This window comes from Dipodomys merriami, unplaced genomic scaffold, assembly GCF_024711535.1.
Source record: "Dipodomys merriami isolate MVZ:Mamm:240054 unplaced genomic scaffold, mDipMer1.0.p SCAF_1493, whole genome shotgun sequence".
NCBI lineage: Eukaryota > Metazoa > Chordata > Mammalia > Rodentia > Heteromyidae > Dipodomys > Dipodomys merriami.
Window position 1 is genome coordinate 18098 of NW_027202819.1, and position 72089 is coordinate 90186.

The following is a 72089-nucleotide window of genomic DNA, read 5'->3' on the forward strand; positions in this document are numbered from 1 at the left end:
TAAAAATGAGAGCTACCCGGATGGAAGAAAGTGGTAAGACAGCAGGAAGGGAAAAACCTGAGAAGAGAGGAAGCAGAAAAGTGGTCATTAGGGCAGAGTAGTGTAGGCCTGTGGAGCCTGGAGAGGCCTGAAGAGAAGAAGGAAATGGTGGAAGGGAAAAAGAGTAAGACCAGAAAGGAATGACAGGTCTGTAGTGAAGGAGGGAGTAATGGAAAAGTTAAATGCCTTGCCCATTGAGGTTTGGAGCTTTGGAGCTCATAATTTTTTGGCTGGTGGTTTGCAGACCAAGGAAGAGAGGGCGGGGCTGCCCATTGGAGGTCTGAGGTTTGGTGGTCAAGGCTGCTCTTGGACCTGGTTATCCAGTCCAGGATAAAGTAATCACAGTCTCCTTTCTAGTGTAAATTGATTTATTGTATTAAATGTGACTCAATGGTTTGTCTCCTTGCCTTAGAGGTAAGTACTCGAGTTCACAGAAAGACCTTGAAGTCTCAAAGGCCGTGAATTTTTTAAGATGTGATGTGACCTTAATAGGTTTGTAAAAACACAATGGGACAGTGAAATAAAAATGCCAATACCACAATATAATGTCAAAATAATGCTTTGATACCACAATTAGTTGTTGATACCATTCTCGTGATGAGGTCACAATAAGTTTGTGATGTTACAATAGATTCATGATGTCAGAGTGGCATGGGATATCTCAAATGTCATTAATTGATAATGAATATATGAGTTCAAAAAGGGACTGTGATGTCTCCAAAGGCATTTGTTGTCGCAAATGTGATGGCTTTTTAACAGCTTTGTGATGTCAAAATGTGACACAATGGTCATTACATCTGGCAGTATGATGTCATAAGGGATTTCTGATATCACATGTCATACCAGAAATATGAGATTGAAAACAGATTATGAGCTCATAAAGGCCCTACTATATGAGGATGGCAGCATGTCACAAAACTTACAAGTTCAGGACTGGTTGTGACGGCACAGCAAGTGAATGATATCACAATGGCAATGTGAAGTCACAAAGGATTGTGACATCACAATGGTTATATGGTCAAAATGGGTTTCTGAAACAGAGTGAATTCACAGAATAGGCCTTCACACTGTTAAGTCATAACAATGTCACTGTGATTTATAATGCTATGAAGCGATTGTTGTTTGGTGATGTCTCAATTATCTGATGGTGTCATAATGACAATTTGATGTCACTGATGATTTATGATGTTACAATGGTTATGAGGTCACATTATGTTTCTGATATCAACATACATGTCAAATTTAAAATAGAATGATAAAGCCGGGTGCCAGTGGCTTATGAATGTAAACCTAGCTACTCAGGAGACTGAGATCTGAGGATGGCAGTTCAAAGCCAGCTCAGACAGGAAAGACTATGAGACTCTTATCTCCAATGAAAACCAGTAGAAAACCAGATGTGGCTCTGTGGCTCAAGCATAGAGTGCTCACCATGAGCTGAAGAACAGGGACAGCACCAAAGCCCAGAGTTCAAGCCCCACGATCGAAAAAAAAAGATTAAAAACATGCATTCATAATGTTTTATAACATCACAATGGCAGTGTAATCTCATAATGCTATCTTGTCATTGTAGATTTGTGATGTCAAAAGTAGTTGATGCTGCCATAATGACAATACATAATGTCACACTGGTGATGTCACAAAGTGTTCGTGATGTTACAATGGCATGTTTGTATCAATTGTCAGTTCATAATGAAGGTATAGTTACACAAAGGGACTGTGGTGTCACAAAGGCCATGTGCTATTTCAAAGGTGCTAAGAGGTCCTAATAGGTTTGGGATGTCACAATGTGATAGTGATGTCAAATGGCAATGAAAGCTCACAAGGGGTTTGTGATGTCACATTGGTGATGAAATCAAATAATTTTGTGAAGTCACATCTCATAATCACATGTCCAATTTCAGATGATACTATTTCACAATGAGGATATGAGTTCTCAGAAGAAGACTGAAGTATAAAAGGCTATGAATTTTCTAAAATGCTGTCAAGACACAGTGGGTTTTTGAAAACACAGTGGAACAGTGACATCACAATGGCAATGTGATGTTGCAATATGATGACTTTATAATGTTTTGATATCACAATTGGTAATGCCACACTGGTGATGAGTTTACAAGAGGTGTGTGATGTCACAATGTGTTGGTGATATCAAAATGACACATGTGATCTCAATTGTCATTAACCCACTATGAGTATATGAGCTCACAAACGGACTGTGATGTCTCCAAAGGCATGCGTTGTCACAAAAGTGATGAAGTCCTAACAGGTGTGTGTTGTCAGAATGTGACAAAATGCTCATAATATCTATCACTGTGAAGTCACCATGATCAAGATGTCACACTGGATTCGGGTATCACATTTCATATGCGGATTGGGTATCAGAGGATTGGAATTTCACATTGGGTTAGCGATATCACTATGGAAATGTGGGGTCATGAAGGGATTGTGCTACCACAATGGCTATTAGATCACAATGTGTTTCTACTATAATAGGTTTGTGCTGTCACAATTGGTTGGAAATGTCACAATGGCATGCCGGATCTCTGTGTTGTCTCCAAAGTCATGTGTTGGCACAAATGTGATGAAGCCCTAACAAATTTGTGAGTTCACAATGTGACACCATGTTCTTGATGTCTATCAATGTGATGTCACATTGATAGTCACATTATGAGTTTGAAAACAGATTATATGCTAACTGAACGCCTAAAGTATCCTAATGGCAGCATATCGCAAAAGTTATGACAAAAACTCATGGTCATTGGAGCTTTTCTTTCTTTGAAATTGTTTCTCATTGTGAACTAGTAGAAATTGAAATTTGATATGTCATTGTGATATTACAAACTCATAATGATATCACAAACTCATTGTGACATTATCACCACTGTGACATCACAAAACCATTGTGACATCACATTGCTGTTGTGCCTTCACAATCACATTGTGACATCACAAAGCTATTGTGAATTCTTGAGATGTATAAGTCGTTATGTCGAAAACGAATTTTACAGCCTTCATTGGGGGAGGGGGAGGGGGGAGGATTGGGGGGGCAGGGGGAGGATGGAAAGGGATGGGAAGGGGAAACAAAGGAGGAGGCTACAATGCTTGATAAGAAATGTACTCATTATCTTGCCCATGTAATTGTAACCCCTCTGTACAGTATTTTCACAGTAAAAAAAAAAAAAACATGAAAAAATGAAAAAAAGTCACATGACCTCTGTGTCATCACAGACCCTTTGTGTACTCATATCTTCATAGTGAAGTAATGAAAATTGTTATCACACATAGCATTGTATCATCACAAATATTTTGTGCAATAATTATGACTGTGAAATCACATTATCATCATGACACCACCATTCATTGTGACTTCACCAAACCCCAGTGACACCATACCATATTTTTCTTATTTTTCTTCTGAGTTTTTTTAATTGTAAATACAGTGTACAGAGGATTACAGTTACATGACCAAGGTAATGTGTACATATACTATCATCATTGCTGCCTTGACATCACATTGTCATTTTCATGTCATAGACCCATTTTGAATGCCTATTCTTTGATTTCATTCTATCTGAAATGTGCCATCTGCGTTATCAGTAAACCATTGTGAACTCATAACCTTTGTGACATCTAAATCTCTGTCACTGCACATTCCCTTTGTTATATCACTAACCTACTGTTACATCAACTACGTCTCCTGTTCTCATAATTTTGTGACAAGCCATTGTGATATATTAGGACCTTTGTGAGTTGAAAATGTGTTCAACCTTGTATTTCAGATATGACATGACATATCTAAAATCCAGTGTAACATCATGATATCACACCACTGGATATCATAACCATTATGTCACTTTGTGACATCTCAGATCTCTTAGTTCTTAACCTTTTTGAATACATATGATTTGCTGACATCAGAATCCCTTCCCAAACTCATATACTCAGTGTGTGTTAATGAAATTTGAGGTCCCACATGCCATTGTGCCATCACCAACCCCTTGGGACATCTCAAATCTATTGCGACTTCCTCATCAGTATTGCATCTCCAATTGTGACATCAAAACATTCTTTTTTTTTTAATTGTATTTTATTTTATTTGAGAACATACTGTACAGGGGGGCTACAATTACATGGGCAGGATAATGCATACATTTCTTACCAAGCATTGGAGCCTCCTCCTTTGTTTACCCTTCACTTCCCTTCCCCGCCTCCCCCCTCCCCCACACAATTTTACCCCCTCCCCCCACCCAATTATACCCCCCTCCCCCCCCACACCGACATTGTAAAGCTGGTTTTGACATGACATTTTGTACTTCTCATTGTTGCAACAGGTCCACCTGAATCCTTAAACGACTTGTTTGTCCCCATATCCTCCACATGCTATACTGACATCAAATATAGTGAAAGCGGGGGTTACACTGTGGGGGAGGGACATACAAAGCAACAAAGAAATAATCTTATAAATGCGTTAGAAACACATGCATGAAAGAAACGAAAACATTAAAATACATATTTAAGGGTTCATTTTCCTAACATCACATTATCTGAACTTTTCCGCTTGACTCATACCTATACTAGATATTGCAAATAAGGGAAACCATGGGACCTATGCTTCTTTGGGCCTGGCTTACTTCACTTAATATAATTTTTTCCAAACCTTTCCATTTCCTAACAAATGGGGGAAATGTCATTCTTTCTGATGGAGGCATAGAATTCCATTGTGTATATATACCACATTTTCTTGATCCATTCATCTACTGAGGGGCATCTGGGTTGGTTCCATATCTTAGCTATGGTAAATAATGCTGCAATAAACATAGTTGTGCTGGTAGCTTTAGTGTGGTCTTGTTTGTAAACATTTGGGTAAATGCCCAAAAGTGGGATTGCTGGATCATAGGGGAGATCTATGTGAAGTCTTCTGAGGAACCTCCATACTGCTTTCCAAAGTGGTTGAACAAGTTTACATTCCCACCAACAATGAAGTAAGGTTCCTTTCTGTCCACATCCCCTCCAGCATCTGTTCTTGTTGGAGTTCTTGATTTTTGCTGTTCTAACTGGAGTGAGGTGATATCTCAATGTTGTTTTGATTTGCATTTCTTTTATGGCTAGGGATGTTGAACATTTCTTCGTGTGTCTATTGGCCATCCTTGTTTCTTCTTCAGAGAAGCTTCTCTTTAAGTCTTTTGCCCACTTATTTATTGGGCAGTTGTTTCTTTGAGGATTTGTTGTTGGGTGGTTTAATTTTTTGAGTTCCAAGTATATTTTAGATATGAGACCCTTGTCCGTTGTATGGCTAGTAAAGATCTTCTCCCAATCGGTGGGCTTTCTATTGATCTTGCCAGCTATGTCATTTGCCCTGCAGAAGCTCTGCAATCTTATGCAATCCCATTTGTCCAACCTTTCTTTGATTTGTTGTGCTTCCGAGTCTCTATTCAGAAAATTTCGACCTGAGCCAAGGAGACCTAGGGTTTCTCCTATTCCATCCTGTAATGTTTTCAGAGTGTCTGCTTTGAGTTCAAGGTCTTTGATCCATTTGGAGTTGATTCTGGTACAGAGTGATATATAAGGATCTAGCTTTAGTTTTCTACATGTAGTTAACCAATTTTGCCAGCACCATTTACTGAAGAGGATGTCTTTCTTCCATTCTATTGTTTTAGCTTCCTTATCGAAGATTAGATGGCTATAGGTCTGTAGGTTCATTTCTGGGTTTTCAATTCTATTCCATTGGTCCTGAGGTCTGTTCTTATGCCAATACCAAGCTGTTTTGATTACTATGGCTTTATAGTAGAGTTTGAAATTTGGTATTGATATTCCTCCAGCAGTGTTCTTTCCGTTGAGGAGCGTTTTTGCTATTCGGGGTCTTTTATTGTTCCATATGAATTTTTGGATTGCCTCCTCTATTTCCTTGAAGAATGAGGGTGGAATTTTGATAGGTATCGCGTTGAATTTGTAGATAGCCTTGGGAAGTATTGCCATTTTCACGATGTTAATCTTGCCAATCCAGGAGCATGGGAGGTTTTGCCATTTTTTAAGTTCTGTGTTGATTTCCTTTTTCAAGATTTTAAATTTTCATCATAGAGGTCCTTCACTTCTTTGGTTAAGTTAATTCCTAGGTAATTTATTTTTTGTGGGGCTATTACAAATGGAGTTGCTTTCCTAATTTCAGCCACACTTTTCTCATTGTTGGCATATAGAAAAGCCATTGATTTTTGGGGGTTAATTTTATAACCTGCTACTTTGCCAAAGTTTTGAATCAGCTTGAGTAATTTGGGAGTGGAGTCTATGGGATTCTTTAAATACAAGATCATGTCATCTGCAAAGAGGGAGAGTTTTATTTCTTCTTTCCCTATTTGGATCCCCTTTATGTCTGCATCTTGTCTTATTGCTGTAGCTAGGCATTCTAACACTAGATTGAAGAGGATTGGAGAGAGTGGGCATCCTTGTCTTGTTCCTGAGTTAAGAGGAAATGGCTTTAGTTTTTCACCATTGAGTATAATGCTGGCTGTAGGTTTGTCATATACAGCCTTTATTGTATTGAGGAATGTTCCATGGATTCCTAATTTTTCCAGAACCTTCATCATAAAGGGGTGTTGGATCTTGTCAAATGCTTTTTCTGCATCTATTGAGATAACCATGTGGTTCTTATTCTTGCTCCTGTTGATGTGATGAATAATATTAATTGATTTGCGTATATTGAACCAGCTTTGCATCCCTGAAATGAACCCTGTTTGATCATGGTGTATGATTTTTTGGATGAATTGTTGAAGTCGATTAGCCAAAATTTTGTTGAGAAGTTTTGCATCAATGTTCATCAAAGAAATGGGTCTATAGTTCTCTTTCTTTGATGAGTCCCTGCCTGGTTTTGGGATGAGGGTTATGATGGCTTCATAGAATGTGTTCCTTTGTGAGCTTTCTCTTTCAATTTCATTGAAGAGTTGGAGGAGTATTGGTGTGAGCTCTGCTTTGAAGGCCTTGTACAATTCCGCTGTAAAACCATCTGGTCCTGGACTTTTCTTAGCTGGGAGGTCTCTTATTGCTGTTTCTATTTCAATGCTTGATATGGGCCTGTTAAGCTGGTTTAACTCATCTTGGTTTAGTTTTGGCATGTCAATATTTGCTAGGAAAAGGTCCATTTCTGTCAAGTTCTCAAACTTATTAGCATAAAGTTTTGAGAAGTATCCCCTAATACTGTTCTGAATCTTGGTTGTTTCCGTGGTGATGTTTCCATTCTCTTCTCTGAGTTTATTAATTTGGGTGTGTTCTCTCCTTTTTCTGATAAGGTTTGCTAAGGGTCTGTCAATTTTGTTAAGTTTTTCGAAGAACCAACTCTTTGTTTTGTTGATTCTTTCTATAGTATTTTTGGATTCTAATTCATTTAATTCTGATTTAATTTTGATTATTTCTTTCCGTCTACTGGATTGGGGTTTATCTTGCTGCTCTTTTTCAAGGAGGTTTAGATGTGTCATTAAATTGTTAGTTTCCGATCTCTCCAATTTGTTGATGTAGGAGCTCAGAGCTATAAACTTGCCTCTGAGTACTGCCTTTGCTGTGTCCCAGAGGAGCTGGTAATTTGTGTGTTCATTTTTGTTGAATAGCATGAACATTTGAATTTCCTTTCTAATCTCTTCCATGACCCACTCATGATTCAGCAGTGTGTTGTTCAACCTCCATGTGATACCGGACTTTCTTTGGTGGCTTTTGGTGTTGAGATCTAATTTTATTCCCTTGTGGTCAGAGAGAATACAAGGTATAACTTCAATGTTTCTGAATTTAGACAAGTTTGCTTTGTGGCCTAAAATGTGGTCTATTTTAGAAAACGTTCCATGTGGTGCTGAGAAGAACGTGTATTCTGTTGCTGCTGGGTGAAATGTTCGGTAAATGTCTGTTAAATCTAGTTGATCTATGCAGCTGTTTAGATCTGCGGTTTCTCTGTTGAGTTTTTGCCGAGTTGATCTATCTAGTGGGGAGAGTGGTGTGTTAAAATCCCCAACAATTAATGTCTTTGGATCTATATGGGATTTGAGGGAAAGTAGTGTTTCTTGGATAAATTTGGGTGCTCCATTGTTTGGCGAATAGATATTTAGAATTGTAATATCCTCCTGAAGGAGAGATCCTTTAATTAGTATGTAGCGACATTCTTTATCTCTTCTCACGAATTTTAGCTTGAAGTCTATTTTATCTGATATTAGGATTGCAACTCCCGCCTGTTTATGAGGGCCGTTTGCTTTGTAGATTTTGTTCCAGTCTTTAACTTTGAAAATATGTTTGTTTTTACGGGCAAGATGTGACTCCTGCAGGCAGCAGATGGAGGGGTCTTGTTTTTTAATCCAACTAGACAGTCTATGTCGCTTAATTGGAGAGTTCAGTCCGTTAACCTTAAGAGATAGGACTGAGAGGTATATGGGGGTTCCTGCCATGTTATCCACCTTCTTGGGGGCTGTGAAAACTGGGTTCTTCCTAAGGTTCTTGGATTCTTAGTTTGGGTGCAGTTTCTTGGCCTTTGTTGCATTCTTGTTGGTTTTCTATGTGTAGGACATCTTTAAGAATCTTTTGCAGGGCTGGTTTGGTGGAGATGTATTGTTTCAATATTTCTTTGCTATGGAAGGTTTTTATTTGGCCTTCAGTTATGAAGGAGAGTTTAGCTGGGTACAGTATTCTTGGTTGATAGTTGTTTGTTTTTAGGGCATGGCATACGTCATTCCAGGCTCTTCTTGCTTTGATTGTCTCTGCTGAGAAATCTGAGGTAATTCCAATTGGTTTCCCTTTATAGGTGATTAACCTTTTCTCCTTGACAGCTTTAAGGATCTTTTCCTTGGTCTGGGTTGATCCTGTGTGGATTATAATGTGAAGGTGGGATGTCCTATTCTTGTCTGGTCTATTTGGGGTTCTAAAAGCTTCTTGTATCTGAATAGGCCTATCTTTTTGTATGTTTGGGAAGTTCTCTGCTAGGATCCTGTTAAACAAATTTCCTAGACCATTAACTTCTGTTTCTAGGTGCTCCTCTACACCCATTATCCTTAGATTGGGCCTTCTGATGGTGTCTTCCAGGTGTTGGATAGACCTATCATATTTCTTGGACTTGTCTTGGATGGTTGTATGTTCTTTCTCTATAATATCTAGGCTGTCTTCAATCCCTGAGATTCGATATTCTGCATGGTCTAACCTGCTGTCAAGACTCTCTACTTTGTTTTTTATCTCTTTTCCTTCTAATTGGTCAGCTTTGATGGCTTCAAGTTCTTTGTTGAAGCTCTGTTTTAGGTCTTGTATGATTTTCTTTACTTCCTTAATTTGGTGTTCAGTGTTTGTTCTCAAATCACTTAGTTGATTGGTTATGGTTTCTTTGGACTCCCATTCCTTCTGTTGGGTTCCATTCAGCATTCCCTTTGTGGTCTCCCTGACTTCCTTCAGCTCTTTGTTAATGGATTCCATGAATGTCTTTAGTGATCTTTGTGTATTCTCTACCTGGTCTCTTAATTCGTGAATTACTCTTTGATTAGTTTCCTCCCTTCTGTGGGATTCTTGCAGTTCTCTTTGAGTGTTCTCTGCCTGCTCACGCCATTCCTCCCTTTCTCTTTGAGTATTCTCAAGTTGTTCACGCAAATCCTGTATCAGTTTTTGAGAAGCTTTCTCACGCTTATGATATTCCTGTATAAACTTCTGGGATGCCTCCTCTCTCTCCCTATCACGCTCATACAGAGTCCTTTGTACATTGTCAAACTTCTCATTTATCATGTTTGCTATTAGTGTTTGTAGAGCTATTTGGGAACTCTCCTCTGGATTATTCTTTATCTGTTCTAATCCCTGATTATCAAGGTTGGGAATTGAGATACCCGAATTTGCCATTTTTCTTGTGTTTTTCCGGCTTACTCTGCCCATTTGAGATGAAGATTGCACCAGTTTTGTGCTAGAACACTATCTTAAGGCAACCATCAACCAAAGTTTGCATTTGTACAGTCAATAGTCTACAGATACAATCTAGTTCAACAGATACATCTATTCAACATCAAACGACTATATGTTAAAGGACTTCGAACCGCAGAAAAGAATTTGGAAAACCAGAAATTATTAGGATTAGGGAGAGATGTGGGTAAAAAATAGGAATAGATTGTTGTGGGGAGGCACAGGGAGAGTTAACTATGTCCTAATTCCAGTGCAGGAAATGAGTTGGGTAGGATGCAAGTAGAGAGAGAGAGAAAAAGAAGAGACGGAAAGGGGAATAAAGAGAGACCAGAAAAACAATAGAAACGTAAAAATTAATCTTATTGTAGAGGTTAAAAGACCGTCTATTTAGAGAGGAATGTGAATATGTTCAGAGAAGGGGAGGGACATAGAGGAGATGTGAAAAGCTTTAAGGATGGGAACGGGAGAAGAAAAGATCAGAAGTTTAGTAGAGATAGATAAAAAACAAAAAGATAATTAAGAAAGAAAATAAAAGAGAAAGAAGACAAGAAAAGAAAGGAAAACTCTTATTCACGTATTCCTAAAATAAAAATTATAAGATGAGAAAAAAAAAAGGTTACTGGAAAACAATTATTTTTTCAGAAGAGGCAAAAATTAAAGATTAATACAAGTTTTAGAAGGGAAACAAATTTATATATATATATATATATATATATATATATATATATATATATATATATATATATATATAAGGTAACAAAAAACAAAAAACAAGCAAAGAAAAGAAGAAGAAGAAGAAGAAATAAAGAAAAAAAAAAGAAAAAAAAAAAAAGAAAAAAAGTCTTTTGATTTTTTTTTTGGGGGGGGGAGGAGTGGGAAGAATCCTGTATCTCCCTTTTGTCTGCAACCAGTCTCTTGTTGGAGTCTCTGGTCAGCTTGAGGTCCTGTGGCTTGATTGGTTTCTTAAGTCGGTTGGTTGGAAGAGGCAGAAAAATGCTCTGCTTTACCCAAGATTTTGAGATCCCCCTCCCAGGTTAGTTTTCTGGGAATGTGGTCTGCTTTGAGAGTCACAAAAGAGGGGGATGTGGTGATGAGGCTAGGTTCTGGGTAGAGTTGAGGCCTTTCAATAAACAGTAGCTTTTCCCTGGGGCTATTTTGTGATAAAGCTCACAGCGCCCAGCCTGGAGCCATTCTCAGGGTTTCTGTTTTTCAATTGATTGTCGAGGCTGCTAGAGGGAGGGGCAGCCTCTGGCTCTGGTTACCCAGTGAAGCAAGGCACTCCGATGGCTGGCGCCTGAGCTGGGTGACTTTTCCCTGGGTGGAGCTGAGTCTGGCAGGTCACTTCGCCGTTAAGTTCTTGTGACCTGCTAAATGACTCATTTTATTCCAAGGCCTGAGCTGGAGCTAGCAGCTCCTCCGAACTTTGTCGGTATCCAAGATGGAGATCACCGGTGCTGGGGGGGGGAGGGGTGGCCTTCCCTCCTCTGCTCCTTGAGGAGTGAGGATGTCGGGCTTGTACTCACGCCGAGTCTTGGATCCTGGGTCCTCTCTGGTCTGCAAACAGCAGGATGAAGATGTTCACTCCTTGTCGGTTCTTGTTGGTGTTGAGTAGAATCCGCTCGTCCGCTGCGTCTGTCTCCTTCGTCCCAGACTCTCTGTGTCTCAGGTATGTCTCCGCGGCGGTGGTCGCCGCCGCCGCGGCCCCGCCGCCGGAGCGGCAGCTGCTGCGTTTCCTTGGCTTCCCCTCTCTTGTCTAACTCTCTGTCCTGTGATGACACACTTGGTGTGATTCTCTGGCTTAGGACTGTTCACTGGAGCTCTAAAACTGCTTTCTATGCGAGAGCTTGTTCAGATTCCAGCTTCTCCTCCGCCATCTTCCCGGAACTCTCCCAAAACATTCTTATAACATGATGATGAGATATCACATTGTCATTGGGAAATCACTGTCCCATCGGGTTTTCATATAGTATGACCTCATACTATGGAGCTTTTTCCATCACCTCATATTGAATTATGAGTCATTGAAATTTGATATATCATTCTGATATTACAAACTGTGACATCACAAAATCGGTTTGACCTCATCACCACTGTGACATCAAAAACCCACTGGGATATCTCATTTTCATTGTGACATTATGGATCACATTGGGCCATCCCAAACTTATAATGACCTCTTTCCACCTTTGAAAACACACATGGCCTCTGTGACATCACAGAACCTTTTTGTATCCATATCCTCATGGGGAACTAATGAAAACTGACATCAGATATACCATTGAAACATAATAAATCCTTTCTGACATAATCATAATTGTGACCTCAGGTTGCCATTATGACACAATTTGCTCATTTTGACAGGTAAAACTACAATGACATCATAGCATTGCAGCATCACATTGTCATTCTGATGTCATAGACAGATTGTGTTTGCCTATTATGTTATTTGATTCTATTTCTAATGTGGCATGTTGGTTGATACCAGAAATCCATTGTGAGTTCATGACCCTTGTGATATCACGATGCCTTACTAGCATCACATTGCCAGTGTGATGTCACATTGCCAAATTGATGTAAAAAGGGACTTTTATGAGACAATGGTTATGACATCACCATGAGTTTCTGATATCAACCCACATGTCACATTTCAAATACAATGAAATTACAGATTTGGCATTCGTAATGTGACAATGATGCCACAATGACAATGGCAAATGCTATACTGTCATTAACATTTTGTGATGTCACCATAAGCTAAAGATGTCATAACAACAATATAATGTCATACTGGTTATGATGTCACACAGGGTTTATTATCTTACAATGGTTATGAGGTCACAATATGTTTCTGATATCAACTGATATGCCACATTTGAAATAGAATGAAATCACAAGATATACATTCACAATGGGTCTATGACAGCAAAATGGCAATGTGATTTCATAATCCTATGTGTCACTGTAGCTTGGTGTTGTCACAATGAGCTGATGGTGTCATAATGACAGTCTTATGTCACACTGGTGATGATGTCATAAAGTGTTTATGATGTCACAATCGCATGTCAGATCTTAATTGCCATTAGTTTATAGTGAGGATATGAGGATGAAGTCACAATGACATATACAAATGAACTGTGATGAAACAAAGGCCATGTTTTTTGTCAAAAGTAGTAGGGTACCTAACAGGTTCTGGTTGTCAAAGTGTTAAAAAAAATGGGTTAGTGATGTCAAAACTAGTTTAAAATATCACATCTTATTTCAATTTTCAATTGCTACAAGTTCACAATGATACAAGTTCACGGAAAGTGCTCGATGTCTCAAAGGCCATAATTTTCTAAGATGTGATGAGATCATAATAGCATGAGAGCATGAGGGTTCAGTAATATGACAATTGCAATATGAGGTCAAATTATAATGTCATTAGAGTGTTGTTATATCACAATTAGTTAGTGATGCCATAATAGTGATGAGTTCAAAATAGTTTTGTGATGTCGCAGTAGTTTGGTGACGTAACAATGGCATTCCAGACCTCAATTGTCATTAACTCATAATGAGTATATGAGTTTAGAATGGGATTGTGAGGATTCCAAAGTCATTTGTTGGCCCAAATGTGATGAAGTCAGAACAGATTTGTGATGTAACAATATGACACAATGGTCATTACATCTAGCAGTGTGATCTCACAATATTCATAATATCACAGTATATTTCTAATATTTAATGTCATACCTGAAATAATATGAGATCGAAAATAGATTGAGCTCTCAATGGGCCTAACACAGTGGCAACATGTCACAAAACTTATGAGGACAGGACATGTTTGAGTTATCACAGTTGTTTAGATGTCACAATGGCAATCTTATATCACAAAGGGATTGTCATGTCACAATGGTTATGAAGTTCAAATGTGTTTGATATGAACCCACATTTGAAATACAACGAAATCACATAATAGGCCTTCATAATGTATATATGTTGTCACAATGACAATGTAGAGTCATTACAGATTTGTGATGTCACAATGACCTGATATTGTCAAAATGACAATGTGATGTCACACCAATGATTATATTGTTAATGCTTTATGATATTACAATGGCGTATTTGATCTCAGTTGATATTTCACAATGAGGATATGGATACACAAAGGGACTGTGATGTCACAAAGGCCATGTGTTTATTCAAAGGTGCTAAACATGTCATAATGGGTTTTGGAGGTATCAAGGTGATTGTAATGTCACAATAACAATGTGATATCACATTGGCTTTGTGATGTCACATTGGTGATGAGGTCACAATGGACAGGACAGGTTTGTGATGTCAGAACAGGTTAATGGTATCACAATGGCACTGTGATGTCAAAAAGGAATTTTCATGTCACAATGGCTTTGAGATCACAATAGATTTCTGATATCCACCAATATTCCAATATTGCTAGCTTGTAATAGAATGAAATCACAGAATAGGAATTCACAATATGTCTCTAATGTCACTATGATATATAATGCCATAATATGATATTTAAGTTTACTGATGTCAAAATGGCATGTCTAATCTTATTGGTAATTAAATTACCATGAGGATCCGAAAAGTTGCTATGTGCTGAGTCCTTCAAAAGGCACATTGTGCTGAATCCATTACACAGGGTTCTTAGTGCTTTTTTTATTTTAATTTTTATTTTTTGTGAACATACTGTACAGAGGGGTTACAATTACATTGGCAAGATAATGAATACATTTCTTATCAAGCATTGCAGACTCCTCCTTTGTTTACCCTTCACATCCCTTCCTAGCCCCCCCCCGCTCCACCATGCAATCCCCCCCATCCCCCACCCCGGCACCAAAGTTGTAAAGTTCTTATTGGACATGACAACTTGTACTTCTCATAGTTGCAATGGTCCACCTGTATCCTTAAACGACTTGTTTTTCCCCATCTACTCCACAAATTATATCGACATGAAATATAGTGAAAACAGGGGTTATACTTTGGGGGAGGGACATACAAAGCAACAAAGAAATAATCTTATAAATGAGTTAGAAACAAATGCATGAAAGAAAAAAAACATTTAAATACATATCTAAGGGTTCATTTTCCTAACATCACATTATCTGACCTTTTCTGCTTGTCTCATACATATACTAGATATTGCAAATAAGAGAAACCATGTTTCTTTGGGCTTGGATTACTTCACTTAATATAATTTTTTCCAAGCCTTTCCATTTTTATAAGTGTGCTGTGTGCTGTCATCCCAAAAGATTCAATGTTCTGAGTCCTTGAGAGGACAATCACACACACACACACACACACTCACACACAAACACACACACACACACACACACACACACACACACACACACACACACACACAAACTCGGAGCGTTACCTTGCACCTGCTTGGTTTGTGGGGTGGATGGAGAAGAGTCTCCCCCAGTGGTTGGGCTGAGGGGATCTTCAATTCCCCCAGACAGCTGCCTGGGTTGGGGGAAAGCCCTGAGCTGAGGTGAGGATGCTTCTGCCATGGCCTGGTAGCCTTAAGGCAGAGTCAGAGCAGTACCAAGCCAGGGGAAGGGGCATGGCCGAGGTGGGGAAGTAGTGTGACTGAGGGGAGGACAGGGCATGTTTGAAGGGGCACATAGTTGCTGCAGACAGGTGCACACGGGAGCTGGCATACTTGTGCAGCAGGGGCTGGGCAGCCTGGGTGAGAAGTGGGGGCAGAGAGAAGGAGCAGAGAAGAGCAGGCACATGCACCAGGGGTGGCAGCATCCATGACTGGCCTCCGCTGATGTAGGAGCACAGGTCTGGGCCAGGAGCACAGAGGACACAAAGCCCGCACAGCAGGCACATCCCTCTCACAGTCTCAGGGAGGCTCAGAGGCCAGGTAGGCCCTGAGTCCAAGGCCCCTGCACCAGGGGGCAAGCTCAGCCCTGCCACCTGCCAGCTCCTGCCCCGGCCCCTTCTCCTGCCCTCCCTGTGGCACCTCATTTGAAACAGGTTGCAGCCACCTTGGACTCGTGGTGCCTCTTGGAGTCATCCAGCGATGGTGCACCCCTGGCCTCCTTGCAGCCGGACCTGTTCCCCAGTGGAAACCATGCGGGTTTGCACCTCACGACCTCCCCCTACCCCACACCCCCCACGGACCCAGACCCGTGACACCTGCCTCGCCTCTTGGGTCCCAAACTCGCCTCCCCAGCACCAGGCAGGCCAGCCCTGACTCTGCCACAAATGCCCCCCAGGAGTGGGGGGTGGGAGAGTGGATGTTGATCCTGGAATCCCACCCCCATCCCTAGTGGCCAGTGTCCCAGGAAAAAGGCAGATGCAGGGATGGGTGAAGAGGGTGTGCCACAGGGAACCTGGTGGCTTTAGTCAGAGGGAGCAGCACCTCCACACCTGCCTTCTTGGGATGTTTCCTTTTTTCTGGGGGTGGGGATGTGTTGGATGCAGAAGATAGCCCGCCAGAAGGCTGTGGTGGCTGTGGCTTCCCTGTACTGCGGGATATGGGAGTCCCCGAGGCCTGACCGAGGACCGCCCCCGCTTCCCTGCCCCCCTACCTGATTCAGGTGAAGATGGAGTTGGACCCAGAGCTGCCTCCGGGTCCCGGCAGTAGTCCGGCGGAGGATGGCTGTGGCAGTGGCCAAGGCAGAGGCGGCTGCAGCACCGGCCGCGGCAGAGCGGGCCTCTGGAGGTCTAACAGCGCCCCCCTCATCCACGGCCTCAGTGACACCTCGCCGGTGTTCCAGGCCAAGGCTCCTAGCCCCAGGCAGAACAGCACCACATATCCAGGCCGCCATGGCCTGCTGCTCCTGGCCTCCTCCGTCTGCATGCACAGCAGCGGCTTGCACCAGATCAATCAAACAGGCGGAGGGCATGGACCTGATCAACCAAGAGATGGTCCATGATCGCGTGGTCCAGACCGCAATGCAGATAAGCCACTCCTGGGAGGAAAGTTTCAGACTTAGTGACAACGACGTGGAGAAATCCGCTTTTGCCCAAGCGCATGGATTTTATTCCTGTGTCAACAGCACCGTCACCCACCCGGGGTACTGGGAAGCAGTGCTTTTCACCATCCTTGCAAAGTTTTGTGAGTAGCAATGGATTGCCTCCACGCCCCATCCCAAGCCCGACGACCCAATTTACCACCCGGAGAAACCAGAGTCCCATCAATTGTATCCAACCAAGTGTTCTTGGACCATTGAAAAGAAAATGTGAAATGGAAACTGAGTATCAGCCAAAGAGATTTTTCCAGGGCATCACCAACATGCTTTCTTCTGACGTAGCACAGCTGTCAGATCCTGGTGTGTGTGTGTCTTCGGATACCCTGGATGGAAACAGCAGCAGTGCGGGATCTTCTTGTAACTCACCAGCTAAAGTCAGCACTACCACCGACTCTCCTGTGTCACCTGCCCAAGTGGTATCTCCCTTTATTCCAGTAGATGAACTTTCGTCTAAGTGATGTACTCATCTGGAAACTTTTTGGGGACGGGGCAGGGGAGAGACAGAAATTAAGTCGGAGCAAGCACTGCACTTTGTCAATTAAACTGATGATATTTCCCTTTTGACCCTTTCCCTTCCCCTCCCCTCCCTTTTTAATTAATTGAAATGTTCTAGAGAACTGCTCTGTCAGGTCTCCTGCAAATACCCTTGAATTCAGTGTAGTAATATTTTCAGACTTTTCCCCAATAAGTGTGTTGAAGCATACATTTTTCGCTGCTAATATGTCTAAATACATATGATATCCCTTGATTTTAAAAAACAAGAAGATAGCCCCCCATTCTGTGTGAGCCCTTGTCTTTTGTGCTCGGTCACACTTTCCCCTGAGGAGGGTCCCAGAAGAGCCCACTAGGGAGGTGAGGGCACTAGGGTTCAGATAGAAGGTGAATGTCTGGGAAGAACACGCCCCCACAACACAGGTACACCCTGCTGGTCCTTCCCATTCCAGCTGTCAACAGCACTCACAGGGTGATCACATTTCCCAGCTCTGCCACCATCTGCTGGTGCTCCAGGACCATCTGGTTTCCTCATCCTCCCCAAGAATCCACCAAGTCACCCAGAAGCATCTAGGCTGGAGTAGGAAGTTCATCCATGTATGTAGCCTTTAGGACCTCATCCATTTCCCCAACACTGCCCACACCCCTGGTCAGACAATTCTCTGGGTACACTATGATCTCCTGCTTGTTTTCAGTCCAGGCTCTGAAGAGCCACCTGTCTCAGGACTCCTTCACCCAGAGCCCTGGCCTAGGGTTTTGGTGAATGGGGAGTCATGGCTGTTTATTCCCAAGGGAAAGCGTCTGGCCCTGGAGAAAGGGAGAGGCATGGTGGTTCAGCATTATTAGAGTGGTGCTTCCTTGGGTCGAGCCCCTGGTTCTGACAAGGGAACTCCCGTGGTCCAGCTTGTACATTGTCCTAGATGAGGAACCAACAAACTCAGGAGGGGCACTACTGTGAGTCTATTTGTGTGTGTGTGTGTGTGTGTGTGTGTGTGTGTGTGTGTGTGTGTGTGTGTGTGTGTGTGTGCATGAAAGAGACAGAGAGAGAGAGAGAAAGAGAGAGAGCCTGACTGTGCTCAAGTGAGTGATCAATTGGCAAATTGCAGGTGCTGCATGGATGAGTCTACAGTGACCGTTCTGGATTTGTGTGTGTGTGTGTGTGTGTGTGTGTGTGTGTGTGTGTGTGTGTATTTGTTGTTCTTTTTTTCAGCAATGCGAAGTATGAGACCAGTATGTTTTCACCATCACTGTTTCATGGCTGCTTTGGGGAAGATTTCAGTAGATATTCCTTTCCACCTCTCTCTTCCCCCTTTCCTGTAGCCCACAGTAGCTTCTGGGCCTGAGTGGGTCTCCCCTAGGAGGCCTGTGGGAACCACAGACCAAAGTTGATACCTTCTGTCTTAAGCCTGAAGGCTTGTGAGACTAGTGTGACCACAGCCACACTCTTCCAGCCAGACAGTCTGCTCTCGTTTGTATAGTTGGAGCTAATTAAGAGTTGGGAATGTGTTGGCCAAATGTAATTAGGGAACAAGATGGAGGGTGGTGAGTAGGGCAGGGGCTGTGAAGCTAGGAGGGTCTAGGAAGTGGTGAACGGTGTGATATTGCAGATGGTTCACCACTACCGACGATGAGAGGGCAATCTTACCCAGGGCATTGACGGTGTCCATGGGCATCTGGGCAGGGAGTTCTGGGATCCCACTGGTGGCGTGGATTACCTCCCAGGGGAGTGCACTGGTGGGAAGTCCTCCCTGGAATCCTGCAGACTCTAATCTATGCCCTGCCTGTGCCTTTTCCAGCTGGGCCGTGGTAGGCAAGTGCATTCCCCCTATTGGAGCCTGCTCGGTATCAGGCCATGGCAGTTAGCTAGGGCTTGCTGAATGCCGTTATCTGTAACCTGATGTAGGCTGTCTGGGAAGAAAAGGGGTCCACTAACTTTGGAATCCTTTAAGTTTGATTGGGACAACTAAAATACCACCTTTTCCAGGGTTTTTTTCTTGAAGCTGGCAATTTCCACTTCCACTAACACCTGGGATTATGGGTCAAATTAGATGAACCATTTCAGCCAACAATCAATGACATTCAAAGTATCACAAGCAGAATTCCAAAGCCAGATGGTCTCCTGCTATGAATATCATGCCTTGATTGCTTTTATGCAGCAGCTGTTGATTCTCCTCTGACTCTCTCTAGTGTGACCACCAAGTTGAGTGAAGGGTTAATGTACTTGAGGCAGTCACCATTTGTTGCTTGTTTCAGAGCAGAGCAAGACATGGTACTAAAACACCTGGTTGTGTGTCTTCATAAGACCTGTAAATTCTTAGCTCGGGGCTCTCCTCCTGGGCTCTGCTGTGACAGTGTAGGACAAGGCCCAAGCTGCAGCCCATTTAAATGAAACAGCTTTAGAGTCTGATTCTTGGTGGTCTTCTAGGTAGGGGTCCTGCCACCTAGACATAAAATAGAGGATGTCATGGGGAGCAGAGATTGTGACCTCACCATCCCTAGCCAGCCAGCTGTGTGTAGAGAGGATTCTCAGCACATGCACTGGAATCTGGGAGATTCAGAAACCCAAGATGTCTTGAGGATCCTTTCTCTGCAACATGAAACTTGGGGGCCAGATGTGGTGGGCCATCCTGGCTGGCCCCAGGGGTAGGAGAGTAGACGCCTTGAGCCTGGCCTTCAGCTCATGGCAACCTCATTCACTCCTGAGTAGGAAATTGAGTGCCACCGTGTGGTCAGCTGCTGGCCAGAGATCTTTGAGAAGATAGGCATCCCAGAGGCCCCAGAATCCAGCAAGCACACCATGGATCCTGTCTTCAGAGCCAAAACAGTTAAGTTCTGTGGCACCTGGAAGGTGGGAAGAGGGAGAAGGGAGAACTGTGGGAAAGCTACATCAGGCTTTGCCCCACCCACCAGGATGCTTACCTGAATGGGATGGTACTTTTCTGTAATATTTTTTGTAGACAGGTGCTCATTTATTTATCCACAAAGAGTAACAGTGTGCACCAGGCTCTGGAGGGGTCATAGACAATGAGAGTTTCCAGTGCTGGTTCCACAGCACATGATGAAACATTGGTTTGAGCTGGATGCCAATGCTTTATTCCTGTCATCCTGGCTACATAGGAGGCTGTGATGGGAGGATGGATGCTTGACGCCCAAGCAGGAAAGCCTGTAAAACTCTTATCTCCAACTATCTACCAAAAAGAAAACACCAGAAATGGAGCCACAGCTCAAGCCGTAGTCTGTTTTCCTTGAGTAAAAATGCTCTGGGACAGCACCTAGGATCTGAGTTCAAGGTCCAGGAGTGAGAGAAAGGAAGGAAAGAGAGAAAGAGGAGGAAAGTCTGGTTGGAGAAAAAGAGGAAAGGAAGGAAGAAGGGAGAATATATGAGACTTGTTCTGAGTCCCAGTAACAAAGGAGCCAACCATTCACAATCTATGTGGGGACAATTTCAGAGCCTAAAGCCAGTATGTAGGACCAAGCTACTGACACCTTAGCAACTTTCTGATATCCAGGAGCTGTGTGGTAGCCGACTGCAGAGGGAAGCAACCTCCGGTAGACACTAGGACCCAGGGCAGGTCACCAGGTTTCAATCATCTCTGGTGCCAATGAGTTTATTTTCTGGTCAGATAAGAACAAGCTGTCCAAGGGCTAGGGAGATATTGTTGTGAGAGAGTGTCGGTGGGGGGGGCAAGGAACAAGCAGGAAGAGGAACAGGGAAGATGGTCACAGTTTCGAAGTGTCAGGACATTGTAGCCATGACTTTGCCTGACAACCTAGACCAAAAGTGATAGAGCCTTTGACCCAGCCACACTGCTATTAAGAGTCCTGGCACACTGGGTTCACCATTGACCACCTGGCTATCGTCCACTGCAGGACGCCTGTGCAGTACATTCTTGGGGACTGGGACTTTCGAGGGCTCAATCGGAAGTTGACACCCCCGCCCTTTTCTTTCATCCACCAGAGACAGAAGTAAGCTGGCCACTAGCACAGGGCAGCCAAGGAATGAGAGTGGGAGTAAGAAGCCTAGTTTCCCCAGACTTCCTCTAGGAGGCACGAGGACCCCGTGATTGCCATTCTCAGAGGCAGAGATGGGTCTCTTTGCTGGCTCAGCCTTTAGTCTAGATGGCAGATCTGGGATTAAGAGAAGGCAGACTGAAGGTGGGGCCGGTTTGGATAGAGGCTGGTGGGAAAACAAGAGGTACTGGTTTCTGAGCAGGGTTGTTTCTTTGAGGATACTCACAACCAAGGAACATTCCTGAGAAAGATCAGCCCTTTTCTCCTTCCTGAGAGAGAGGGACCTGGAGACCTTGAGTCTGTGTCCCTTGGCTGAGAAATCCTTTCATTCCCACATCCTGTGGTTGGATAACTAGACCTCACCTCCCTATCCAGTTTAGAGGCAACACAGTGAGAGATCTTGAGTCTTTGATAAGGTCAGGGGATCCTGAATATGCGATTGTACTTGAACATCCTGACTTGGTGCATGGTAAGTTCCATCTAAGATTACCATGATGTAGGACATAGAATCTAGAGAATCAGAGCAGGATGGGGTCTGTTCTGGGAGTCTTGAGCACTATGTGTGAGCTTTCAGCTCGCGTATGCCCACCTGCTTCCCTTTCTTGGGTGGGTCTTTGTTAGAAAAAGCTTGAAACTAGGGACTGGGTCCTATCCTTTGTCGTTATACTCAAAGCTAGCACTCTACCATTTGAGCCACAGCTCCACTTCCAACTTGTTTAGGTGTTTATAATTGGAGATAAAGAGTTCTCATGGACTTTTTTGCCAAGGGTGGTATCCAACTGCAGTCCTCAGATCTCAGTCTCCTGAGGGGATAGGATGACAGGCATGGAAAAGTATCTTTGGCCTGGTGGCACTAGCTCATGACTGTCATCCTAGGTACCCAGGAGGTGAGATCTGAGTATCAGGGGTCAAAGCCAGCCTGGGCTGGAAAAACTCTGAAGCTCTTATCTCCAACAAACTGCCAGAAAAGCAGAAGTGGTGTTGTGTTGTGGCATAGGTATTAGAGTGCTCACCTTGAGCTGAAATGCTCAGGGATAGCACCGAGGCCTAGGGTTCAAGCCCCACAACTGAAAAAAGAAAGTAAGTAAAACATTTGCCTGCAAAGGATGGTCCATGTGTGGGATGGACGAAGAGGGGGTTGCTGTGGTTGGGAGACAAGGTGCTTGCCCCACTGTACCGACATTTCTATGAACTCCCCAAGTTTACCCTAGCTTGAAGACACAGCTTCAAGAGGACGTGGCTTGTGGCAGGCAGGCAGTGGCTAAATCGTTGCAGGGGTGGGATTGCTGTGTCTGTATTCTCTCCAATAAAGGATGTGTTAGGATGCTTGGTGACTAATTCTGAAGTGAAGCGTTGCAAGAAGTTTGTGGCCTTATGAGATGGTTTTCCTCTGGGTACGTGAAGGTAGCTGAAACCGGAAGTTGCCAGTGGCTCACAGCTGTCATCCTAGCTACTCAGAAGGCTGAGATGTGAAGACCATGGTTCAGAGCCAGCTTGGTCAGAAAAGTCTGTGAGACTTGATGTCCAATGGACCACCAAAGAACAGGAAGTGGTGCTGTGGCTTAAGTGGGAGGGTGCTCACCTTTAGCTGAAAAGCTGAGGGACAGTGACCTGGCCCAGAGTTCAAACCCCGTGACCAACAACAGGTGGCTAAATTTTCTGCATAGCCGTATATATGGTATGAAATGCCATGCTGGTCTATGAGACATTCCAGATATGTGAGAGGCTCAATGTTTTGTCTACAGTGGGTCTGAGGTCAGTAGTGCCACCTTCTTGGAGTTGGGATGTGATCCTAATGGAATGAGTTCATGGTTCTGTTCTCAGGGACTGCTGAAGCCTTGGGCTGTCCGTGTGTGTGTGTGTGTGTGTGTGTGTGTGTGTGTGTGTGTGTGTGTGTGTGTGTGTGTGTATGTGTGTGTGTGTCTGTATCTATGTCTGTGTGTGTTTGAAGGTACAAGAACTGGACCTTGAACTCAAGGCCTAGGTGGTGTTCCTGACCTTTCGTGCTCATAGCTAGTGCTCTGACACTTTAGCCACAGCTTCCCCTGTGGCTATTTTGTAGTTCACTGTATATAAGAGCCTCTCAGACTTTCCTGCAAGGGCTGGCTTTTAAAAGTGATCCTCAGACCTCAGCCTCCTGAGTAACTAGGATGACAGGAGCCACCAGTGCCGGCCTTGTGTGTGTGTTTGTGTGTGTGTGTGTGTGTGTGTGTGTGTGTGTGTGTGTTTGTATGTTTGTGTGTGAGTGATGTGTGTAGAAGTGGGTTGTAAAAAGGAGCGCTGGGCCCTTTGGTAACTTCTAACCACTATCTTTGCGGGGAAGGTGCATGGGCTTTGTGGCTGAAGTCTGGGGGCCTGGAAGGGTGAGACACTTGAAGGGGACTCAACACCATTAAATTATAAGACCAAGGGATCTTTGTTTCCTGAAAGTGTCTACTCGCTTGGGCCTGGTGGTGGCAGAGGGAGCTTGGGAGGACCTGGGGGTGGGGCCCTCAGGGGGTGGCTCCCCAGTGGGACAGAGAGTGTGACCAGCATTTAGTATGGATGTGAACCCTGTTAGTATGGAGCGTATTGGCATTGGTCAGACTCTGGTCTTCTGATCATGACGTCTGAGGGGCGAGGTCAACCTTATTTTAAATCTTGACCTGTATCTCCAGATTTTAGCCTTCTGAGTAGCTAGAATTATAGGCATGAGCCTCTGGCCCCAGACGTCTGATTCTTTTTGGTATATTAGAGTTTGAACTCAAGGCCTAGGTTTTCCAGTCAGGTCTTCTACCATGGGAGCTAAATCTTTCTGTCTTTGGCATTTAGAGACTAAATATATGCTCAGACTGGGCTGGATCATGGTCCTCCTGTGACAGGCATGGGCCACCATGCGTGTTCATCTGTAGTTGGGATGGAAGACATGTTGCGCCTTGCTCACTCAATGGTTTAGATGGATTATCCCAAACTCTTAGTCCATGGCAGCCGATTCTTGACCAAAGTTGAAGCTCTGGGTTGGGCCTGGAACCATCGGACCTCAGTCTCCTCACAGGAAAGTTGTGAGGAAACAAAGGATCAATACAGGAGCATCTCTGGGCAGGGCCAGCATAGAGGGAGCGGTCGTCAGAGAAGGTTCTTGGAAATTCTGTGAGCATATGACAGGAAGATAGCTGGAAAAGGCTCAGATGGGGCCTGTTATTTATCATGTATGGATTAGGAAACAAAACATGGCTCTCTTTCATCCTTACCCTATCCCCATGAGGAAAGGGATCCTTCACTGTGTTAAGTTTTGCATCTGGGGAAAACGAGGAATGGAGAAGCTGGATGGCCTACTCATGGCCCCCAGCTTACAGGAAGCTTGGCAGGACTTCTCTGCCATGCTCCCTAAGACTATGGATGCTAATCAGTCCACTCCTTGTGGTAGGAAGTCCACTTCTTGTCAGTCATGGGGCTTGAAATCTGGGCCTGGATGCTGTCCCCAAGCCCCTCAGATCAAGTCTAGCATTCTACCACTTGTACCCCACAGCACCATTCCCGGTTTTCTTGTAGTTCTTTGGAGATAAGAATCTCCCCCTCTCTGTCTGTCTGTCTGTCTGTCTGTCTTCTTGTCTCTGTCTCTGTCTCTGTCTCTGTCTCTGTCTCTGTCTCTGTCTCTGTCTCTGTCTTTGTCTCTGTGTCTGTCTCTGTGTCTGTCTCTGTGTCTGTCTGTCTGTCTGTCTCTCTCTCTCTCTCTCTCTCTCTCTCTCTCTCTCTCTCTCTCTCTCTCTCTCTCTCTCTCTCTCTCATAGGAACTTGTTGAATGGGTGCTGCAGGAGGTGGATTAGTGTCCCCATGTGGCTGGGACCCAAGGTGGCCCTCTCATTCTGGAGGTGAGCTGTGGGTCAGGAGCTGTCTTGCTCAGCCTGTTGAACTAGCTCCCTGAGGTAAGCCCCTCTGTGCCCAGGCTAGACCATGATGGTTATTCATTGTCAATCTGTCTGATGAGTCCTTCTCCACTACTCTCTTCTAAGGAAAGTGGATGAGGAGACATCACGTTGTCCAACCGCACAGCACTATCCTGGGCCTCTGATCCTCACCACCACATATCAGGCCAGACACTGATTATCAGAAAATGAATTCACTCTATGTCTACTTTCGCTTTGTGTCATTTTGGGGAGAGGGGGTGGTGTACAGAGGAAAGACCCCAGGCCTGACACCCCCTGGGGGACATTTGTTCTTGTGTCAGAGCCAAGTCATTGCTGTGGATAAGAAGGAAGCCACTATCAGACTGACCCAGAAAAATGTTCAAAGGTAGGTAGGCTGTTGAAGTATCAAACCCACCCATGTCTGATTCCCACAACATGGAGGGTGCAGTGTGGGTGGCCTAGGACTGGCCCTAGGGGATTATAAATGGATGGTGGTGAACAGGTGCTGGTGGCTCTTGCTCATCCTGGCTGAGGTCTAATGGTTGTGACTCAGAGCCAGCCTAGGCAGGAGAGTCTGTGATATTCTTATCTCCCATAAACCACCTCCCCCGCACCAGAAAAGTCAGATGTGGTGCTGTGGCTCAAGTGGTAGAGCCTCAGCCTTGAGTAAAAGAAGCTCAGGGATGACACCGAGGCCCTGAATCCCAGCCCTAGGACTCACAAAAAATAAAATAAATGAATAGTGGGCACCTGTTATGTTACTACCAAAAAGGATGGATTCAGTCTTCTCTCTGGTACTTGTAAGGGGCTTCCCTTGATGTTCCTCTAAACCTCTCCTTCTGTCTTATTTTCTCTCCCCCAGATTGAACTACAGGATAGAAATCAGATCATCCCTCTTGGTATGACCTTAAATACCATCCCCTACCTTCCCTCCTTGGGATGGGGATCCTGGATTTACTCACCACTGGAAGGATGAGGCACTGCAGACATGGGAGTAACTATCCCTGAAACTCATACTCTCACACACACACTCACCTAGGCCAACTCAGAGTAGCCTTTTTCAAAGACACTTTATCTCCTTGGACTAACTGACCTAGGAGAGGAACTTGATCACCTGTAAAATGACTATTTTAACTAGGGCTTGCTAGTTTACATGAGATAAACAGAAGCTCAAAAGAAAGGCTCTGGTGCCTGTCACCTCTGGCTCAGGCTCATGCCTGACATCCTGGCTACTCGGGAGGCAGATATCTGAGGATCAAAGATCGAAGCCAGCCATAAGCTGGAAAGCCAGTGAGACTCTACTCTCCATGGAATCACCAAAAAGTTAGAAGTCGAGCTGTGCCTCAAGTGATAGAGCACCAGCATTGAGCACAAAAACTCAGAGAGACAGCTCCCAGATCCTCAGTTCAAGCCTACATGAAGAAATGGTCCCATGTGTTGCCCCCAGACTGCCTGAGCCTTGAGTGCTCTCTTCTGAAGTGTGATACAGTACTGGTCTCTGGGTAGTGTATCAGAGCCTTCAGAAATTGGGTGGTAAAAGCCAGACCTTCCACATTGTGCTCTCTGAACACACACCAGCTGGTAGGCCAAGCTTGACAAGGCCAGCAGCCTGCAGAGCAGAGAAGATCCCTCTCTGCCGGGGTGATTGGAGCAGGCTTCTTAGAGGCAACACTTGAAAGGGGGTCTTGCTTAACAAGGAGGATCTGACAGGAAGCACAGAGAGCAAAAATGCGGTAGATAAAGGACAACATAGCTGAGCATGTTCATTTCCAACCAGAGCTAGTGATGAAAAACTCAGTAAAGATGTGCAGGTCTTGGGCTGGGAAAGTGGCTCAGTGGTAGAGTGCTTGCCTTGCATGCATGAGGCCCTGGGTTCGATTCCTCAGCACCACATAAGCAAAAAGAAAAAAAGCCGGAAGTGGCGCCGTGGCGCATATGGTAGAGCACTAGCCTTGAGCTGAAGAGCTAAAGGGACAGCGCCCAGGCCCAGATTTCAGGCCCCACAAGCGGACCCCCCCAAAAAAAAAAGATGTGCAGGTCTGTCCCGAGACAGGCCCAACGTGTCACAGAAGAACAGCTATCCAGGGTTGGGATTGTGTCTTAGCAGTAATGAGCTCACCTAACATGCAGGAAACCCTGAGTTTGATTCCTAGGTCCTGCATACACAGAAAAAGCCGGAAGTGGCACCATGGCTCAGGTGGAAGAGCACTTGCCTCGAGGAAAAGTAGCTCTGGGACAGTGCCTGGGCCCCAAGGTCAAGCACCAGGACTGTCAACATATAACAGCACTCCAAGGGACCTGGATGACAGGTGGATGGCCATTCCCTGTAGCTCTTAGTAGATCCATCCATGCTTTGTGTCTCCTTTGAGAGATGGGATTTGGACACTCCTTCTTCCCTGGGCAACGCTGGACCTGGTTATCAGCAAACCTCTTAATGTCTTCCACATGGATATGGAGTAGCTGGCTCCAGAAATCCTCAGGTACCAGTTGGTAGGTGCGGGGAATACAGGACATCCACCAGATTTCCTAGTGGATCTGATCTGTCCCAGATGACCAGGCCATCCAGAGGAGATGGATGGGAGCTTAGAGACGGGTAGTGATGTGAAGGAGCCCTTTAATGCCCATGGTCCTACCCAGATTCCGAGCCTCACTTTGCTGTCCCTGAGGGAGATTAAAGAGTGTCTAGGTGGTACTATCTAGAGGAGGACTAGGTGGAAATTCTAAAGAATGAGAGAACATAATCCCTGTGCTGGTGGCTCACACCTGTCATCCTGGATACTTGGGAGATTGTGATCCAGAGGATCTTATTTCCCAGCCAAGGCAGGAAAGTCCCATGAGAGTCTCATCTCCAACCTCCAACTGGAAGTGGGCCATGGCTCAAGTGGTAGAGCAAGTAGCTGAATCTGGGAGATGCCAGTGGCTCACAACTCTCATCCTATCTACTCAGGAGGCTGAGATCTGAGGATCACAGTTCAAAGTTAGCTTGGGCAAGAAAGTCTGTGAGACTATCTTCAGTGAACCACCAGAAAACCAGAAGTGGTGCTCTGGCTCCAGTGGAAGAGCGCACACCTTCAGCTGAAGAGCTGAGGGACTGTTTACAGGCCCATAGTTCAAACTCTATGACCGACAACCAAAACTAAGGTGGCTGAGTTTTCTTCACAGCGTTGTGTACAGTAGGAAATGCTATGTTGTGTTAGGAGCCATTCCAGATGTGTGAGAGGCTCTGAGTTTTTTGTACATTTGGTCTGAGGACAATAGTGCCATCTTCTCTGGGTTTGGGATATTCATGTGCTCAGGGACTGCTGAGGCCTTGGACTACCCGTTTTTGTGTGTGTGTGTGTGTGTGTGTGTGTGTATGTGTGTGTGTGTGTGTGTGTGTGTGTGTGTGTGTGTGTGTGTGCGTGCATGCGTGTGTGTGTGTATTTTTCTCTCATCTTTCTCTGTCCACTTCCTGAGTGCCTGTCTGCCTATTCCTAACTCATATAGTGCCCCTCCTCCATGGCAGCCTTGCCTTTAGCCCCCTATCAGGATCTATAATGAGTCCTAAATTGCCAGAGACCTGAATATTCCAGTTTTTCTTTGGGGCACAAGTTCAACTGTCCATATCTTTGTCCACTTCCAGAGGATTCTGGGTCAGAAGGTCCAGCTAGCATATGTTCTCCCCTGCCTCTTGGGGGGGCAAGTTCAGTTGTCATGCGATATCCTGTCCATTTCTTCAGCTGGGCCTGCATATCCTACTCCCAGCAGGCTGGCAGTGGAGCAGTGGAGTGGAGGAAGGCTGGTTGCCAGTGGCTCTGGCCAACTCGAGCTTGATGGCTGACTGAAGGCTGACCCAGCAAGGATGATCAGCGGCTACATGAGACGTGAGGCCAAGGTGGCTTGGAAGTATTGGCCAATGTCTTGTCGCAGTCAAGTCTATCTTCTGGCCCTAGCAGGGCCTCTCAGGTCCTTCTAAACAATTCTGGATGTCCAGAATACAGGGACACAGATTTTGAACTGTAGTGCAAGGCAACTGGGGGATGAGAGAATGGTTTGGCCAGTACCTCAATGTTCTGGGGCATTATCCTTGACCTGGCTATGTCCTCCTTGTGTAAGTTCACTTCTTAACCCAGTACAGGCCACTTGTGCTGTGGAAGTGGCAGGAGCAGAAGTGAGATCTAGAATGACCAAAATCTGGATTTATGGTCTTATTGGGGTGCAGGGTGTCTTTAAAAAAATCTTAGAGCTGGAACTCAGACCTTGGCACTGTCCCTGAGCTTCCTTTGTTCAAGGCTAACACTCTAACACTTGAACCACAGCTCACCTTTCATCTTTTTTAGTAGCTTAGTATACAGAAGTGTCTCACATATTTTCCTGCTTGGGTTGGCTTCAAGTTTCTGCACTAAGAGCTCAGCCACTTGAGTATCTTGGATTGCTGGAATGAGCCACTGGCACCTGCTAAGGATGTGTGTGTGTGTGTGTGTGTGTGTGTGTGTGTGTGTGTGTGTGTGTGTGTGTGTGTGTGTGTGTGTGTGTGTGTACCAGGGCTTGAACTCAGAGCTTCTGTGGTATGCTTTAGCTTGTTTGCACAAGGTTGCTGCTGTACTATTTGAAATACAGTAGCTCTGCTACCCATCTTTTTGGTGATTCATTGGAGAGAAGAGTCTGCCCAGGCTTGTAGGGAGCCGAGGCGAGACTCCGCCCACTCCCTTGCAGCTTTGAGGTAACCACCCCAGACGGTGCTTGGCGGGACGCCTGGGCTGTGCGCGTGCACGAGCCAGGTAGAGTCCCCAGCCAATCCCATGACACCTGGTGACAGTGAAAGGCAGGCGACCAACAATAGAAAGACCCGCGTTCCGATTCTCCTATATAAGCGGCTGTGTTTCGGGTGCACGCTCTCTCGCGCCCAAGCTCTCCTACAACTAAAAGGCTCTCCAATAAAGCGTGATCTGAGAAGACTCCTGGTGTGGTGGTCGTTTTTCCTCGCTGGTCGAGTAGACGGTCACTACACAGACTAGCTTTGAATCTTGATTGATCCTCAGGTCTCAGCCTTGAGTAGCTAGGATTATAGGCATGAGCCACTGGACCCCAGCTGCAAGGCTGTGTTTTCATAATCTCTTCTGTTCTAAAAGCTGTCTTCTTGCCCTGGCCTAGATCTCTGACCTCCACATCAGCTCCCAGCAGCCCCTGACTGTGTGAAGAACATAAAGCTCAAACCAGATCCCATTTCTTTTTCCTCAGGGGAGGAGGTTATGTTTCATCTGAAGCCAGGGTTAGGAGGGGTAGCTGTAGATGGGTGCTCAGCTGGAGAGAGGTAGTCTGTTTTAGCCAAGAAAGAAACTGTGGCCAGATGGTAATAACTCATGCTCTCATATTCATAGCTCCTCAGGAGTCTGAGATATGAGGATTGTCATTCAGAGGCAGCCCAGCTAGAAAAGTCTGTGAGACTCTCTTCTGCAAATAACCACCTGAAAGCTGGAAGAAAAGCTGTGGCTTAACTGGTAGAGTGCTAGCCCTGAATGAAAAAAGTAAGGGACAGAGCCCAAGCGCTGAGATCAAGCCCTAGTCCCAAGATGCTTATGCACACACTCACAGACACACACACACACACACACACACACACACACACACACACACACACACACAACACACCACACACAGGAAGGTGGTTATGATGAGCTGAACTAGAACTGGGGGCAGTCCTGAGGCAGAGTCACAGTAAACTCTCAAGAGATACATCCATGTTCAGGGCCACAGGACCACGGGATGGACAGTACGGATGCTCGTTTGTAGTCGGCCCACGATTGCAGACCTTCATCTGTCCCTGAGCACTGAAGGTGAGGTGAGGAAAGCATGCCTCTAAGCCCTTGGACTCCAGGGACATCGACTGCTACAAGCAGCAACCAGGTGGCTGTGAATTCCTGAGACAAATTCACACTCTTGTGATACCCGCATGAGTGGGCATTACCTGGTATGATATCTTGCAGCTTCTGCCCCTCCTGGCCCAGAACCGTTGTCTGAGATGTAAATTTACTGCTCAGATATACATTACACCCACGATAGATGCCATTCTGATTATCTCCATGCCCCAAGGCTCAACCCTTCTCTGGTACTGTCGCTTGCTCTATAGGTAATGGCCTCCAAACAGGCTGCTCTCAAGACTTGTAGGACACCTAGACATTGGGAGACACTCAGTGGCCCACTGGAAAGTAATCTGCCTAGAGCAACAGAGGGAGGTCCAAGCAGGCCAGGTGTTGGTCATGGGGCTTGAACTCTGGGCCTGGGCGCCGTAACCAAGCTCTTCAGCTGATCACTGGAGCTACAGAGCCACTTCCAGTTTTCTGAAGGTTCCTTGGAGATCAGAGTCTCTAGGATTCCTAATTGGGCTGGCTTTGAACAGTGATCCTTACATCTCAGCCTCCTGAGGAGGTAGGAGGACAGGTGTGAGCCACCGGTGCACGGCTGATCTGGCCTTTCACCACAATAGACTAGGAGCTCCTGAAAGCTTTTCTTTATTTTATCTGTACGCGGGCTTGAACTCACAGCCTGGGCTCTGGTCTCTTAACATTTTCCCTCAAGGTTAGCACTCTACCACTTGAGCCACAACTCCATTTCTGGCTTTTGGTAATTAGTTAGCAAGAAGAGCCTCACTAACTTTCTTTCCCTGAGCTGGCTTGACCCACAATCTCTTTCTCAGTCTCCTGAATAGCTAGGATTTACAGGGGTTGAACCCCCACTGGCATTGGGCTAGAAGCTTTTCTTAAGCAAGCTTTCTTCCCTGAGTTTGCCTTGACTCCTCCATGCAAAGGAAGTCTGAGGGTCAGGAGCTGTGAAAAATAAGCATCCAGCCACAGAAAATGGCTGGGGTACCTGGTAAAAAGCAAGCTAATCTTCCCCCTGGGCTCCATTCTGGGACCCGACTGTGTACCCTACCTGTGACTCAAGTACAAACCTTCACACAGCCTTGAATGTCCTCCCAAACTTGTCTGAAGCCACAGAACCTTCATCCCAAACACACCATCTGCTCTACACCACACCTCAGGACCATTGCCCATGGACCTTCTGCCTGAGACCTTCTCTCCTGAATCCACATCTTAGAACTCCTGTGGAATTTTGGCACTGATTATATCACCTCGTGGAGCAAGTCTTTCCTTCCCTTCTCCCTCTTCTTTTTAATATTGAGTTGCTAGAGATGGAACTTTTGCAGGCTTACTGGCAAATGCTCTGTTGGTGTGTGTGTGTGTGTGTGTGTGTGTGTGTGTGTGTGTGTGTGTGAGAGAGAGAGAGAGAGAGAGAGAGAGAGAGAGAGAGAGAGAGAGAGAGAGAGAGAGAGAGAGAGAGAGAGAGAGAGAGAGAGAGAGAGAGAGAGAGAGAGAGAGAGAGAGAGAGAGAGTGAGTGTGTGCCTGTGCATGCCAGTTCTGGGGTTTTAATTCATGGCATGCATGCTATCCTATCCTTGAGTTTTTGTGCTCAATGCTAGCACTCTACTACTTGGGCCACAGCTCTACTTCTGGCTTTTTGGATGCTTAATTGGAGAAAAATGTCTCATATAGACTTTCTTGCTTGCAATTGGGATCCTCAGATCTCAGCCTCCTGGGTAGCTTACAGGGGTGAGCCACCTGCACCTGCCATCTACCCTACCTCTTACCTATAACCTCGGTCCTTCTCTGAGTCCCAGAAGAATATGTCTCACCAGGCTCACTTTTTTGCCAGTCTTTGGGCTTGAACTCAGGTTCTGGGCATGTTTCTGAGCTTCTTTTGCTCAAGGCTAGCACTCTATCACTTAAGCCACAGTGCCACTTTTGGCTTTTTCTGTTTGTGTGCTACTGAGCAATCAAACTCAGGACTTAGTGTGTGCTAGGTAAGCACTCTACCACTAAGCCATATTCACAGACCAAGGCTCACTTCTAATAGGAATTATGAGGGTGAGATTGATTGGCATACCCCTTTCGGCATAGATATTGCTGACTATTTCTTATCTTTGCCAAGATTTGGGACCAGCCTGTGACTCAGCAATGAGGAATGATGAATGAGTGATAGCCACCATGCCCCAGAGGTCTAGTCTCACATTCTACAGAGGGATAGAGAATATGGAGCCAGAAACTTTGACAAGTCCTACAGTGTAGGTATTATGGTCTCTCTGGAAGCAGTGGCTGGCTGCTAGGTGTCCCATCATGCTTCATTTATTAAATGGCAGAAAAGGATGCTATATTCAAGCTTCCAGCTCAGACTTTGTACAATTCAAGGCTTGTCCCAGCTTGCCCAGGTTGGAGAGTTGGGCATGAGCAACCTGCTGAATACCTTTCATCCATCCATCATCCATCCATACACAGAGACAAGGAGTTATTGCCTCTATTTTTGGGGTGGGGACAGTTCCAGGTTTGTACTATGAGCCTAGACCCTGTCCCTGAGCTCCTTTGCTCAAAGGTAATACTCGGCCCTTGAGCCACAGCCCAATTCATGTTCGTTTTTTTTTTCTGTGATCTCTTAGAAATAAGAATGTCTTGGACTTTCCTGTACTGGTTGAATTCAAATTGGCCTTCTCTATATCTTAGCCTCCTGACAAGTTAGGATTACAGGCAGGAGCCCGTGGCTCCTGGGTTTCTTTTCTTGTTCTTTTTTGTAATCATAACAATCTGAAGTTTTCACGCTGTCATTTCAATGGTTTGCATTATAAATAAACTGCCCAAGCCTGGAGTTTGAATGTCAAGACTGCCACCCACAAATTGAAGGTGATACTGACAAACTCATTCCTATTCATGTGAATGCTAATGGAATGCTATAAAAGTAATTATTAAATTTGAAATTAAATATGATTCTAATTTAGAATGCCACATAAAAATTATTGGATTTATATCTTCGATTCTAGCACCATGGTATGATTCCCCTAATGGAAGGTTATTGACTAATTTTAATTAATGCTTTTATAAATATTCAAACATGATACTTCATTAAATGGAGGCATAATTTGAAAATTGATAATTGTTTATTATATATATCATTTAATATCCTCACATTCCCTCTCTCTGCATATATATCTACATGTCTGTCTATCTATCTATCTATCTATCTATCTATCTATCTATCTATCTATCTATCTATCTATCTATCTATCTATCTATATTGGGTATTCCTGTGGCTTGATCACAGGTCCTCAAAACTTTCTGGCAGCTCAGGTTGCTAGAGGCTTCTGTGCTAAGACTGTGACCCCATTTAAGGATTGGCCATTGTAGGCTATAAGTTCAAATCTCAGCATGTCCAAAAATTTATTCGTGGAGTAAGAAGTCAATTTTGACACATTTTTTTTCCTTTTCTGTGAAAGTCCGGGGTCTCAGTATGATGTATAATCCATATGCAAATATATCTTATGTGATATGATGTAATAAAAGAACTGTTATATGTGTAATAATACTAAATAAATAAGGGTAATAAACATCATATGCACTAAACCCATGTATGTAAATAGATCTTATATATTAATATTATTTTTTCCAGTGCTGGGGCTTCATTTCATGCTCTGGGAACTGGTCTGAATTTCTTGTCTTCAAGGATGGTGAGCCTTTCCCCTTCATCCACAGTGCCACAAAGTTATCCAGACCCTGAGTTCAAATACAAGGCCTGACAGAAAAATAGTGCAAATTCCAAATCCGGGCATTATTATTATTATTATTATTATTATTATTATTATTATTATTATTATTGTTAGCCGAGCACAGGGCTTGCTCTCAGGTCTTGGCACCTCTGCCACAGCCAACCCTTGGATCCTAGGACCTGAGTTCAAATCTTGGGGCTGCTCTTTTTTTTTCTTTTGTATTGTGACCATTCTGGATGTAAATGACAAGGCAAAGAAAGAGTACATGACTTTGCATTGCTGATGTTTAGCGGACTATTAAGGAAGCCATAGCTGAAACTGGCAAGTTAGGTGTGGATGATCAGTGTACCCTGATAATGACGTTATAATGGAAAAGGAAAAAAAGTTTAGATATATTTGAAGCTTTATTCCCCACATTGAATACATAGTAATAGACAGCGTTGGATTATATACATCAAGAATAACAAGTGGAGAGTTTCAATATCAAGAAATACAATCACATAAACAGGTAGAGACAGTAAAAACTCTAATGTTATTCCTGCAGTCTCTCTAATACATACTCACTTTTCGTGGTGGTATTTTTTCTTATAAGTAAAATTATTTATTTCCAGATTTTGATGGACTAAGATGTAGTTTTCAACTTAGTGTGATTTGATCAAATAACATTCTCATATAGATACTATTCAATAACCAATGTTTTCTAGATATATTGAGAGAATGTTCAATACAGCTGTATACACATGACATAATTTACCTAATAACACGTACATATCTGTAGTTGCCTTAAAAGGACACAGTTCTTAGAGCCAGGAGCTAAAATTTATTTTTATTTCTGCATGAAACAATTTGTGACTTTATATCAGCAAACTGAATTTGACTCTTTCCTTATTTGTAAGCTAAGGTGGAAAATGTAAGGACTCTTCACTTTTCTTTTTTCTTGCTCTAGAAGTCAACAAATATATTCTTCAATATTTCTGGTAGATTACATCCATTTACAGATAAGAAATGTAAGGCCAACAGTCAATACTGAGTAAATAATGATACTAGAATTTGTGTCTGAACTCTTCACTCTGTGTGCTTACAAGGAGAATAATTTGGTGATGGAGAGGACCAATATGAAAATACTATGGGGAAAAAGCATGCTTTGTAAATAGTTGTTTTAGGACTAGGTGACCAGTGATTAGTACTTGAAACAGGCTTGTGTCAGGGGCATAAAAAGGAGTACATAGAAATCATATTAGTGAGAGAAATTGAGAAAACCTTCATCATACATCTGACCTAATGTACGGGAATAGAAGGGTAAGGAGAAATCTAAAGGGCTTCTACATCTCTGGCTAGGCAACTGTGTGAGTGATATTCTTGGTGATAAGGACTACATGTGCAAATGATGGATGCAGGGTGAAAAACCCTCTGATAGTTCTAAAGTTTTTATTAAACAGATGGAAAAATAGGTCTGTTTTGACATCACGAAAATATCCACCACCATGAATGTGAAAAACAGTAATAAAATTGGGTGAATTATTAAAGGGAAGAGGTAAAGGAAAGTTCTGACACAAGTATGAGCAATATGAGCAACAGTGTGAACAATTTCGAAGAAAGAGATAAATAAGGAAACAAAAATGTAATAAAAACAGATTTACGGAAGTAAAGAAAGGATAGAATTTGCAAGAAGGTATTGAAGGAAACACACTATTTGGATATGAAAATTAAAAGGATATAAACAAGTTCAATAAGAACAGTGTTTTGGTGAAAGTCGTTTTGATAAAATTTTGGGATATAAATATGAAGACATAAAATTCTTGATCCATGAATTCAACAGAGCCTATTAATTTTACGTGTTGGGAACAAATGCTTTTATCCTGACCTTAGAAGAATTATACAGATATAACTCTCTTGAACTATATTTAGAATGATTTTGGGAATATTTTTGAAGACTTTGTTTAGCCACGAGATTATAGATTGAACTACAGCACAAGTGACCTATGTATTCACATTTGTTTGGGATTTTATTGAAATATCTTTAGATATGTTTGGATATCTTATCAGCCTACTTATTATAAATGTAGAAAAAGAAACACCAAGTATTAGGTTGAACATACAGCTTTACTGATGTTACTGAAAACTCCTCAAGTTGATTTTTCTTTAGAACAGAAAATGCCACAATAGCCATTGACCCATCATAAGTGCCATACACTCTACTTAAGTCATTGTTAGAGATATCTCCATACTGAAATAACTCTGTCAATCAACCTGCCAGAAATTATTATGTGTAGGAAGTGCTCTTATATACTTCAAGTTTTATTGAATGGAAGAGTTCAGACATTACAGTCCCCACTAAGATTAAATGCTTAAAAAGGTAAGACATTTTGCTTTAATGCCTTTCTTTCATTTTCTCATACACATTTGGAAGTAGGGAATGATTCTGATAATACAATGGTGACGTGTATCAACACAACATCTATGATCTAGTCTTAATTTGGTTAGTTACTAATTGGCTCCAAAGTTTGTGGATATTTATATTTCTCCTGGGCAACTTGAGCTCCAAAAAATGTCCCAAAGAAGCGTTTCAATTCTAGTATCGCTGTTTGTGTCAAATTGCTTTACATTCTACATTCTCTAATGTGGACATAGGGTTATACTGTGGAAGTTTTCTCCTCAGAGAGGGAGTACTACTCTATTGCTTAATATGGACAAAGTACCTTCTTACATAGACTGGGTGTGTGCAAACAAGAAGTGGTAGTTGAACCATATTCTTAGAAGTTTGTACAGATGAAATGGCAATAGGGCAACTATAAACTCAAAAGGAATGTATAAAAAAGAAGGAAGGCACAAAGTCGAATATTCCAAGGAAATGCTGAAGTGTGAATTCAAATTATGTGCTCAGGTATGATGGTGTTTTCAAAGTACAGCTTCAGAAAATGTAGTTGGATACCGTGAGAAAATCTGTTTTAAATTATTCTGAGTTAATTGTACAAATAGAATCCCCTAACTCTGACTCTATTTAGCCAAAATATCATCAACATAGGGACTATTTCCAAGTGCAAAGTGAGAAAAAAAGGGCTCATTACAGTTAGAGTTTAGGTTGAAGTAATGACAATCACATAACTGTTCTTATGACTTCTTTATTTTAAAGCATTAAAGTAGGAAAAAGCCAAGTAAATATTTTGCATGTAAGTGGGACATATTATATTGGTCTCTTTTTTACTTGGAATTTATAGATTATGTCTTTTATACTCTAAGTTGGGACAATGATTTGCTGTCAGTTATTTTCTTCTCTCTAACTTCTTTTACCCTTCCACTTACATAATTTTTATTTAAAGAGACATACTTGAACTTGCAATTCTAAATTCTTCAAAATTATCTGAATTTCTTCATACTTCTGGCAGCCTCCTATATTTTTCTCAAGGTAATATTCTTCACTACCATTTTTGTCCTATTTGATATTGGATTTCTTTCTGCCTAATTCAGTCCAAGATATACGTTAGATTCATGCAGATATCTCAACACTTGTACTACCATAAAATCCTATCTTACTTAGAAATCGTGATTTTAGAACGTCTGGAGAAGTGGCATCTGTCATGTTTGAAAGACCCTAAGTGACACTTACATGCAATCATGTTTTATACCAATATGCCACTCAGTCGATGACTGAATTGAGAAAATATGATATATACACACACAGACACACAGACACACACACACACACACACACACACACACACACACACACACACACATATATATGCATATACATATATATATGTACACAGTGGAATTCAATGCTTCTAATTCATAAGGAAATCGAAAGACTTGCAAAAATCCTACTAAGTAAAATAAACAAGAAACAAAGAAACAGATTCCATGATTTCCGTCATTTGTAATAACTAGGAAATGTCTAGGATAGTCCTAGCAGATGAGCAGAACGTATCAATAGCTATGTATATATAACCATATAAGACGATGCTGAGCAAAATGAGCTCCTAGATATGGAAACAGAGTTTTTCCTTTGTGGTTGTTCTTTTTAATGTACTATGTGATTTCTTTTTTGTTTTATGTTTTCCCCTATGGCTTATCCTCTGCTGTATTTGATTTCAGTATCCTGTGTATTGTATATACATTTATCTTAATTTGGCAAGGGAAGAGGAACAACAAAATGGAGAGACAAAGGACAAAGGACAAACCAATACAATAGAAATACTCACAAGACAACATATTGGAAATTTACATTACAACTTCTGAGGGGTATGAGGTGAGGGAAAAGTGTGAGAGAAATGAGGGAGAGGGCAAAATGTTTGACATGTTATGTATTCACTAACTTACAAGTACTGCAACCCCATCTATATATCACCTTGACAATAAAATTAAATAAAAAAATAAGCTACAAATAATTTCACTGTAATGCTATTGGAAATGTTATTCTATGTGTATTAACTTTTTTAGAAAATGAACAATATATGGCTTCTAATTTGAATTAATTACCCCTTTATCAGAGGGTCATCAACTTGAATGTTATCTAACTATACAATATTTTCACAATATATTTGCCATAATTTTGAAAAAAAACATTATTTTAATACTGTGTCACACGGAACAGAAAACAGTTCAATTCTATGGAAACTCCTAACTTTTAAAACTGAATAATTGTAAGAGGATAGAATATACGTGTTCTTCAAAATTCCTATGACTACTAACTATTCATTTTCAAAAACTGAACATGCCATATCAGAGACATTCAAAACAGTACCTATTTGCATTTTATTTAATTCTGCAATAGATGCAGTTTCCAATGGGGCATTGCATATTTAAAAGAGAACAGAAAAAAATAGCCACATTCTGGTAGAAGATAAAACTATGAAGTATGTATAATAATTAATTCCTCAAGAGCACACATTCATTCATCAAAGTAAGGTATTATTTCTATGATAATCAATCCCAAGTTTTTATGCAGTAAAGTCAAACTATCCTAACAGGTTCCAACATGTAAGGTACACCTTAAAACCCCTAAATTCACATCATGACTAGCTTATCACTATTGTGAAAAAGTACTACACTTCTGCTAATGGGGCACTGTTCCTTTGGTGGAAAGAACGCTACACTAAACTTTCCTGCATCATTTTCTCCCCAGTGGTATTCTTGAAATCAGAACACTTGCAAATATTATATATACTTAGATATATTTTTAATCTATCATAGATATTCAGGAGGCTAAGATCTGAAGATTATGGTTCAAAGCCCACCGAGGCAGGAAGGTACCTTAGATTCTTATTTCCAATAAACTGCCCAGGAAAAGCCAGACACAAGTGGCACTGAGGCTCAAGTGGTAGAGCAGTAGCCTTGAGCAAAAACAAGCTCAGGGATAGTGCCCAGGCCCAGAGGATAAGCCCTATGACAAACCAAACAACAACAACAACAAAACAAATCCCAAACCTAGCATTTTTTATCATTGTATACAAAGGTACGTAATTAAGGAAATTTCTTCGTGTTAAGTGTAGTTAGGAAAAAAAAGATGTCACACAATTACACTCTTCATACCATGTTATACTAAAGTCTCAAAAAATTGCTCTTTTTCTAAATTTATACATTAGTATCATCCATTTGTTGGCAACGCTGTCTAGATTATCACATTATCATACTCTATATGAACTGTTGGAATTATCTATTAACTCAGTTCTAATTATATCTCACTTGAAAGAATATTCTAGGCAAATAGAATGCCAGAATTATTTCTGAATTTGCAAATAAAATCTTTTACTTGAAAACAATTTTGTAATATCCAATAGAATATGAAATTACAAACAAAAATATTTATTTTAAATCTAAATTCCAATTTAGCCATGTCTGCAAATTCCTACATTAGAGGAAGTTCTCTATTTCTCCATGCTTAACATTTTGTAATCCTTCATCATTTCTTTGGAATCCAACCGAATGATACTTACTTTTTCAAATTTTTGGTTGGAAATCATGAACCATTTTGCATCTCATCTAGGAATATTCTGTAATGAAGAGAGTATTTAAAACACAACTGAGGATTATATGTGAGTTACATTTCAATAGGAAACTTGACTTCTCAAATCATAATGACAAACTTCCCAACTCTGTATTTTGTTCTTCTTTGGTTTGTTTTATTGACATGAAATTATACTACCTGGTCCAGGGAAGGTATCACTTTGTAATTCCACTCTCTAGCCTCCTGTCTTAGTCTGAGTGCTAGAATTCCATACTTGTATCACATTGTCCTGCTATAGTTAGATGGTTTATTTAATCTAGAAACAGACTAGCAATTCTGAATTTCTCTGATGATTTTATCCACTAGACTGACCGCTCAGAATGTTTATGTACAATTTAAAAATCATGTTCTAACATTTAACACAGGATATGAATATTATCAGATGCACGTGCAATGGTCTCTGATTCTTTCCTCCATGGATGGATCTGATCCCTTATGATAACTTGACTTTCTTACTATCTCTGCGACCTATCTATGTAATATTCTCAACCTTTTTTGGGGAAAGTTTACTTCAGGACTGTTTTATGTTTAGTTTTTGATACTGTGAAACTACCATACAGAGGGGTTACAATTACATGGGCAAGGTAATGAGTACATTTCTAATCAAGCATTGTTGCCTCCTACTTGACGACTTTCTAATATTAAAAATTATCACATGTTATAGTATTCCTCAGGACATATTTTCTATTATTTTCTAACATTTCTATACATTCTGAGAGTTGTTGCATATATGTGTTTGCACATATAAGTGCTTCTGCTTGTATGTGCATGTTTGTATGTATGTATGCAAAAACCTCAAGATCTTATTCAGCAATTTTGCTCATAATTACTACTCCATCACTTGAGTAATTCTTCCAATGCAGCTTTTGGCTGGTTAATGATAGGTAGTGTCTCAAAGACTGTTCTGCCCAGACTGGATGCAAACTGAACTTCCCAGACTTCTTTAAATTCTTAGGTTTTATTTTTACAGGAGTATCAACTTTTAAACTAGAAACATTTTTGTAAGTGCAAAGTCTAATCTGTAGCACAGATTTTTAACAAAAGAATTCATATAAAGTTAGATGAACATATACATTACATATCCTGAATGTACATTGTTAGAAATGAGATCTTAAGCCTGGTGCCAGTGACTCAGGCCTAATCCTAGCTACTCAGGAGGCTGAGATCTGAGGATTGCAATTCAAAGTTTCCGAGGCTTATCTCCAATTAACCACTAGAAAACTGGAATTGGCGCTGTGGCTCAAGTGATAGAGAGCTAGCCTTGAGCTGAACAGTGGAGGAACATTGCCCAGGCCCAGAGTTCAAGCCCCACAACCATCAAAAAAAATAGGAAAAGGAAAGAAAAAGAAATGTGATCTTAGCAACCAGTTCATTGCTAGTATAATTCCTACTCTCTCAACCTGATATTATTTCCAGTAAAGTCCATGCTCTTATATCCAACATTCGTTGGAACCAGAATTATTCTTCCATTCTACTTTGTACAAATTTGCATGATTAGCTACCCTGATTTAGAGCTGGTAGATGAAAGAGAGTAGTCTCATCCTCCATGTTCCACTTAGTAGTAAGGTACCATTCCCATTAATCAACATACTGGTCTTGGCATTATTGTTTCAAAGTTGTCTTATATGCAAAGTCTTCTATAGTGTATTGAACCATTATACTTGAACACAGAGCTTCTCTCTCTCCTATTATTCCTATTGTTTTTCCTACTGTTAACTTATGTACCCTTGGGAAATAATGCACAACACACACACTCACCCACAAAATATATTTCTGAGAACCTTCTTCCCATTTAAAATTGGTTTTAATTTACAGAGCATTTATGAAATTTGAACATAATGTGCTCCAGGAAACGGTTTTTCACGCTTTAAAAAAATAGTGTACAGAGGGGTTAGAGTTACATAAGTAAGTTAATGATTACATTATCTATCTAGCATTGTTACCACCTCTTTTGTTTTTCCCCTGCCATCCCTTTTCTTCTCACAGTCCAAACTCCCCCCTCCCTTCCCCAAGTTGTAAATTTTCTACATAGTGTCTTGTTCATCTCATTTTGACAATGGGTCATACTGTATCCATGTTTCAGCATTTAGTTATTTACCTTCCCCTCTCCATATTAGAAAAATGTATATGCAAGATACAGGTCACTGACATCAAATACAGTGAAAACAGGGGTTATACCGAGTAGGAAGAAAATAGAAGAGAAACAAAAAAAATCACATAGTACATGTTAGATACATTAAAAACAATAGCAAGAAAGAAGAAAACGAGTTTTGTCCCTATATTGGGGTCCATTTCACTTATCATCTTATATGACCATATGTACTTAGATAATGTTTTATAAGCCATTTAAATATCATATTTCTCTTTACGAATTCTTCTCTGAAACATGTGTTACCTCATGTCCAAAAATATACTTGAGCTATTTCAATGAGGCCAGAAAACATTCATTTTACCTGGAAAAGCACTATAGATTGTTAATGGAAGTAAGTGGAAGGAACTGATACTGCAAGTGGAAACTGAATCCAAGAGAGGAATTGAACATAGAAAAATGACAAAGTTCCAATTAATTTGTGCTGTCCCTTTTACTGTACAAGAAAAGAATAGGCTTGAAGGAAACTCTATCCCTGACTTGTTGGGGTGTTGTTGCTCTTTACTCATATAAAACCTTTCTGCAAATTTCTAGTTGAAAGTATTACTAAAGAAAACAATATGCCATTTGAAGGCCAGCATAGGAGAAATGGAAATAACAATGAGATGTACAAGAATTTATGTTGAAAACAAACTTTACAACTTTCTCAGGGGGGGTGGCAGTGGGGATGGGGAGGAATGGGGAAGAGATGGAAAGGGGAAACAAAGGAGGAGGCAACAATGCTTGATAAGAAATGTACCCATTATCTTGGCCATGTAATTGTAACCCCTCTGTAGGGTATTTTCACAATAACAAAAAAGAAAAAGGTGAAAAACAAAACACTCAAACAAAAAAGTGTTCTACTGCAAAGAAAGAAAGAAATGGTGGTTTTAAAGTGTCTTGTGCATGCATATTTCCCTCCTGAGATGATTCTCTTGGTGCAGAAGTCAGTTGTCCATTCCTTTAGTATGTTCCTGAGTTCTCTATAGTAATAAGGATTCCAAAAAACAGGATCCAGTAAGTATTATCAGCAAAATGATCCTCTTTTCAAACCAGTGCTTTAAGGAAGGTCCCAAAGAAATATGTGGGGTTTTTTTTGTTTGCTTGTTTGTTTGTTTAGTTTGCGCTGGTTGTGGAGCTTGAACTCAGAGGCTGGACCCTGTCCCTGAACAGTTGTCTTTCCTGCCCACCTGCCCCAATGCTAGTACTCCACTGCTTGAGACAAAAATCCACTTCTGGCTTTTTTGGTGTTTAATTACAGATAAGAGTTTGACAGACTCTCCTTCCTGGGTTGGCTTTGAACTAAGATTGTAAGAAAGCCAACTGACACGAACTCTATAGACTTCTTTTTTGAAACAAGAAATATTAGATGAAGTTTATTATAAAGCTAATATTTGACAATTTTTAAAGAAGGCAATACGTCCAGTAAAAAAGGCATATCTTAAATAACTCAGCAAAAGTAGGTGCACTGAATCATTTTAGAATTATATTTTTTTCTGCCTGGGAAGATTGCTGTTGACCTTGTTGTTCCTTTTGGGGAAATTCAAAGTCATATTTACACATTTTAGTTGGTTATGGGACTTGAACGTTCATCCTGGGCATTGTCCCTAAGCTATTAAGCTCAAATTGAATACTCTACCACTTTAGCTTCAGCACCACTTCCTGGTTTCTGGTGGTTAATTGAAGATAAGTGTCTCATGGGCTTTCCTGACCAGGCTGACATTGAACCACAATCTTATGGTCTCAAATTCCTGAGTAGCTAGTATTATGGGCGTGAGCCACTAGTGTCTGGTTCATATGTCCATTTAGTGCACTTAATGACACTATGAAGACAAAGAATGGAAATTTGAAGCAATGGATCACATTGCAACTTTTTAGAAAAATTGAGGTAGTAATAAGTCCTCCTTTTCCATGTTGTTTCATTAATGACTCATGAGCTATGAGACTCTTACATTACCATCCTCCACTGTCTGTTTATGTGAATATAGTATCAGAAATTGTTCATATAGAAATAGAGAAAAACTGAGATTTTTAGAAAACAAAGTAGATCAGGTATGAAAGAACAGCATAGAAGGATCTCTGTGTGATATATCATTTATCACACAGAGAACTAGCCTAAGAGATTTAGAATTCTAAAGGCAATGAGGAATAAGCCTAGTTGATAACAAGTTTTTCAATAACCAAAATAGGTTCCCTAGAAGAGTTTCTGGTATGCGTTAATTATTATTATTATTTATTCCTTCCATCTGGATTTATTCCTTCTCTTCTGTCAAAACTGTTTTTTACCCTCTGAATGACTCTCTTTTTTATATTCATAAGTTTATTTTTATTATGAAAATATTGTACAGAGGGGTTACAATTTCATGAGCAAGGTAATGAGTATATTTCGTATCAAGGATTGCTGCCTCATGTTTTGCTTCCCTTTCCCATCCCTGTCCACGAATTTCCCCCCAATCCTCTTCCCCCTGCCCTGTGCCAAAGTTCTAAAGTTACAATGGGAATTTTTAAGATGGCATTACTTTTTCATTTTTTTACTATATATTATAATCCAGAGCAGGTGGTAGAAAAAGAAGTGGAAAACAATACTAAGTCCAGTAAGGCTGAGATTCCTATCACATAACTAAGGAAATATAGTGTTACAAGCTGCAGGACTCATAGGGCTGTTGTATGTGACATTACTATAGAAAACACTATTAACAGTCATCTCCAACATCCATTGCATTCTACTTCCACTTTCAAAGTCAAGAGTCAAATATCGTAGCCTTTTTATAGATTGGGTGTGTCCTGGGAAGGAAGAAGGAGATGTGGAAGGTGATGGTGGAAAAATATGTATTTTGGTTCCCTATCCACATTTTTTTGCATTTTTAAAAAGTGCTACTGATGAACTCCCATTTACATCTAATTGACTATGCTCTCTGCACAAGATGCAGATAAATGAAGACATTTATTCTAGTAGATAGTCACATATATTAACAAAAACCAGTTCTGGAAAAAAAAAGATAATAGGTAATAAAATATAAATTGTTGTCTATAAAATGATTTCCTTTCCAGGCAGAACAAAATGTAGTATTAAAATGCTAACTCCAGCTTTCTTAGAGTTTTTTGCTGTCTCAGTATGCAAATGTTCTCTAATTCCTGTAATATCCAAGAATAAAAGGCAGGATTTGAAGATCTCAGTACTTTTAGAAACAAAGGTAAATAATATCTTCCTTCCGGAAGTGACATATTATGGCAAGTATGATGGATTATATTATAGGTTCATTTTTTCCCTCCTTATTTCAAGTGTTGCATATCTTTGCATGTTACTTTATGTCCTGCTTCAGCTTCCAGTAGGTGAGATTTATCTCTCAACTCTGGAGTGTCAAGATGAGTCATGTGACTTACTTCAGGTTACAAAAATAAACCATAAATGGTGAAAGGGAATTTCTAGGGGAAGATTTCTATCTCATTTCTGTGTCAAACAGCTGACTTGTGTTCAATTAGCTATACAAATAGCATATTTCCAGAGGGAGTCTTCCTTCTACTTATATGCTGGAAGAATATAGCATGTAAAATTGAGGCAAAACTCAAATACAGCCACATATATATAACAGGTAGCACTAAGCTAATATTAGAATTTGATATTAAGAAGTTAGTTGCAGGGCTGGGAAGGTGGCTCAGCGGTAGAGTGCTTGCCTTGCATGCATGAGGCCCTGGGTTCGATTCCTCAGCACCACATAAGCAAAAAAAAAAGAAAAAGCCAGAAGTGGTGCTGTGGCTCAAGTGGTAGAAGGCTAGCCTTGAGCTGAAGAGCTGAGGGAGAGTGCTCAGGCCCAGAGTTCAGGCCTCACAACCGGACCCCCCACCCAAAAAAATAATAAGTTAGTTGCTTACCATTCTTATATCCCTTTATGATAGTTTACGATAGCACATCAGAATTTAACAAATACTAAGCAAGAACTAAACAAATAGATAGCATTTCCTGTTTGATGCTATTACATATTTTATAAATAAGCATTCTTCGAGTGATCACTTGTGGGGTTATCTTTTTCTTTTTTTAATTTTTATTTATTTTTTATTGTGAAAATACTGTACAGAGGGGTTACAATTACATGGGCAACATAATGAGTACATTTCTTATCAAACATTGCAGCCTCCTCCTTTGTTTCCCCTTCCCATCCATTCCCAGCCTCCCCCACTCACCCTATCCTCCTCCCCACCAAAGTTGTAAAGCTTGTTTTCGACATGACAACTTGTACTTCTCATTGTTGCAATGGGTCCACCTCTATCCTTATTTAAACGACTTGTTTTTCCCCTTCCCCTCCACAAACTATACCGACATCAAATACAGTGAAAGCAGGGGTTATACTGTGGGTGGGGGACATACAAAACAACAAAGAAATAATCTTATAAATGCGTTAGAAACAAATGCATGGAAGAAAAAAAAAACATTTGAATACATATCTTAGGGTTCATTTTCCTAACATCACCTTATCTGAACTTTTCTGCTTGACTCAGACATATAGTAGATATTGTAAATAAGGGAAACCATGGGACCTATGTTTCTTTGGGCCTGGCTTATTTCACTTAAAATAATTTTTTCCAAGTCTTTCCATTTCCTAACAATTGGGGCAATGTCATTCTTTCTGCTGGAGGCATAGAATTCCATTATGTTTTTAATCACTCTAGAGCATGTATCTAATATCCACAATCATTATCCAGACCTTGTGACTGAGATGAGGAAGAACAGAATATCTAGAATTCTCCTTCTCTTTTCCTCTTCTCCTTTTCCTAGTGTGAATTCTCATCCTTTCTCCAAATTCTCCTATTAATAAAGGAAGAATGACACATTGTGGATATCAAGCAAAAGGCTTCACATCAAGAATTTCATTCTTCCAGAAATAGATTAAGTAAATTAGAGTGGCTCAAGGAAGAATAAAAACGTGATTTTTTTTCTCTTTCTGGCTTCCACCACAAAGTCTGAACATGACTCTAAATATCTAATAAACCATTTGCCTTGGCTAACACTTTAAAGCATAGTTTATTTCTAACTGTTTATTTTCAGTCATGGGGCTTGAAATCTGTGCCTGGACACTGTCGCTCAGCTCTTCAGATCAAGACTACTACTCTACCACTTGGGCCACTGCCAGATTTCTGGTGGCTAATTGGAGATAAGAATCTCACAGACTTTCCTGCCTAGGCTGGTTTTGAACCATGATTTCAGCTCTCAGACTCCTTAGTATTTAGGGTTAAAAGCATGAGCCACAGGCACCTGGCTACATAATTATGTTTTAACATATTTACATTTTATATTTTACATATTTACATATTCATTCATATGTTGTGTAATGTTCAATCTACATCATATCCATTAATTTCTGCATGTAACTTCTATTTTTAGTGAGAATTCTCAAAAACATAGTTTCTGACTCTGATGAAATATCTGTTCTTAACTAAAATCACTTTGCTTCTTGTGGTTTACAATTAACATATTTACTTTTATTCATGGATGTCTGCTAATCAAAATTATATAAAACATGAATTGTAACGTTAAAAAATTCATGGTTCCATTACTTGTATTAAGAAAATAATTATGCCTTTCGTTTTCAATTATATTTCTGTGGGAATGTGTAAAATTAATTGATTTAGCTGTTAAAATTGATAACAGTTATATAATATCAAGATAATTTAAACTTGTATTTGAAAATTTCACACTTACCACAAATATACTTCAACTTTCTTCTAACACATACTTAAGATAACAGTAAAGCAAATGTTGGTGTTAGCCGTTTATATGTAGAATCCTAGAAACTCGGGAGGCTAAAACCTGAAGATTTTGGTTCAATGTCAGTCCAAACAGACAAAAATGTGAAAACTTATCTCCAATTATCCAGCAAGAAGGAGAAGATGAGGATGTGGCTCAAGGAATAGAGTGTCATCAGCTAAGAGCAAAAAATACAAGGGAGCCCATTAAACATTGAGCTCAAGCCCTAAAAATGGCATATACACACAAGATGACAACAAAAACGTACTATGGACATCAATAATTAAGACAAAATAGTAGGAAAGATCATGAGAAATGTATAAACAAATTTGAAACAGAAATCATTTGACAGAATTTTGATTCATGAGAGGGAAAAGTCGCAGTCTCATTTGTACAATCTCATTGTAGTCATTTGCGTTGAAACCTGGCTATTGGGTAACATGTGAAAGGGCAGATTGGATTACCTGACAAAGCAGACATTCCTGTGACTATGCACCATCCCACTCTGCAATCATCTAAAATCATGCTTGTTAATTTAAATATTACCTCATGTTAGAGATCATTCCACACAGGCTGGGGTCCTTAATTTGAGGCTTCAGACCAGTGCTTTTGTTTCTAGCCATTCCTGTTTTATTCCCCTTCCCTGGTGCAGATATACCTTACTTAGCTGGTACCAAGCCAAGGCTTTGAACTAGATCCCCCTGCTTAATTCCTCCTTACTCCAGTTACAACTCATTTCACATGCTACCTCTGTCTTAGCATTAGTTGTTTTCGTTCGAATCCCCACCAGAAAACTCTTGTATTCATGTCAACCCACTATAAATAACCTAGATAGAAAAGGGAGTAAGGATTTAGCATTGGGTGAGGCTTTCATCTATAGCTTTCCTTCTTAATAAATCTGTGCTACACTATCTCTTTTTTCTTCATTTCTTTTGTGTCTGACAAATGATTGATGTGGTTTGATGTAATCCCATTTATCCACAATTACATTGAAATTTTTGGCCAGTGCCCAGGAGCCCTCCTGTTTCCCCTAACTCTTCCTACAACAATCTCAAAGTATCTGAACTTACATTGAGGTCTTTGATCCATTTGGAATCGATTCTGTTGCAGGCGGATATATCACGATCTAACTTCAGTTTTCTGTCTACAGACAATTCTACCCAAACTCTTTTTTGAAGAGGCTGTTTTTCTTCCATCCTTTATTCTGCTTCCTTATCAAAGATTATATGTCAATTTCTGGGTCTGTTGTATTGTTGGTATTCTGTGCTTTCATTGGAAAGAATGACATTACCCCATTCTTGAAGAAATGGAAAGTCTGGAAAAAAATGATATTAAGTGAAATAAGCCAGATCCAATTCAATATATGCTGCATGGTTTCCCTCATTTGTAATAACTAGACATGTCCATATATCTACAAGTTAATCCAATAGATAGTAAAAGACACATAATTACAATTGGACATGCTTAACTAAGAGCACTCTAAGCATTCACATGGCAAGAACAAGGGAAGCTATTCTTAGTAGAGGATCACAATGGCTCAGTAGTTATGTGTATATGACCATATAAATGTTTCTTATTGAAATGAACTCTAAGAATCAATCATACATGTGAAATACATATATTGCTATATAATTTTAAAAGATGTCATAAAAATAACCGACTTCTCTGTAAACTTAAAACCAAAATTCTAAGTTTAGAAGATAAAATTGAGGAAAAATTTCAGCACATAAACAAAAATACATAGGGGTAAAGGTAGGAGAGAAAAGATAAGATGAAAAGTAGAATAGCTAACTATTGAAGAATTAATAAACAATTTCCAAAACTATACAAGAGACCTGCAGGTACAGCTCAGTTGTAGTTCAATCTCCATAAAAGCCTAATAATAAGCTAATAAACAGTAGAAATAATTACTTGAAATAAATACTTTCATATTAGAGAGGCCTGAATCTAAAAACATTAAACAAAATACTCTCAATTCTTGTACCCAATGACATGAAACTACAAGAATGAAGAGGAAATAGTTGCCTTTTTTATCCTTTCCTTTCCTTTTCTGTTTTCTTCTCTTTTTTTTTTTCCTTTGGCACTACTGGTGCTTGACATTGCTAAGGCTTTAATCACTTTATATTATTTTTCAGGCCAAGCCTCCCTTAAGCAAAGATCTCTTTCCTATGGCTTCCACAAATGTGAGATAACAGGGAAATTACCCTATATCTAGCTTTCTTTGTTTTGTAGTTTCTCATGAATTTTCTTTTGTCAGAACTGGCTCTGATATCAGACTTCTAAATCTCTGCCTTCCAATTATCAAGGTATATTTCAAGCTTGGTCCCCATTTTTCAATGTAACTTCTGTTTTCTATATTTCATTAAGTTTTATTAAGGTTAGTAAGGATCTTTATGATCTTATAAGAACACAGAGAAATCTTTTGAATACTTTTCCAATTTATTTTGATATTTCTAGTATGATATCACAAGTGGGACACTAATATTTCACAAGTACCTTATGAATACTTCAGTTATTTTAATTATTTTCTAAACATATTAAGTCCAATATAATTTTAATCAACTCTATATGAATATACCATATTTACAGATACGTTTCTTTACCAAAAATAAGTCTGTCTCATGCTTCCCTTTTTATTATTAACCCCACTACTTCTCGTTCTCCCATCCCAAACCTCTTTCATCTTGGCAAACAACATATTTTTTTTCTTTCCGACTTCTTGATCATGTAATAACTAAGCTTTTAATATTGAATTCAAATCTGTGGTAGATTATTCCCAGTTATTTTATGCTTTAATATTATGTTGTATTCTCTCGAGTTGCCTTTTGTTTCTGTTATTAGAGAATGTTGCACAATTCATTTCCCATTCACTTGAAGAAAGCTTGAATTGATTTCCATTTCTTCGACTAGAGTACATAATGCTGCTATAATCCTCTGTGTTTTGGCCTTTGGGTGAATGTTACATTTTATTTCTATGAGACAAAGCCTGAAGAGCTCAATCCCTGGGCTATACTGTGGGTATTTGCATATTCTTCATTCTAGGAACCTGTCAAAACATTTTCAGGAGTGTCTTTCCCATTTGACATTCCTGCCAGGATCCAGTTTCTTGATAGCGTTTAGTATGGTCATTATTGTATTATGTGAAATAATACTCATACATGTCTTATGATGTCATTTTAGTTTTAATGTGCATTTATTTGATGACTGATGATTCTTCTCTTGTGTTTATTTTTCACAACATGTATTTTGTTGGTTTATACTTGGTGTTCGTTTTTTTTTTTTTTTTGGGGGGGGGATCCAGTCATGGGCCCTGAACTCTGGGTCTGGGTGCTGTCCCTCAGCTCTTCAGCTCAAGGCTAGCGCTCTACCACTTGAGCCACAGCGCCACATCCGATTTTTTCTTTTTGCTTATGTGGTGCTAAGGAATCGAACCCAGGGCCTCTGGCTTGCAAGGCAAGCACTCTACCACTGAACCACCTTCCCAGCCCTTGGTGTTCTTTTTAACATTAAGTTTTGAGAGTTCTATACAGAGTCTAGATTTGAGGCATTCTTTAGGTACAGGATTTGCAAATATTTTGTCCTTGACACTGGGTACCCTTCATCATAATCATCATCATCATCATCACCATCATCATCATCATCATCATCACTATTAATTTTGTATATGAATGTATGCTCCTGGGGTGTGAACTCATGGTCCCTGAGATTTCTTGCAATTTGTTAACAATTTACCATTTGAGTCATGCCCCACTTCTAGCTTTTTTGCTGTTTATCAGATGTAAGATTCTCAGGGAGTTTATTTTGTGGGCTGCATTCAAACAGCAATACACAAATCACAGACTCCCAAATAGCTAGGATGAGATACATGAGCCCCCAACTTCCAACTTCTATTCAGTACTTGCATATGAGTTTTCACAGACAAAATTATTTTATACTGGTATTGAGTTCTGCTATATCAAGTTTTCCTTTCCTGTAATTTTAATGCCAAATTTAAGAGTGCTTCATCTCCAAAATTGTCAAGACAACTTTCTTTGCTTTACATTTACATCACTCTTTTTGTTTTATATGCCACATTTTAATCCTGCTTGAAGATAACATTTGAATAAATTATGTTTAAGTCAATGTTCACTTTTTAATTCCCCCCCCCATATGGTCTGCCTTATCACCACTTATTAAAGAGAATGTCATTCCACAAATGTTTGCTTTTACCCCTGATTAAGTATCCCTTGATAATATTTATATGGAATTACTTGCCATTTAACAAAGCAGTTTATGTGTACAGTGCACTTAGAATTGTGTTACCACTTCAAAATCTTCACCCCATTTCTCACTACCCTTTCCTTTGTGTATTTCAATTCTGGGAACTATACAAGGGATTCTTGCCTGTATTCTATCCTTTTTCCCTTCAATTTCCTACCCCTCTCACTTTTCCTCCACTGTCCTCTCCTGTAAACATTTACTGGTATTTAATTTGTTGGGCTTTGACTTAGTCTTTTAAGAGAATTATTGTATTTTCACTCTCCATGGACTCTGACACTTCAGATAATTTATTTGTACATCCTTGCATACCATCTAGTATGTTTACTTTTACATTTATAGGCACTTTCTGTGTACCACAAATGAGGAAAATCATGTAACCTAAGTTTCTCTTGGTCTAGTTTATTTCACTTAACATCAGTATTTTGTCTTTCACTTTCGTTAAGAATGGGGAAAAATTATTCTTTCTGATGGATGAACAGAAGTACATTATGTATGTATAGCTGTATGTTTGTATGTATATATATGTATATAAACATACATACACACTTGTAAGCAGGATTCAATAAAATAAAATATATATAAATTTACACATATCTATCTATCTATCTATCTATCTATCTATCTATCTATCTATCTATCTATCTATCATCTATCTATCTATATCTATCAATCTATCTATCTATCTATCTATCTATAAGTATAAATTCTTGATCCCTTTTTACAATGAGAGGCATCTGAGTTGATTCCATATTTTGGCTACAGAAAATAATGCAACAATGAACATGATTATGCTGGCAGCTTCAGTGTGGCTTTATTTCTGCTCTATTGGATAAATGCCTGTAAATGGAATTGCTGGGTCATAAGTAGCTCTCTATTCAGTTTAGTGAGCAACTTCCATGGTGTTTTCCAAACTGCATGAAGAATATTACATTCCTACCAACAGTTTAATAGAGTTTCCTTTGGTCGACATCTCTATCAGTATCTGTGATTGTTCATTTTTTCAAAGGACATTGTAACAGGGGTGAGATGAATCTCAGTGTTGTTTGGATTTGCATTTCTTTTATGGAGAGAGATATGTCTTTTTGTCTGTTTTCTTCTGAGAAGTTTCTCTTTAAGTGTTTATCCCATATATTTACGGGGTTCTTGTTTATTTTAAGGTTTATTTTCATTGGGTTTAATTTTTTATCTTTAAATATGGGATATGTATGAAAACCCTTGTCTGATGATTAGGTAGTTATAATCTTCTTCCATTCTGTTCTCTTCTATATATTTACCTAACTTTTTCCTTTGCCATGAAGAAAATTTTCGGTTTGATGAAATTCTGTGGATCCAGAAAGAATGATATTACACCATTTATAAGGAAATGGAAAGACTTGGAACAAACTTAATTAAGTGAAGAAAAACAGACTCAGAGAAATATAGGTTGCCTGATTTCCCTCATTTGTTGTATTAGAATGTGCCTCTAATTCTACAAGTAAACACACTTGGACGGTAAAGGAGAAACCATTACACTTGGACATGATAAATTATATAGGATTCTAAACATTTACACACTAAGATCTAAGGAGGATGCCCTTTGGAGAGGATCACAAAGGATCAATAGCTATATGAATATTATCATATAAAATAATGTTCATCCAAATGATCTCCAGAAATGGATATGTAAGGTTTTATTTATTATTTTGCTTTTACCCTTCTGCCTTCTGTTGCTGTTTTCTATTTCTACACCTTAGGTCTTATATGTCAGTTTGGAAAGGGCAATAGGGAACACAGACATAGTGGGACAAAGAGTCAACAAATGCAGCAGTGCAACTCAATAGACACTACATTGAAAATGAACTATACAACTTGTGGGGGAGGGAGGTTGGAAGGGAAAAACTGGGAGAACATTAGGGAAGACGTGCCACTGTTCAAAAAGAAATGTGCTCATTATCTGACATGTAATTGTAACAATTCTGTACATCACCATTACAAATTAAAAATGGACTTCGTAAACAGGCCACAGTAGCCATACTAATATTGGATAAAATAGGTTTTAAATTCAAGTGGTATGAAAGTAAAAAGAGACAAAGAAGGACATTAAATATTGATAAAGAGAACTATACATCTGGGGATATAACAATTCTAAATATCAGTGCCCTGAATCCTAGAGATCCCAAATTCATCAAACAAATGCGAATTGACATAAAAACATGCATATATCCAAACACATTGTTGATTGCTTGAACACATCATTCTTACCTCTGGACAGGATATCCAGGTCAAAACTTAGCAAAAAACTTCAGAACTAAATAACTGCATTGACAAGCTATACCTAACAGATATCTACAGAATATTTTACCTAGCAGTTTCACAATATATATTTCTCTCAGCAGCCCATGGAATGTTGTCCAAAATAGATCATATCGTAGATCACAAGGAAAATATGTGAAATTCAAAAATAAAAATGAAGTTATTCCTTGTATCCTGTCAGACCACGATGGGACCAAATTAGATCTCAACATCAAAAGGCATCACAGAAAATTGCAAAACTCACAGAGACTGAATAACACATTGCTAAATCATCAATGAGTCACTGAAGAAATATGGAGGGAAGTTCCAGCGTTTATGGAATTCAGTGCAAGTTAACACACAAAATTCTACCTCCTCTTTGACACAACAGCACAGGTAATACACAGAGGAAAATTTATAGCATTGAGTATGTGAATTTCCCGTTCTTTTTGATATTTCAAATGGCTTGGAAGTAACATAAAAACAAAATTTAATTTAGCATAAGAAAACAAATAAGAATCAACTCCATAGCATAACCTTTAGGAAAAATTAATTAAGAATATGGCATGTCCTTTGTAACTTAATATTAGACATTAGGGCATATGTCAGAAACACTCTACAAGAAGGAAACAGAAGTCTTTGATAAGGTATATTAAAAACAAGTAATTTTACCTACATTTTGTATTTTATGACAGCATATTTTTGTTTGCTAATCAGAGAAACAAAAATATTTTTAAATATTATATGAAAAATGCATCATCATGAATGAATGAAATCAGGGAATAGATAGCTCAGGAGCTGGGTGGTTCTCTTAAATATTCTCCTTTTTTTAATGATCAGGTGTTTTTGTATATTTGGAACTATAAATGTATTTTATGTCTAGGCAAGAAAGTTTGATTATTAGATCATTGTCTAAGAACCAATATCAGGAAACTAACTCGAGTTGGAGTGGTAAATATATGTGAGTGTGTGTGTGTGTGTGCATGTGCGTTTGTGTGTGTGTGTGTGTACATGCCTGCAATCATGTATTTACAAGGTAGAATCTTTTTTCCATCACGATATATACTTAATTGTATTAGTTATACTACATTAATGACAGCAGATAAAGGTAATTAACATTTTATGCCATATGTTTATGTTCCTATGATTTCATGAACAAACTAAAAAGTTATGTTTGAGGTATGAGCTTTGTGAAAGGTCACCTGAAAGTCCAAACATTTGCAATCTTGAGAAGGATATCAATGGCAATGATTTTAGTGTAGGTTAATTTTAGACAACACTTGAAAGGATATGTAATCCAATATGAAAATGCAATATTTATATATCTTTCCATAGGTACACTATTCTATAAATTTGTAGGAAAACCAGTTAAAGTTGTCGGCTGATTCTAATGTAAATAATATACTGTGTTTATGTAGAGAATTTGAGTATCCAAAGTTTTATTATGCCTGTGGTCCTAAAACCAATACCTTACTGATATTGAGTGACAAATACAACTGCCTATAAATACAGAAATTTTCCTTGTATCTTTTTAATATATATTTTTATTGTAAAGATACTGTACAGAGGGGTCACAGTTACATAACTCATGTAATGAGTACATTTCTTACTGAATGTTTTAAGCCCTCTTTTGTTTTTCCCCCTCCCATCCTTGCCCTTTACACCTCCCCAACCCCTCCTCCACCCTCCCTCTGATAGTGTGTCTTGTCGATATCATTGTTACAATGGATCAATCTGTATCCTTTCCATTTATTTAAATGAAGAAATACTGGTTTGATTTAATCTGATTCTACTTGTGTGGACACACCGAAAATCACTCGCCAAGTTCAAGAGCACATAAATGAAACACACATCATTTTTGTCAATTGCTTTAATTGTGTTCTACATATTTATTGACAGGTTACAAATTATTCTCAAATTTTAATACATTAAAATACTTACTTTTTTCTTATTTTCTTGGTCAGGAAATCAGCAACACCTCAGTCAACATTTCTAACATAGGACTTTTCACATGGGTTGGTTAAATGTTGACCTGAGCTCCAGTCTTCTGAGGACTCACTCATGTGCTTAGGAAATGAAGATGGCTGTTGGAAAAGAGGTCAAGGAAGGATGCCATTTAAAGCCTTATAACTTTATTCTATACCAGGATAATCTCCTGCTGCTTTGGTTGTTGAGAGTGTCTACAAGAGCAAGCATTCCATGCGAAGCAGGGAATCAGCATATGACCTTTACTTACTGAGATTTCTGAATGACTTGCTATCACTTGTACTGAATTTTGCAAGTCAGTTCTGTCAAAACCAACCAGTTTTAAGAGATAAGAGGAGTGGTAAAAGAACTCTTAGAGACAAATACATCTTGAACATATTTTGTTCCAAACATTCAATCTAAGGCATATTCAGCAAGTAGTGAAACTTGTGTTGGCTGTGACTATGTGTCTTTCTCCAGGTGTGCATGTATGCAAGTGTAAATGTATGTGTGTATTTGTGTATATAGTAACATAAATGTGTACATATATAATTGCATATACAAATATACATATATAAATATAGTGCATGTATATGAAGTGTTCCATGACTTAATCTCTAGTTCCCAGCACCTTGTCCTTCTCACAAAGTGTTCATGATAAACTATTCTGAGGATCTGTGCTCTATGATGGGCATCCTTTGTACTTACTTCCCCCATTAGCTTGTTCTTCATCCCTGTGAACAACTTCGGTCTACTTTCCATAGGATAGATTTGTTTTCATTACATGTATTTCCTTACTGATAATAAAAGAAAAATGATGTTTGTAAAAGAAAAAGAACATTTAGGTCACAGTTTAAAAGTATCTTATATGTCCCAATGATTCCTATGAGATAAAATATATAATATTTTATATGAAATATAAAAAATTTATAATAGTAGTAAAAGTGAAAGGGAATTCTTGCCATTTAGAATGGCAAAGAATAATATCACGTCACTGTTACAACTCTCGAAGAATGCAAGGATAACTGATGGTCCCTATCATGTTCCCCCAAAATCAGTGGATCCTGAAGTATAATAGTAGACCAGCAGAAATTCTAAGTAGAAGACATGGAGCCAGAAAGAGAAAGAGAATGAATGAGAGAGAAAAAAGACAGAGAAATATCATAATAATGAAAGTGCATAACAGATAAACAAGAGTTGTATGAGAATATTCATACTGCTATCTTTAGACTCTAAATGTACATTTGAAGGTATCTGATGTATGATAACACATCAACATAAAATATAAAGTGATTTTGATAAAAAATAAAAATGACTAAGAAGAAATTATAAATGCAAAAACAATCTTCACAGAAGCAAACTCTCAGAGATATTTCATGACTTTGAAAAGGATTAAGTGGCCGAAGTTAAAATAAATTTCAAAGTATGACAATTCACAAAAATATAAAAAGAGCCTGATGCTGTGGTTCCTGCCTGAAATTCTAGCTACTCAGGAGGCTGAGATTTGAGGACCTTGGTTCAAAGCCAGCACAGGCAGGAAAGTCCATGAGATTCTCATCTACAATAAACCACTAGAAAACTGGAAGTGGCTCTGTGGCTCAAGCGGTAGAGGGGTCGCCTTGAGCTGAAGATCATAAGGAGAGTTCCCAAGCCAAGAATTCAAGCACCATATCAGACTATAGATAGATAGATAGATAGATAGATAGATAGATAGATAGATAGATAGATAGATAGATAGATAGATAGATAGATGATAGATAGATAGATAGATAGATATAGCTATAGATCTATATTCATATTCATATATTTCATTATATAACCCAAAGCAGAAAGCAAATAATTTTTAGATTATTTTTTAAAACAGTCTCTCAGGAGCTGGGAAGGTCGCTCAGTGGTAGATTACTTGTCATGCATGCATGAGGTCCTGGTTTAATTCCTCAGCACCACATAAGTAGAAAAAGACGAAAGTGGTGCTGTGGCTCAGGTGATAGCAGTAGCCTTGAGCTGAGGAACAGCACCCAGGCCCCGGATTTCAACCGCAATGATCAACAAAATCAAAATATAAAACAAAACAAAACACAGTCTCTCACATTTGTGGCCTCAACTCTGTAATACCGCTGCTTCAGCCTAGGGCTAAGATTTTAGGTCTGGACATTTATCAATACTCCTGATTCACACTTTACTTGAAGATTTTTTAATAAATATTTTGTTCTTAATTTTCCTCTTTATAAATTCACATGCACCTATAAAAATGGTTTTGCCATCCCAGTAACCTTCTCAAAGTACGACTTACAAAAAGTTGTATTATATTACAACAAGGGAAACAATAAGACAAATAAATAAAGCCAATTATTAAATATTAATGATTAATAAAATATAAAACAAAACAATTACCAGTGTTTTCAGTATTTGATGGTGTACTACATATTAGGTTTTACTATTTTCTCATATTCCTGTATATTTAAAACTGGCTAAGATTATGATGTTCAACAAGAGTTTTATAGGCTATGTGTAGTCTTTAAAGTTACCAACTAAGATGACTATTTATGACTCATCTCATGAATTGTATATGGCTTATATCATCATTTGTTCCTCGCTAAAATATAAAGTAAGGAAGCCCTAAAGTTTTAACATAAGCTGTGTAGTTAACAAAGTCTTAACTCTTCACTTGACTTCTTTACACAAAGACTTTGCAACTTCTCATTAGTAAAGTTTCTGAAAATGAACATACTTAGTAGAATGTCTACTACCGTCAATCTTAAATACTTTATAGAAAAGTTTTATGACCTGCCAAACAGTCCTAATTATGGCATATATAAGCAAATTCCCAAAATTAAATATATTTAAAACATTAAAACTTTTAACAAACCTTACCACTTGCTGCAGTGTCCATTAAGACAGGTGCTTGTATAGGATAATTGTATTTCTCCTCCTACACATCTCTTGAACAACAAATATCTGGACTTATTTTGTTTTTGTCATGTCAATATTGCCTTTATTCTTAAATGTGTGCTTAGGTAAGAAGTACATGGTTCTAAAATTTCACGACTTACTTTTTGATGAATTGTCTAGTTTCAGAAAATCGTACTTTCTCTCAAATCTCACATATATCCAAAGGCATTAATTGTTCAGGACTTTATCACACTAGATAGATCAACTCGGGAAAAACTCAACAGAGAAACTGCAGACCTTAACAATTGCATAGATCAACTAGATTTAACAGAAATCTACCGAATATTCCACCCAGCAGCATCAGCATACACGTTCTTCCCAACAGCACATGGAACATTTTCCGAAATAGAACACATTTTAGGTCACAAACCAAACTTGTAAAGAAACATTAAAATTGTTTTAGCTTCCTTATCGAAGATTAGGTGGCTATAGGTCTGTAGGTTCATTTCTGGGTTTTCAATTCTATTCCATTGGTCCTGAGGTCTGTTCTTATGCCAATACCAAGCTGTTTTGATTACTATGGCTTTATAGTAGAGTTTGAAATTTGGTATTGATATTCCTCCAGCAGTGTTCTTTCCGTTGAGGAGCGTTTTTGCTATTCGGGATCTTTTATTGTTCCATATGAATTTTTGGATTGCCTCCTCTATTTCCTTGAAGAATGAGGGTGGAATTTTGATAGGTATCGCGTTGAATTTGTAGATAGCCTTGGGAAGTATTGCCATTTTCACGATGTTAATCTTGCCAATCCAGGAGCATGGGAGGTTTTGCCATTTTTTAAGTTCTGTAGACAGCCTCTTCAGTAAATGGTGCTGGCAAAATTGGTTAACTACATGTAGAAAACTAAAGCTAGATCCTTATATATCACCCTGCACCAGAATCAACTCCAAATGGATCAAAGACCTTGAACTCAAAGCAGACACTCTGAAAACATTACAGGATGGAATAGGAGAAACCCTAGGTCTCCTTGGCTCAGGTCGAAATTTTCTGAATAGAGACCCGGAAGCACAACAAATCAAAGAAAGGTTGGACAAATGGGATTGCATAAGATTGCAGAGCTTCTGCAGGGCAAATGACATAGCTGGCAAGATCAATAGAAAACCCACCGATTGGGAGAAGATCTTTACTAGCCATACAACGGACAAGGGTCTCATATCTAAAATATACTTGGAACTCAAAAAATTAAACCACCCAACAACAAATCCTCAAAGAAACAACTGCCCAATAAATAAGTGGGCGAAAGACTTAAAGAGAAGCTTCTCTGAAGAAGAAAGAAGGATGGCCAATAGACACATGAAGAAATGTTCAACATCCCTAGCCATAAAAGAAATGCAAATCAAAACAACATTGAGATATCACCTCACTCCAGTTAGAACAGCAAAAATCAAGAACTCCAATAACAACAGATGCTGGAGGGGATGTGGACAGAAAGGAACCCTACTTCATTGTTGGTGGGAATGTAAACTTGTTCAACCACTTTGGAAAGCAGTATGGAGGTTCCTCAAAAGACTTCACATAGATCTCCCCTATGATCCAGCAATCCCACTTTTGGGCATTTACCCAAATGTTTACAAACAAGACCACACTAAAGCTACCAGCACAACTATGTTTATTGCAGCATTATTTACCATAGCTAAGATATGGAACCAACCCAGATGCCCCTCAGTAGATGAATGGATCAAGAAAATGTGGTATATATACACAATGGAATTCTATGCCTCCATCAGAAAGAATGACATTTCCCCATTTGTTAGGAAATGGAAAGGTTTGGAAAAAATTATATTAAGTGAAGTAAGCCAGGCCCAAAGAAGCATAGGTCCCATGGTTTCCCTTATTTGCAATATCTAGTATAGGTATGAGTCAAGCCGAAAAGGTCAGATAATGTGATGCTAGGAAAATGAACCCTTAAATATGTATTTTAATGTTTTCGTTTCTTTCATGCATGTATTTCTAATGCATTTATAAGATTATTTCTTTGTTGCTTTGTATGTCCCTCCCCCACAGTGTAACCCCCGTTTTCACTATATTTGATGTCAGTATAACATGTGGAGTAGATGGGGACAAACAAGTCGTTTAAGGATTCAGGTGGACCTGTTGCAACAATGAGAAGTACAAAATGTCATGTCAAAACCAGCTTTACAATGCCGGTGTGGGGGGGGAGGGGGGTATAATTGGGTGGGGGGAGGGGGGTAAAATTGGGTGGGGGGAGGGGGGAGGCGGGGAAGGGAAGTGAAGGGTAAACAAAGGAGGAGGCTGCAATGCTTGGTAAGAAATGTATCCATTATCCTGCCCATGTAATTGTAGCCCCTTTGTACAGTATGTTCTCAAATAAAATAAAATACAATTTAAAAAAAAAAAAGAAACATTAAAATATTGAAGTTATACCTTGCATTCTCCCAGATGACAAGGCAAAAAATATAACTCAACACCTAAAGCTACCAAAGAAATTCCTGTAACAAGTGGAGGCTAAACAACACACTGTTGAGCCACCAGTGGATCATGGAAGAGGTTAGAAATGAAATTCAAGTGGTCATGATATTCAACAAAAATGAACACACACACTCCCAGCTCCTCTGGGAGAGAGCAAAGGCAGTACTCAGAGACAAGTTTATATATTTGAGTTCCTACATCAACTAACTGGAGAGATCTGAAACCAATAATTTAATGAGACATCAAGCATCCTTGAAAAAGAGCAGCAAGATAAAACCCAATCCAGGAGATTGAAATAAATAATCAAAATTAAATCAGAATTAAATGAATTAAAATCCAATAACAACATGGAAAGAATAAAAAAAAGAGTTGTTTCTTCGAAAAAATTAACACAAGTGAGAGACGGTTAGCAAATCTTATTAGAAAAACAAGAGAACACACCCAAATAAACTCAGAGAAGAGAATGGAAACATCACCACAGAAACAAACAAGATTGATAACATTATACGGAAATACTTCTCGAAACTTTTTGTTAATAAGTTTGAGAACTTTGCAGAAATAGGCTTTTTCCAAGCAAATATGGACATGCCGAAACTGAAACAAGATGAGTCAAGCCATCTTAACAGGCCCATATCAAGCCTTAAAATAAAAACAGCCATAAGAGACCTCCCATCTAAGAAAAGCCCAGGATCAGATGGCTTTACAGCAAAATTCTACAAGGCCTTCAAAGCAGAGCTCACACAAATACTCCTCCAACTCTTCAATTAAATAGAAAGAGAAAGTTCACTACCAAACTCATTCTTTGAAGCCATAATCACCCTCATCCCAAAACCAGGAAAGGACTCATTAAAGAAAGAGAACTATAGACCAATTTCTTTGATGAATATTGATGCAGAACTTCTGAACAAAATGTTGGCAAATCGACTTCAGCAATTACTCCAATAAATTATACACCATGATCAAACAGGATTCAATTTCAGGGATGCAAAGCTGGTTCAATATTCACAAATCAATTAACATTATTCATCACATCAACAAAAACAAGGATGAGAACCATATGGTTATTTCAATAGATGCAGAAAAAGCATTTGACAAGATCTAACACCCCTTTATTATCAAGGTTCTGGAAAAATTAGGAATCCATGAAACATTCCTCAATACAATAAAGGCTGTATATGACAAACCTACAGCCACCATTATACTCAATGGTGAAAAACTAAAGCCAATTCCTTTAAAATCAGGACTGAGACAAGTATGTCCACTCTCTCAACTGCTCTTCAATCTTGTATTAGAATGCCTAGCTACAGAAATAATACAAGATGCTAACATAAAGGGGATCTAAATAGGGAAAGAAGAAGTAAAACTCTCTCTCTTTGCAGATGACATGATTTGTATTTAAAAAATCCCATGGACTCCACTCCAAAATTACTCAAGATGATTCAAAACTTTGGCAAAGTAGAGGGGTATAAAATTAACCTTCAAAAATCAATGGCTTTTCTGTATGCCGACAATGAGAAAAGTGTGGCTTGAATAGGAAAGTAACTCCATTCATAATAGCCTCACAAAAAATGAAATATCTAAGAATTAACTTTAGCAAAGAAGTGAAGGACCTCTATGATGAAAACTTAAAAAACAGAAAAAGGAAATCAAAACAGAACTTAGAAAGTGGCAAAAACACCCATGCTCCGTGATTGGAAAGATCAACATCATGAAAATGGCAATACTTCCCAAGGCTATCTACAAATACAATGTGATACCTATTAATATTCAAACTTCATTCTTCAAGAAAATAGAACAGACAATCCAAAAATTCACATGGAACAAAAGACACGGAATAGAAAAAAACGATATTTAACAGAAAGAAAAGTGCTGGAGTAATATCAATATCAAATTCCAAAATCTACTACAAAGCCAAAGTAAACAAAACAGCTTGGAACTGGCACAAGAACAAACCTCAGGACCAATGGAATAGAATTGAAAACCCAGAAATGAACCTACAGACCTGTAGCCATCTAATATTCGATAAGGAATCTAAAAAATAGAATAGAAGAAAGACAGCCTTTTCAGTAAAGGTGCTGTCACATTTGGTTAACTACTTGTAGAAAACTAAAGCTAGATCCTTATATATCACCCTGCACAAGAATCAACTCCAAATGGACCAAACACCTTGGAGTTAAAACAGACAGTCTGAAAAAATTACAGGATGGAATAGGAGAAACTCTAAGTATCCTTGCAAATCCCATAATTTTCTTAATAGAGACCCAGAAACACAACAAATCAAAAAAAAATTGGACTTATTGGATTGCATGAAATTGCAGAGCTTCTGCATGGCAAAGGACATAGCTAGCAAGATCAATAGAAAGCCCACGGATTCGGAGATCTTCATTAGCCATACAACGGACAAGGGTCTCATGTCTAAAATATGCCCAGAACTCAAAAAACTATGTTTTTGCAGCATTATTTACCATAGCTAAGATATGGAACCAACCCAGATGCCCCTCAGTAGATGAATGGATCAAGAAAATGTGGTATATATACACAAGGGAATTCTTTGCCTCCATCAGAACGAATGACATTGTCCCATTTGTTAGGAAATGACAAGACTTGGACAAAAGTATGTTAAGTAAGCCAGGCCCAAAGAAACATAGGTCTCACGGTTTCCCTTATTTGCAATAACTAGTATATGTCTGAGTCAAACAGGAAAGGTCAGATAAGCTGATGTTAGGGAAATATACCCAAAGATAAGTATTCAAATGATTTTTCTTTAATCCAATTGTTTCTAATATATTTATAAGATGATTTCTATGTTGCTTTGTATGTCATTCCCCTATGGTTTAGCGACTGCTTTCACTGTATTTGATGTTGGTATAATTTTTGGAGGGGAAGGGAAAAAATATCATTTAAATTGGGATACAGTTGGACCCATTGCAACAATGAGATATAGAAGTCGTTATGTCGTAAAACGAACTTTACAACGTTGATGGGTGTGGGGGAGGATCAGGTGTCAGAGCTAGTGGGAGTTTGGGAAGGGAGAGGAAGGGGAAACAAAGAGGAGGCAACAATGCTTGATAAGAAATGTATTCATTATCTTGCTCATGTTATTGTAACTCCTCTGTGCAGTATTTTCACAATAAAAAGAAAGAAAATGAATTACACTTCATATATAAAAAATGTTCTGTGCTTAATTCAGCAGGAAATACATAACATTGGAATAATAGAGAGAAGATTAGAATGGCCCCTGTGCAAGCATGACATGCAAATTCTTGAAGTGTTCCATATTTTTACAACATGTGCTGGAGGGTATGTGGAGAGAAGGGAACCCTACCGAATCCTTGGTGGGAGTGTAAACTTGATCAACCACTTTGGAAAGCAGTATGGAGGTTCCTCAAAAGACTCCACATAAAGCCCCCCCCATGACCCAGCAATCCCACTTTTGGGCATTCACCCAAATGATCACAAATAAGACCACAATAAAACTACCAGCACAACTATGTTTACTGCCCCATTATTTACGATAGATAAGGTATGGAACCAATTCTGATTCCCCTCAATTGATGATCAAGATAATTTGATAGATAGATAGATAGATAGATAGATAGATAGATAGATAGATAGATAGATAGATAGATAGATAGATAGATAGATAGATAGATAGATGGATAGGTGGATAGATGGATAGATAGATGGATAGATAGATAGATAGATAGATAGATAGATAGATAGATAGATAGATAGATAGATAGATAGATAGATAGATAGATAGATAGATAGATGGATAGATAGATAGATAGATAGATAGATAGATAGATAGATAGATAGATAGATAGATAGATAGATAGATAGATAGATAGATAGATAAATAGATGCATTCTATGCCTCCATCTGAAAGAATGACATCACTCAATTTGTTAGGAAATGGAAAGACTTGGAAAAAAAACATATTAAGTTAAGTAAGACAAGTTCAAAGAAACATAAGACGCCTGGTTTCCCTTATTTTCAGTTACTCATATATGTCTGGGATAAATAAAAAAGGTCAAAAGCTATGTGCATATGACTAGATAAGATGATGTTAAGGAAAATGTACTCCAAGATACTGACACAAGTGTTTTTTTCTTTCTTGCTATTGTTTTTAATGGACTTACAATGTATGATGTGATTTTTTTTGATTCTTTATATTTTCCTCCCCCACTTTATAACACCTGTTTTCACTGGATTTGAAGTTGGTGCACCAATATCTTATATATACACTTCTCTAATTTGGGGAGGGGAAAGGAAAAAACATAATGCTTAAATAGGATACAGGTTGACCCATTGTAACAATGAGATGCACAAGACACTATGATGAAAAATGAAGTTTATATTTAGGCAGGGCGGGGGAAACGGGGAGGAGAGGGTTCTTGTGGAGGTTAGATAGAAAGGATGATGGGCGAAAATAAAGGAGGAGGTAACAATGCTTGTTAGGAAACGTACTCATTACCTTTCTCATGTAAATCTGAGCCCTGCGCACAGTATTTTTACAATAAAAATGTATGAAAATGATCTGAGAAGGAAAAGTTTATTTTCCCTATTTTCCCTATATAATATCTTTAACAAAGAAATTAATGCAAAACACTGACATGAAAGTGTTTTGAAAAAGTGTGTTTGTGTGTGTGTCTGTGCGCACCCGCGCACATGTGAGTACTCGTGCATTTGTGTTGGCATGCTCAGAGTTTGAACTCAGGACTTCAAGGCCTTGCTAGGCATTTCCTCTCTAGATTGATGAGGTATTATATAAGCTACATCACCATTCCTGGCTCTTTGGTAGTTCATTAAAAGTTTTGAAAAATAATCTCCTGAATTTTTTCTTTTTTGCTCTGATTGTCTTCCAACTGTTATCCACAGATCTGGTGCTCCTGAGTAGACATCCCAAGTAGACAGGATTACAGGTGTGACCATCCAGCACAAGGCTTTAAAAATAATTTTAAAAGTAGAAAAATATTTACTTCACTGGAGCGTGTTTTATTATCTACTAATTTTAAAGCATTTTGAACTGATTATATGTGAATTCATTTTGCTTCTGGATTCTTAAAAACTGTAAGTGATTATATTTGAAAGTTTTATTACTTTTTAAAAAGGAAACGAAATGTGGGACAGAAGAAATTTGCCCCTCTTTGGACCTCAATTTGTGCGCTCAGTTCTGAGCATGATAAGCCAATGTCACCAAAACAATCTGGGTTGAAGACAAAATGTGACAGAAAAAAATCACCAAGGGCATTGCTATGCTATTATTTCTTGGACAAAATGAATATTGAATTGAGAGTGTAAGAAAATGGAGAGATTTTACTTATCATTTTGTATTGCTGAAAGACTGTTGGAAACTTTGACTCATTTCCTTCCTCACTGTGTGTATTTGGGCCATACAATTTGTGCCTTTAATTACAATTTTTCCCAACATTAAAATGGTAATAACATGAGCATTATTTGCAATATCTAGTATAGGTATGAGTCAAGCGGAAAAGGTCAGATAATGTGATGTTAGGAAAATGAACCCTTAAATATGTATTGTAATGTTTTCGTTTCTTTCATGCATGTGTTTCTAACGCATTTATAAGATTATTTCTTTGTTGCTTTGTATGTCCCTCCCCCACAGTGTAACCCCCGCTTTCACTATATTTGATGTCAGTATAACATGTGGAGGATATGGGGACAAACAAGTCGTTTAAGGATTCAGGTGGACCTGTTGCAACAATGAGAAGTACAAAATGTCATGTCAAAACCAGCTTTACAATGTCGGTGTGGGGGGGAGGGGGGTATAATTGGGTGGGGGGAGGGGGGTAAAATTGGGTGGGGGGAGGGGGGAGGCGGGGAAGGGAAGTGAAGGGTAAACAAAGGAGGAGGCTGCAATGCTTGGTAAGAAATGTATGCATTATCCTGCCCATGTAATTGTAGCCCCTCTGTACAGTATGTTCTCAAATAAAATAAAATACAATTAAAAAAAAAAAAGAACAGAGATTACGATAAAAAAAAAGCAAATTTTATCTTAAGAATTAAGAAATAAAACTTGTGAAATACTTAACATAAAATTCTATGAAGGAGCTTTGAGTTTAGCCAGCAGTTTTTTAAAATACTAAATAGAATGCAATAAGTATTACAGAAACCATTACATGTAGTGAACAACCAGATGTAATGTAATCTATTGACCATGCTCTGCTTCAAAGGAAGCGAGATGGATAACTTCTCATGCTGTACATCAAATTGATTATCTTATGTCTTGGTAGTTTAAAAATATCAGGGACAGAATCATGAAGGAATGTTGTAGATTGAGGTTAAGTCCATATGAAAATGTACAAACTTGATAAAACATAAACGTATCTCAACAGTATATTGTTTTTTTACATCATTTAAGTTACATTGTAAAGTTAGGGAAAACCTAGCAGAATGAATTCTATTTTTGATATATTTTCATAGGTCGTAAGAAGGATGAACTCTTTCTTCATTTTTGTAGAGGCATCATCAGATGAGAGGAAATGTATTTTTTTATTTGCTTCCTTCCATTTATTCTTCAGTTTGAAATCTGAACTACATGAGACTGAAAGAAGCTAAGGGAAATTAGACTCGCAGGCTTTGGAAAGAGCAATCAATGTAAAATAAATAAAATACGTATAGCCTTTTAAAAGGTATAACTAAATTGAGTTATATAGTCTCAAGCATAAACAGAAAACGATTTAAGCAATATCATGTTATTAAAAATTGAAAAATGTTAGGAGTTTAATTTTTTTCCTTTCTACTATACTTAATTAAGTATTGATTTTATATAGAGACATTAAAGATGAGATTAACAAGAAACGATTAAAAATGGACAAAAGTTCTGAATAGACCTGTTTTCCAAAAATCCTTGAAAATCACCAGTGGGTTTACAAATTTGGGTTTAATACCACTTTTATGTTGGCTTAATGCTTTGTGAACAGAAGTCATTATAGCGAAATGCAATTCAAAATTACTATGATATTACTTCATAACTATTAAAATCAAAGGAGCCAGGTGTGATGGTAAAGGCTAGTAAGTCCAAGCAGTTAGGAGGTTGGAGTAAGAGGATTTGAGTCTAAAGCCAGTCTGGGGTACTGCACATCGTAAAAACTTTCCTTTTTAAAAACTCAAAAGGTAATAATTTTGGTGAGAGTGTAGAGAGATAAAATTTTCTTCACTCTTCGTCAAAATACAGGTTAGTATTCTCATTGTAGAAAGTAGTTTGCAGTTTTCTAAAGAAATACAAAGTTGAAATATCATCTGACCCACCAATCATATGATTACTTCTGTATTAGTAAGTCTTAAGTATATCTGTATTTCATTGTTATTCACATTTTATTCACAACAACAGCCAAGATATAAATCGAAGTTAAACTTTCAACTACAGACTAATAAAACAACTGTGGTACATGAACAAATATACTTTTCTGTTTCATCTTTTAAATAGCAAAATACTTCTCCCATTAGCCACAACTTACAATGACTTGAAAGATGTATTCTAAATGAAGAAAAACATTGTCTTCTGATCTTTGTAAAACCACACACTCACACACACACACACACACACACACACACACACACACACACACACACACACACACACACACACACACACACACACAACCTCAAACATTAAGAGAGAATTTTTTTAAAAAGTAAAGCAAACGCGAATTGCTGAGGCGTTTAGTTTACAATGTAAAAGGTAGTAGATAGACGGGATGACCAAGTATAGAGTTGTAATGTACAACATGAGGATAAAGGAGACAACACTGGCCTTACATAGGAATGAAGCTAAGTAAGTCGGAGTTGTTCTTCTTAGTAGCGGTTGCTCTTTTAGTTGTTCTTCCTTCAGTAATGTATAAGATGAACGTAATTCTTTAAATATACCTGCCTGCAGAAATATTAACAAACAATATAGCACTAATGTTGTATGCTCAGCACAGAACAAAATGTCAAATTAAAATATATGCGATTATCTTTGATGTAAACTATTACAAATAAGGGAAACCATGGGACCTTTGGTTCATTAAGTATGGCTTACTTCACTTATATTTTTCCAATATTTTCCATTTTCTTTCAAATGAGGTGATATCATTCTTTCCGATGGAAGCATAGTATTCCATGTGTGTGTGTGTGTATGTGTGAATGTGTGTGTGTGTGTGTGTGTGTGTGTGTGTGTCACATTTTCTTGATCCATTCATCTACTGAGGGGCAACTGGGTTGATTCCATATCTTAGCTATGGTAAATAATATTGTGATAAACATAATTGTGTTGGTAGCTTTAGTGAGGCATTGTTTGTGGTCACTTGGGTAAATGCCCAGAAGTGGGATTACTGGGTAATAGGGAGAGCATTATTTTGTACATCAAGGATAATCTTAGTAAATGAGCAGAATAGTTCAATAGCTATGTACATATGACCGTATAATGTGATTCCAAGTGAAGTGAGCTCCAAGACATGTTCTTTGTTGTTGTGGTTCTTAATGTATTATGTGATTTCTTTTTATCCTTTTGTGTTTTCCCCACCTATAGTTTATCCCATGTAGTCACTGTATTTGATTTGATACCTGGATATTGTAAATATGTTGATCTGAACAAGGGAAAGGAAAGGGAAAAAACAAATTGGTGAGACAAAAGGGGAACCTATACAACAGTGATATTCACAAGACAATATGTTGGACATAATCTTGGGAGTGGTGTTGGGAGGGAAGAGGGAAAAAATGGGGGAAAAGATAACAAGTGAGAAAAGAAATGAATTCATTTCCTTACTTACATAGCTATAACCACTCTGTACATTACCTTGACAATAAAATTTAAATTAAAAATAAAATAAAATACATGAGAGCAGCAATACAGTAGATGGGAGTGGGGGAAATACTGTACTATACAAAGAAGAGTAGAACAGCTATGAGAGCAGTAAATTTACTTTAACATAGGAAGCAATAAACTAGCATACAGATTTTCACATGTTAGTCATTAAAAATGGAAAACAATATGCACAATCAGTAGACCAAGAAAGATAAAATAGAAAAATAAACAATAAAGGTGAAAGAGTGACTTGGGTCAAGAATATCAAATGACACAATTAGGAAACAAATAACAAGCTGGTAAGTTTAAAAAATATTGCCCATAATTATATTAAATGTTTTTTACATCACAATTTGTTAGAACTATAATTCAATTTAATAGTATATCATTTTAATATTAGGTTACTTATTACTGATTTCTTAATAGTGAATATTTAATATATAATTTTAGTAGCTATAGAAAAAAAGAAAGTGAAACTAATTTTAATAATATATTTCATGAATTGTAAAATTGAGAAGCATTAAAATTTAAACAAATAATATATCATTATTGTTTCATTTTTGTGAATTAATATAATATTTCAAATTGTATCCTACACTTAGCGCTCATCTTAACATCAAATAATAAATTATTG

General features: G+C 39.3%; 1 non-coding gene and 1 pseudogene across 1 annotated transcript; both read left to right on the forward strand.

Moving 5' to 3' along the window:
• Positions 1-16499: 16499 nt before the first annotated feature.
• On the forward strand, positions 16500-17386 carry LOC138826719 (PPP2R1A-PPP2R2A-interacting phosphatase regulator 1-like; annotated as a pseudogene).
• Positions 17387-65816: 48430 nt separating this feature from the next.
• Positions 65817-65926, forward strand: LOC138826720 (U6 spliceosomal RNA). The gene has a single exon (XR_011371821.1). It is a non-coding gene; the product is annotated as a U6 spliceosomal RNA (small nuclear RNA).
• Positions 65927-72089: the final 6163 nt, after the last annotated feature.